Source organism: Eleutherodactylus coqui, chromosome 13 (assembly GCF_035609145.1).
Source record: "Eleutherodactylus coqui strain aEleCoq1 chromosome 13, aEleCoq1.hap1, whole genome shotgun sequence".
Taxonomy (NCBI): domain Eukaryota; kingdom Metazoa; phylum Chordata; class Amphibia; order Anura; family Eleutherodactylidae; genus Eleutherodactylus; species Eleutherodactylus coqui.
In genome coordinates this window covers 39217800-39285376 of record NC_089849.1, presented here as the reverse complement: position 1 = coordinate 39285376, position 67577 = coordinate 39217800, and the positions used below count along the sequence as shown (strand labels likewise).

At 42.9% G+C, this 67577-nt stretch overlaps 1 protein-coding gene across 1 annotated transcript; it reads right to left on the bottom strand.

The window, feature by feature from the left end:
• Positions 1-17883: 17883 nt before the first annotated feature.
• On the bottom strand, positions 17884-58845 carry LOC136588203 (keratin, type I cytoskeletal 19-like). The gene is made up of 8 exons (XM_066587251.1): positions 58386-58845; positions 39568-39650; positions 34404-34560; positions 32655-32819; positions 28242-28367; positions 25658-25878; positions 24019-24041; positions 17884-22318 (listed from the first exon to the last, which is right to left on the bottom strand). Exons 1-8 carry the CDS (start codon positions 58761-58763, stop codon positions 22236-22238), a joined length of 1236 nt encoding a protein of 411 aa, XP_066443348.1. The 5' UTR covers positions 58764-58845; the 3' UTR covers positions 17884-22235.
• Between the last annotated feature and the right edge of the window lie 8732 nt (positions 58846-67577).

Sequence of the window (67577 nt, the reverse complement as noted above, 5' to 3'; positions counted from 1 at the left end):
CTGGCCTGCACCCACACCCTCACCTCCGCTGTGCTCGGCCCCATCCACCAATGTCTCTCAGCGCACCGTCCAGCTGTCGCTAGCGCAAGTGCTGGAGCGCAAGCGCAAGTACGCCGCCACGCACCCGCACGCTCAAGCGTTAAACGTGCACATAGCCAAATTTATCAGCCTGGTGATGCTGCCATATAGGGTTGTGGAAACGGAGGCTTTCAAAGGTATGATGGCGGCCGCGGCCCCACGCTACTCAGTTCCCAGTCGCCACTACTTTTTCCGATGTGCCGTCCCAGCCCTGCACGACCACGTCTCCCGCAACATTGTACGCGCCCTCACCAACGCGGTTACTGGCAAGGTCCACTTAACAACGGACACGTGGACAAGCCCAGGCGGGCAGGGCCACTATATCTCCCTGACGGCACATTGTGTGAATTTAGTGGAGGCTGGGACAGAGTCAGAGCCTGGGACCGCTCACGTCCTACCCACCCCCAGAATTGCGGGCCCCAGCTCGGTGGTGGTATCTGCGGCGGTGTATGCTTCCTCCACTAAACCACCCTCCTCTTCCTACGCAACCTCTGTCTCGCAATCAAGATGTGTCAGCAGCACGTCGCACCAGTCGGTGTCGCGCGGGGTGGCAGCACAGCGGTGGGCAAGCGCCAGCAGGCCGTGCTAAAAATACTCAGCTTAGGATAGAAGAGGCACACGGCCCACGAACTGCTGCAGGGTCTGACAGAGTAGACCGACCGCTGGCTTGCGCCGCTGAGCCTCCAACCAGGCATGGTCGTGTGTGACAACGGCTGTAACCTGGTGGCGGCTCTGCAGCTCGGCAGCCTCACGCACGTGCCATGCCTGGCCTACGTCTTTAATTTGGTGGTTCAGCGCTTTCTGAAAAGCTACCCACGCTTGTCAGACCTGCTCGGAAAGGTGCGCCGGCTCTGCGCACATTTCCGCAAGTCCCACACGGACGCTGCCACCCTGCGCACCCTGCAACATCGGTTTCATCTGCCAGTGCACCGACTGCTGTGCGACGTGCCCACACGGTGGAACTCTACGCTCCACATGTTGGCCAGGCTCTATGAGCAGCGTAGAGCTATAGTGGAATACCAACTCCAACATGGGCGGCGCAGTGGGAGTCAGCCTCCTCAATTCTTTACAGAAGAGTGGGCCTGGTTGGCAGACATCTGCCAGGTCCTTGGAAATTTTCAGGAGTCTACCCAGATGGTGAGCGGCGATGCTGCAATCATTAGCGTCACCATTCCTCTGCTATGCCTCTTGAGAAGTTCCCTGCAAAGCATAAAGGCAGACGCTTTGCGCTCAGAAACAGAGGCGGGGGAAGACAGTATGTCGCTGGATAGTCAGAGCACCCTCCTGTCTATATCTCAGCGCGTTGAGGAGGAGGAGAAGGAGCATGAGGAGGATGAGGAAGATGTGGAAGAGACAGCTTGGCCCAATGCTGAGGGTACCCATGCTGCTTGCCTGTCATCCTGTCAGCGTGTATGGCCTGAGGAGGAGGAGGAGGATCCTGAAAGTGATCTTCCTAGTGAGGACAGCCATGTGTTGCGTACAGGTACCCTGGCACACATGGCTGACTTCATGTTAGGATGCCTTTCTCGTGACCCTCGCGTTACACGCATTCTGGCCACTACGCATTACTGGGTGTACACACTGCTCGACCCACTGTATAAGGAGAACCTTTCCACTCTCATACCCGAAGAGGAAAGGGGTTCGAGAGTGATGCTATACCACAGGACCCTGGCGGACAAACTGATGGTAAAATTCCCATCCGACAGCGCTAGTGGCCGAAGGCGCAGTTCCAAGGGCCAGGTAGCAGGGGAGGCGCAGAGATCAGGCAGCATGTACAGCACAGGCAGGGGAACACTCTCTAAGGCCTTTGACAGCTTTCTGGCTCCCCAGCAAGACTGTGTCACCGCTCCCCAGTCAAGGCTGAGTCGGCGGGAGCATTGTAAAAGGATGGTGAGGGAGTACGTAGCCGATTGCACGACCGTCCTCCGTGACGCCTCTGCCCCCTACAACTACTGGGTGTCGAAGCTGGACACGTGGCCTGAACTCGCGCTGTATGCCCTGGAGGTGCTTGCTTGTCCTGCGGCTAGCGTCTTGTCAGAGAGGGTGTTTAGTGCGGCTGGGGGAATCATCAGAGATAAGCGTACCCGCCTGTCAACCGACAGGGCCGACAGGCTTACACTCATCAAGATGAACAAAGCCTGGATTTCCCCAGACTTCTCTTCTCCACCAGCGGACAGCAGCGATACCTAAACAATACGTAGGCTGCACCCGCGGATGGAAGCATTGTTCTCTATCACCATCAAAAACATGGACCTTTTAGCTTCATCAATCTGTGTATAATATTCATCCTCCTCCTCCTGCTCCTCCTCCTGAAACCTCACGTAATCACGCCGAACGGGCAATTTTTCTTAGGCCCACAAGGCTCAGTCATATAATTTTTGTAAACAATTTTTATACATTTCAATGCTCATTAAAGCGTTGAAACTTGCACCTGAACCAATTTTTATTTTAACTGGGCTGCCTCCAGGCCTAGTTACAAATTAAGCCACATTAACCAAAGCGATTAATGGGTTTCACCTGCCCTCTTGGTTGGGCATGGGCAATTTTTCTGACGTACATTAGTACTGTTGGTACACCAATTTTTTGGGGCCCTCGCCTACAGTGTAATCCAATTAATTTTTTGCCCACCTGCATTAAAGGGGTTGTCTCGCGAAAGCAAGTGGGGTTAAGTACTTCTGTATGGCCATATTAATGCACTTTGTAATATACATCGTGCATTAAATATGAGCCATACAGAAGTTATTCACTTACCTGCTCCGTTGCTGGCGTCCCCGTCGCCATGGTGCCGTCTAATTTCGGTGTCTTCTTGCTTTTTTAGACGCGCTTGCGCAGATGGGTCTTTTCCCTTCGGCTCCGTTCGGCAGGATCGGCGTTTTGGCTCCGCCCCCTTGTACGCGTCATCGCGTAGCTCCGCCCCGTCACATGTGCCGATTCCAGCCTCCTGATTGGCTGGAATCGGCACATGTGGCGGGGGCGGAGCTACGCGATGACGCGTACAAGGGGCGGAGCCAAAACGCTGATGCTGCCGAGCCGAAGGGAGAAGACCCATCTGCGCAAGCGCGTCTAAAAAAGCAAGAAGACACCGAAATTAGACGGCACCATGGCGACGGGGACGCCAGCAACGGAGCAGGTAAGTGAATAACTTCTGTATGGCTCATATTTAATGCACGATGTATATTACAAAGTGCATTAATATGGCCATACAGAAGTGTATAACCCCACTTGCTGCCGCGAGACAACCCCTTTAAAGCTGACGTTACATCAGCTGTGATGGGCACTGCAATGGGATACATTTATGTACAGCCGGTGGGTTCCAGGGAGCCACCCATGCTGTCGGTCCACACGGAGTTGTAACTGCATGTGTCCACTTCTAAAGAACCCCAGTCTGACTGGGGCATGCAGTGTGGGCCGAAGCCCACCTGCATTAAACATGACATTACCTCAGCTGTGATGGGCAATGCAATGGGATATATTTATGTACCGCCGGTGGCTTCCTGGCACCCACCCATGCTGTCGGTCCACACAGAGTTGTAACTGCATGTGTCCACTTCTAAAGAACCCCAGTCTGACTGGGGCATGCAGTGTGGGCCGAAGCCCACCTGCATTAAACATGACATTACCTGAGCTGTGATGGGCAATGCAATGGGATATATTTATGTACCGCCGGTGGCTTCCTGGCACCCACCCATGCTGTCGGTCCACACGGAGTTGTAACTGCATGTGTCCACTTCTAAAGAACCCCAGTCTGACTGGGGCATGCAGTGTGGGCCGAAGCCCACCTGCATTTAATCGGACGTTACCTCAGCTGTGATGGGCACTGCAATGGGATACATTTATGTACAGCCGGTGGGTTCCAGGGAGCCACCCATGCTGTGGGTGCACACGGAATTCCCATTGCGGAGTTGTACCTGCCTGTGACTATTTATAAAAAACCGCGGTCTGACTAGGGCATGCAGACGCCTTGAAAGAATGAATAGTGTGTGGCACATAGGTTCCCCATTGCTATGCCCACGTGTGCAGCTCCTGATGGCGGTGGCACAGGATTATATTTCTCATTGCTTCTGTACAGCATTGTGGGCTATCGCCCCGCCCCTTTTAAAGAGGGTCGCTGCCTAGCTGTGCCAACCCATTGCAGTGTGTGCCTGCGGTTCCTCCTCATGGCAGACGCACTTATAAATAGACATGAGGGTGGTGTGGCTATGAGGCCAGCGTGTGGCATGAGTGCAGCTGAAGGCTGCGCAGGGACACTTTGGTGTGTGCTGTGGACACTGGGTCGTGCGGGGGGGGGGGGGGGGGGGTTGGGCAGCATGTAACCCAGGAGAAGTGGCAGCGGAGTGTCATGCAGGCAGTGATTGTGCTTTGTTGGAGGTAGTGTGGTGCTTAGCTAAGGTATGCTTTGCTAATGAGGGCTTTTCAGAAGTAAAAGTTGTTGGGGGGGGGGCCCACTCTTGCCGCTATTGTGGCTTAATAGTGGGACCTGGGAACTTGAGATGCAGCCCAACATGTAGCCCCTCGCCTGCCCTATCCGTTGCTGTGTCGTTCCCATCACTTTCTTGAATTGCCCAGATTTTCACAAATGGAAACCTTAGCGAGCATCGGCAAAATACAAAAATGCTCGGGTCGCCTATTGACTTCAATGGGGTTCGTTACTCGAAACGAACCCTCGAGCATCGCGAAAATTTCGTCCCGAGTAACGAGCACCCAAGCATTTTGGTGCTCGTTCATCTCTACATACTATGTAAATTTTATATGACCATAATGAAACTGACCCACAGAGTAAGGGCTCCTGTCCATGGGCGTGATTTTGCCGTCTGAAGCTTTCCATAGCATTGCTATGGAAAGCGCCGGCCCCCTGTCCACGAGCGGAGAATCGCAAATGCTGCGAATTGCCCCAATTCTCCGTGGTCAGCCTATCTATTAGATTAGGCTGACCAGCGGAGATTCGTCTGCGGCTCCTGCTCCTGGGCGGCGTCTCTCGTGGCGAAGCTCCACCGCGGGATACCGCATCGCCCGTGGACAGGGGGCCTAAAGTGAGTATGTCACACAGTGAATGCCATAAAACAAGCAAACTACAAAAAATGGCGTCAGGTTTATTTTTTTTATTTCACTCTGCTTAAAAGCATTTGAAAGTTTTTCTGTACGTTACAAGGTACATTAACCCCTTCCCTCCCCATGACGTAAGGGTACGTCCTGGCAGCGAGGTACTTCCTGCAAAATGACGTACCCTTACGTCATAGGGATAGCGCAAGATCATGACAGATCTCGCGCTATCCGGGAGCGGGAGCCGGCTGTCACTGATATGTAGATCGCGGCATGGGAAGGGTTCACAGAGGGAACGCGCTCCCTCGGTGAAGTTGACGGGCTCTCACGATATAATCGCAGAGAGCCTGGCTGGTTGCCATGGCAACATGACACCAGATACCGGCATCCTGTATTGCCAGAGCCTGTGATCACTGTATAAGCGATAAGGCATGGCAGGACAGAAGTCCTGCCATGCCTTATCACAGCGATCATCAGTGCTGTGCTTTAAGTCCTCCAAAGGGACACAAAAAAAAAAAGATAATAAGGGCGCCCACCCACTAGCGTTTTTTACCGCGATATCGCGATTTTGCGCGATCGCGATTTTAGCTTTGCATGTCCCATAGCCCAAAGACCCCTGCAGAAAAAAAAAATGCTGCGAATTTCGCAGTAAAAAAACGCTAGTGGGTGGGCACCCTAAAAATGAATAAAAAGGAAAAATGTAAAAAAAAGGCAAAAAAAATAAACCCTTTTTAGGTGCTTTTTCTCATATTAGCATAAAAAAAGGAACGATGCATACAATAAGTTGAACATGCTTTTTAATCTGTATGGCAAAAAGTGTAAAAAAAACGCTAAAAAAAAGGCAAAATGCAAATTTTTAGCTTTTTGCCTCCCAAAAAATGCAATAAAAGTGATTTAAAAAAGCCATATGTACGCCAAATGGTACCAATAAAAACTACCGCTCGTCTCGCAAAAAATAAGCCCTCAAACAGCTCCGTACGTAGAAAAATAAAAAAGTTACAGGACTTTGAATGCAGCGATTTAGAAAAAAAGAATTCCAAAAAAAGGGTTTTTATTGCAGTAAAGTGGAAAAAACTTAAAAAAATAAGAATTTTGGTATAGTTGTAACCGTACCGACCCGCAGAAAAAATGGATTGTGTCCTTTATGCTGCATGATTAATGCTGTAAAAAAAAAATCTATGGCAGAATTGATGCGTTTTCTCTCCCTGCAATCATAAAAAAATTAAAACGTTTTACAATAGAGTCAATGTACCCAAAAATGGCGCCATCAAAAACTACAGTTCGCCACGCAAAAAACAAGCCCTTATATGGCCGCGTCGACGGAAAAATAAAAAAGTTATGGCTTTTGAAAAATGGAGATGAAAATCCGCCAAAAAACTTTGCGTCCTTAACCCAAAATAGGCCATGTCATTAAGGGGTTAAAGGGAATCTGTCACCTACTTGTAGCCCTATTAGCTAAGCTTATGGTCTGAAAGTAGATGACCGACTGAGTCCAGGGATGTAAGTTTTATACTTACCTTCCCCGTCATTACCTCAGCGTCAGCTCTGGATGCCGCCACTCAATGTATTGAATGGAGTACTAAGCCGTCCTCCCATTCTAATTTTATAATAGGCGGACTACTTAGCTGCTTAATGCACTGCAGCAGCCGCGGGCCAGCGCTGACACCGGGGGAACGATGAGGAAGGTAAGTATAAAACTTACCTCCCTGGACTCCGCGGGTCGGCTACTTTTAACCCATAAACTTAGCTAGTGGGGCTAAAGTAGGTGACAGATTCCCTTTAAGTTGTACTATTAAAAAAAATACAACTCGTCCCGCAAAAAAGTAGCCTTTATTAGCTACTGTATGTTTATGGAGAAGGTTGGGACTCTTGGAGGACGAGGGTGAAAAAGAAAATGAAAAAAAGCATAAATGTCCGTTTACTCCAGGGCTTAAGGGGTTAATATTGTTACTATAAATCAGTTATTGAACTATTTGCAGTGAAATTGTGCAGTAATATGTAATTTATGGGATGGGGAGATTCTTATCGGGAAATCTACAATATGAGTCGGTGTATAAATAAACAAGAGTTAATACTTGTATTATTTATGTCAGATGGTAGAAACAATCGGCAGCCGGCAGATCCAGTTTGGCCGGCACAACGTGTTGAATTAATAAAATGACTTCATCTCTCCTCACCCTGGAGAAACTGTTTATGCAATGTGGGAACGTCTTTTATTGTGTCCTGGGAGGTGAGGTTCGGCTCGCACAAGTGTGGGAGAGCATTATGTTAGATTTCTCCAGAAACGGCTGATGATTCCAAGGATAGTAGAATATGATGCCTTCACTTTTTTAGGCTCTGTTCACATCTGCATTGGAGGCTCCATTTGGGGTCCTCCATGGCGGTTCTGTCCAGAAATCCCAGACAAAATAGTGCAGCATGGGAAAGCACCGGACAGCATAACAGAAGCTTAACCTATCCTGATATGGTCAATGGGATCTGTCCAGCACCAGAAGATGGATCCATGTACTGCAGGGTTTCTGTATTTTTTTGCTTCTATAGCAGAACAGAAGAATGGTAACCTGATTGCAGATTTGGACAGAACTAGAGATGAGCAAACGTACTCGTTTAGGGCGATTTCGCAATCGAGCACCGCTTTTTTTCGAGTAACTGACTACTCGAGCGAAAAGATTCAGGGGGCGCCGGGGGGCGGTGTGGTGGAACGGGGGGTAGCAGTGGGGAACAGGAGGGAGCTCTCTCTCTCCCCCCCCCCCCCCACCCACTCCCCTCTGCAACCACCCGCTCACCCCCAGCTCCCCCCGAATCTTTTCGCCCCAGTAGTCAGTTACTCAAAAAAAACCGATGCTCGATTGCGAAATCACCCTAAACGAGTACGTTCGCTCATCTCTAGACAGAACCGTAGGCTTGGATCACATCAGCGTTCTTTTGTCCATTATTAACAAATTCGGGTTTTTTCCTTTTCAAAACAAAAAATGAGGTCTAACTGATCCATAAAAAATGGATCATTTCCATTTGCATCCGTTGGACATACTTTATGTTCAGTTTTTATTAGATCCGTTTTTTGTGTTTGTTTGAAATGTAGTTCTTTTTCACAGCTGCACTGACACGTTGTATTAAACAGATCCATTAAACGGAACACAAACTGAATAGTTCCCATTTGTGTCTGTCCACAAGAGCATACAATATAAAAAAACACTGAAAGGTCAATTTTTTCCAGTTTCCATTTTTTGGGGGCAGAAAGAAAATTCCTGCAGATCAGGGCCCATTCACATCTATAGTGGAGGCGCTGTACGTGGACCTCATTATAGTGAGTGGTGTTTATTTAACATCGTTTGACTTTGGCACATGCCGGATCCGGGAGTTCCAGTATCTTCCACAAGCCCTCTGCCACACATCAAGGCACCAGTAAATGGCACATGGTAGGTGGGGACCTTTTTACAGGTTTTGCATTGGGGCTCAGAAGCTGAAATTACACTTCTGCCAGAGGCTTTTCATTTATAGCCTGCAAATAGGAGATGAAAAAGTACCTCCACATCGCCACCTATTGGAAGGTAACTTTCTATAAATCAGTGTTCGATCTTTCAACAGGCCTTGACAAGATACCTGTTGAAAGGTTGAACATTGACTTGTAGGGTAGTCGGCGTCCAATAAGTAGTGCTATGTAGGTGCTTCTCCATACCCTGTTTGTATACCTTTTTCCCAGGGAGCATTGTGTGGCCTATATAAGACTCCCTTTGTGAATTTGGTGTTCTCCTTAGGTCTTGTTCAGACGAGCAGTTTTTTTGAGTACCTATGTGCGCAAAAAAAAAAAGGACTGCACGGATGTGCAAAATGTGCGTGACCAAAGATCCGTGCTACTGGAGCAGCTGTGCTAGAGAGGCGCAGCTGCTCCACGAAGGTCCCCTCATCACTGAACATTGTGACAGTACATGAGGGGACTGCAGCGGGAACGAAAGAATCCCCTGTCACAATTGTGGCAGAGGATCACGATGTTCTCCTATTGCTTTCAATTGGGCCGACGCTACTTCCGCCCCATTGAAAGCAATGGGATGCAGGCAACCCCCACAGTGATTTTCTGGGGAAGGACTTGAAATATAAACCCTTTCCTGAAAATAAGCCCAAGCTGAAGAAAAAAATAAAAAATTAATACATCACCTACAGGCGCTGTCATGCCTCCGGTGCATCTTCTCCCTGGCCCCCCGGCACTTTTCTGTGGTATTTCTTCTGGCCAGGGATTTAAAAATCCCCGCTCCTGAAAGCACTGCCTCTGATTGGCTGAGCTCTGTGGCCAATCAGAAGCAGCGCTCAGCCATTGAATGACAGCTGAGCGCTGCCTCTGATTGGTCACAGCACTCAGCCAGTTAGAGGCAGCGCTCAGCCATTTATTGAATGACAGGGGATTCTTTCGTCCCTGCTGCAGTTCCCTCATCACTGAACACTGTGACAGTGGTGTCAGTGTTCAGTGATGAGGGGACTCTCTGTAACATCACACGATGTTACGCGCAGCACGGACCTTCCCAGTGCATGCATGTCCTATCTTTCGCAGGTGCGAGTATTTTGCACCTGTTAAAAACGGAAATGTGAACACTGCATAGAAAACCAATGGTTCTAATGGACGCAATCTTTTTGGGTGCACATAGGCGCACACAGAAAATCGCTTGTCTGACCTCGGCCTCAAGGAGAAACTTTATACCCTCATTCATAGCCTATAAAGTTACAGCTTCATGCAGCCACCCTCTGGTTTTGGGACTGAATTCTGTCCTGGGACCAGAGGAGGTTTACTAACTACAGTTTTTCTTATTTTCCATCCCTCCTATTTGCTAATCACTAGTATCTAAGATGTCCAATGCAATATTCAGACTATCTAATCCTCCACAGTGCATTAGTAGTGTTCAACTACCAATACACTATACCTGCTATCTGATTGGCTGATGTTGTTCACGTGATCAATGCTGGCTAATCCGAGAACAGTGCACATTGTGTATTACATAGTATGACAATTGTGTTGGCCGTCTTAAATGGCAGATAACAGGATTGGGAACTGGTGGATTAGATGGATTAGCAGACATAAACAGGTAATATACATTCTCTGCTCCCATGACAGAGGTTTTTCCCGAAACCAGAGTTTCTTTTAACTTTTTATCAAGTTGAAAAGCAAAGGATGCTGAGAAGATTAGTTCAATGGAGTCATCAGTATCAGAGGAAGTAGCTAACTTCTCCCTCATGGCTTCATATAGTGATCAATATGACTAGAGCAGGTCCTGATGTTACTATATTACATGGCAACTTATGTACATGAATGTGCCCCATGTAAATACTAGTTATCCCTAGTCACCACTGCAGGGGAAATGAGTAGTTGCCACCCAAAACTTTCTACATAGGGTTCTGATCAACTCCAAGTTAACCCCCTATGAAGTTTGTGCTGCTTAATTCGGTTGGAGTTTCAGTCGCAGATCCAATTGAAAATACTGGAAGACAGTTGCATGCAGCGCTCTTTCTTCCATCCAACAGCCGGGCAGCTGAGCGGAAACCAAACCGACCCCATTATAGTCAATGGGGGTAGTTTGGCGCTGTTTGATCCTGTCCTGAAACTGAGCCATTTGGCCACAGGGATTCCCATTTCCTACTCCCCGAACAGAGCAGGAAAGCAGAATCCCAAGTGCGGGCGTGAAACTACCCTAAATCTAATATGCATCCTCCAAGCTGAGCTTCTTCCTGGCATCCTTACAGATGGCTCACTTGTTAACACAACTTCTTTGATATTTAAATTGGCATTTATTCTTGCCAATAGCAAAACTCGTCAGCCAAGGGTGGGATTCTGGAGATATGTATGGAAATTAGACTATGATGAGATTATTCCAATCTGCATGTCATATAATTCATTTCCTGACACCTTTATTATCTAGCAGGACAAGAACTCGCAGGTCATTATGTTTGCTTTGAAGAGGAACAGCCTGGGATTTGACATGACTGATTGGTGTTCTTGCACTTAGAGGCTTAATTTAAAGGTGTTGAACATCAATATGATGGTAAATACTCCTAAATGATAAAGACAGAAGTATTATAGGAGTAATTTCTAACAGAAAATAATATTTGCAAGCTTTCAAGACTACTTGGGCTTCTACATCAGGCTGCTATGATAAAACATATCTGAAGAAATGTATACATAGGCATACCCTCAGGGCTCGCTGGGGTCGAATTGGCGACCCAGACCCTGCACTGAGGGGGCCCAGATGCTGCCCTCCGTCATATACATATGCACATTGAGTGCACTACTGGCTGGGTGCTCTGTCTGCAGCACCGCAGTGCACCACATATGTGTGTATCTATCTCATATCTCTCTCTCTCTCTATCTATCATCTGTCTCTCTATATTTCTATCTCATCTTTCTATCTCATCTCTCTATCTCATCTCTCTATCTCATCTCTCTATCTCATCTCTCTATCTCTCTCTCCATCTATTCTCCATAGAGGAGTTTAAAAGGGGACTTGATGTCTTTCAAGAGAGGAAGAATATTACAGGATATAAATCCTAGGTCAATTGTTAATCCGGGTATACAGGCAGGTAGGAACTATTAGGCCTCGGTCAGACGACCGTTTTTTGCCGCGATTTGCGGATCGCATGACGGATGCGCATCTGCAAATCGCGTCATCGGGCCGACGATTCGCCGAAAAATCTGCAGCTAGCAGCGTTTTCGGCGAAACGGGCCAGACACGAGGAATCGCAGATCGCGCCTATCTGCGATTCCTTGTGTTCTATATATGCGCTCAATGGGGCTGGCGGCAGCAGAGCCGACCCCATTGAGAACATATACTACAAAGATCATTCTCCTCTGCCACAGCTGTAACAGCTGTGGCAGAGAAGAACGATGTTCGTCCATTGAATTCAATGGAGTCGGCGAGCGCGGGATAAATTTTCAGGAAGGGCTTAAAAATATAAGCCCTTCCCTGAAAATCATCCTAAAATGTGTAAAAATAAAAAAAATATATATATTCACCTTGTCCCTGCAGCCGAAGTTCAGCTGCGGCCGGCAGTTCTCCTGAACTACTCTGTGTAGTATTCAGCAGGTGGGGATTTAAAATCCCCGCCTGCTGAATGGGCTGCCTCTGATTGGTTACAGCCCTCACCAATCAGAGGCAGCTCTCACTCACCCATTCATGAATTCATGAATGGGTGAGTGAGTGCTGCCTCTGATTGGCTGAGTGCAGGGACCAATCAGGGGCAGCTCTCAGCTGTCATTCAATAGCTGAGAGCTGCCCCTGATTGGTCCTTGCACTGAGCCAATCAGAGGGATTTCCTATGCAGACGGCCGCGATTTGGCCGCACAGAAACGACACTCACTGGCCGCCAGCTCCACTCTGCTCCGGCTGCCTGGCAGCCGGCACATGAAAGAGCCGGGCCCGCGGGAGCGGGTGAGTGTCACGCTGCTCTCTGCAGACGCTCGGGTCGGGTCCCGCTGCGAGAATTCTCGCAGCGGGATCCGACCCGGCCGTCTGCAGGCAGCCTATCTATTACACACAATTTAAAAAAGCATCAGAAACACATACAGTTTTTAATAGTTTTTGCACCTTCTTAATAACATACATGGTCTTTAAATGCCACATGCAGATTTGTTGTCTTTTTTTAAATTGTGGTTCTAAAGTGCAACAAAAACATGAACACACCCTGAGGCCATTCTCACACTGGCGTTCAGAAAACACAGCTTGAAATCGTGGCATTTCAAGTGCATTTTTGAACGCATGGTACTGCCTTTGACAGCGCTTTTTAATGCACCCTTATAATTGTGCTGGGTAAGGAGATGCGTTAAAAACACGAAAACGCAAAAATAGAACAGACAGCTCTCAAAAATCATGGAGCTAGGAACACTGCGTTTGATTGCAGGTTTGAGTAACCCCATTAAAATTAATGGGAGTGTTGTACTGCGGTCAACACGGCGCTCGGTACGCCGCTATAATAGCGGTAAAAGGCGGTGTATGTATATAAGAGTGGCCTATGGGGTTACAAACAAATTTTCAAGTAGTGCAGGAAAAGTGTCATGTTTGGAAAGATTACACCAAGGGGCTAGATCATGTATGTAGCACAATCTGGGTATGGGTACTGGTGGGGGTGGGGGGGTGGGGGTAGGACTCAAGCTGAACTTTTGCACCCGAGCCCCTGAGCCTTTAGGTACGCCCCTGTGTGTATGTATATGTATGTATGTGTAGTATATATATACATAAAGAGCAGATACATGGTGTAATTACCGTGCATTAAAAAGGCAGGATATTAAATGGAGCGCTTAAGTAGTCTCGAAATCTTTCAAATATAATTTTTCTGATAAGCCCATAAAGGAATCATCCGTTCTTTTTGCTCTGCTTACTCGTCTGGTTGTAGATGCCAAGGCAGGTGGAAAGATATAAGTGCCAAGCTGGCAAGATCCTCACTACTGTGCCTAGCAGGCAAGAGGCACAGTCTGCACATTTCCTAAAATCATGTCATTTGCATGTTTACCTGACTCTTTCCAATGTCTGTATGAGAATGAAAGATGAGAATTTACATTAGTTGACTTGCTTGAATCTGCAAAGCGAAGATATAGCAAACTCTGTTCAATTCTCTATGTAGCTCCATAATCTCTATCAGCATGTTCTCCAATGAGCAGCATTTCAGTGATTTTTGTAAATAATCAGTTTGTATCTATAAAATAAAATTATTGGGCATTACCCCAAATTAACCATTACCAGGAAGACAACAGTTCAAAGCAATGATGTCTGTTGTACTGTTTGTCTATTGGGTATACATCTTGTGTTCGTAAATTTTCCTGTAACTTTTTGAGCTGCATTGTTTGTACAGTACGCCATTCTCAGTCATTTCCAATAATTCCCTAATAAATTGTCCCCCTTTGGGGAAACTCTATGAGTACTCCATTGCTACTGCAAAATGACAGCCCACTCTGTTGCTAGGTTCTAGGGATTGCTTAGGCCTCCTTCCCACGAACGGATTTCCGCCGCGTAATTCGCGGCGAAAATCCGCTGCGTTGCACGCAGCTATTAGGTTCTATTGAACCTAATAGCTCAATGCTCACGATGCGTAATTCCACCGCGGAATTACGCACCGCGATTTCTCCCGTCCTCACCCGCAGCATGCTCTATTTTCTGCGGGTGAGGACGGGCTGTACGCACTGACGGCTTCCATTGCAGTCAATGGAAGCCGTCCATTCACGCTATCTCCCGCTGTAACCAGCGGGAGATAGCGTGAAAAAACGCTTTCCCGCCCACCGCCGAGCGTCATATGACGCCAAATGACGCGGTCCGGCCGCGTCACGTGACACGGCCGGCCGTGCACGTGACACGGCTGGTGACGCGAGAGCGGTGGGCGGTGACGAGCGGTGACGAGCGGTGACGCGGCGGTGGTGGGCGGGGAAGCGATTTCACGCTATCTCCCGCAGGTAAGTATAGGGGCTCTGGGGGGCGCCGTGACGGGCTTCACTGCGTAATATTACGCTGCGGAGCCCGTCACGCTCGTGGGAAGGAGGCCTTAGGGCCATCACATTTTTGCAAAATAGGTTGGAAGTTAGAAGAAAAATATAGCCTCCAAATACAACAGTTTGGTGGGGAACCCCTCCCTGAGGATGTTTTTCTATCTAACTTAGACCCCCAACTAGAGGTTTAACTTGAAGCTTCTGGGCCCCAATGCAAAACCTGTAACAGGGCCCCCAACTATAATGCTTTATTCATAGTACTGGGCTCCCTATATGGAGAAGAGAGGCCTTATGGGCCCCCTAAGACTCCTGGGCCCGGGTGTAACCGCATCCTCTGCATCCCCTATAGTTACGCCCATGCCCCCCAAAGTCTTTCTGAATTGATGGAACCTCTTGGCTTTTCTGATATAACGTGTTACTTTACCCCAGTTTATAAACTCTCGGGCACTTAGTGGGATTTTCAGAATTATGGAATAGTCCCAAAAGTGATAAAGGAATAATTTTACTCTGGACAAGACTGGATCACTTCCGATTAAGAAACAGCAAAAGTCCTGGAAAGGCAATCTTAACTACTTGAATTTCGGTGAGTGTTCTTATATCTAATTCTAATTCAACCTTAGATTAAGGAGGTTCTTCCACTGTAGACATTTGTCGCTTTTCATTAAAGGAGTTTTCAAGGAGATTTAAAAAAATAAAAATAAAAAGTGTTAAGGGTTAAAATGATGAAAAGTTAAATACTCACCTATCCCTGTGGCTCCCGATGCTGCTCTGATGCCCTGGTGCCCACCACACAGAACCTGGAAGATGCGGTGAATGTTCACATGCCGCACATTGTGCACATTACTGATCACAAGCTTCAATGGTGATTCTTCCATAGCCGCTCAAACCTGCCAATGGCTGATCGGTCACGTGCACAATGAAGGGCTTATTCCAGGTGCATCGGGGCTGCAGTGCTGAATGGGTAAATACTTAAGAAGAAGGAAGAGGAAGAAAGGAAAAAAAAGAGGAAGCTTTGGCCAAGACAAGCCACCCAAAGTTTGAGTTCACGCCAAACCAAACTTTGACCCGAAAAAGGGCTCGACTATTTTGGTTTGCTCAACACTAGGGGCTTATATATAATTTCAAAAACATGGATGTCTTCTTTCAAAAACAGCACCACGCTTGTCTATAGGTTGTGTATGGTATTGTAGTTCAGCTCCATTCACTACAAATGACCCAAGCTGCAATACCAGACACAACACACGGTGAGGTGTGATGCTGCTCGCTAAAAGACTAGCATTTGCCATTACTCTCCACTTTATATAACATATTAGGCCCACAGGACTTCTGGGATTTCATGTTCTACAAGGTTACCTTTAGGCCCCGCAGTTTAATGTCTTCTTTATACAGATTAGAGTCTATTATAGTAGCCTGCATTCTGCTGAATGAGCTGTAGGTTAATAAAAGGGGGGTTTATTTATTAACCCAATTGTACCAAAGACTAGCATATGTCTAATATACTGTACCTTTAAGTGTGTAGGCTTTTGGCATCCCTAACATTTCATTGTTGCTTTGGTTCCCACTGGGGATTCATACAATAAGTGATTTATTTGATACCTCTGACCTCATGTCTTTCATGTGCTTAAGGCAAAAATACAACATCCCATGTAATGGCTTACGTCAATTCTTTCAAGGAATGTTATTTTAAAACAGAGTGTGGCGGTAACTTCATACTGCTAACTCACTCAGCTGGTTAACTTATTACAGAATAAATCCCCTCAAGTTAAACGCCTTTCAGCAAGTTATGGCTTTATTGTAGACTCATATCCAAATATGTCTGACGCTTATACCCAGAAAGGGGGACTGGATTGAACGCTTTAATCAGTGGCAGGAGTCCCTTGTAGCGTTACCTAGACTTTCCGAATGTTTATTTCAAGAACTCCAGAAAGTTCTAATACAGATAGTATCTTATTCCATGCAGGTTACCTAAAATCAATCAAGACTTGTTGGTGATGCCAAGTAGAAAGAGGCACTTGGGGACACAACCATTTTTTTTCATTATGGTCTTCTCCTCCAAAAAAACATACTTTTTTTATTTTTCGGTCATAGACTTCTAAGAGCTTGTCTTTTGGGACTCAAGTTGCACTTTTCAATCCTGTCATTTAATGTACTGAAAAACTTTACAAAATTTCTAAGTGGGGTGAAATAGAAAAAAATTCAATTCCACCACTTTTTTGCAAGAGGGTATTGTTTGCCTTGCGACGTACACGGCGCTGCGGAAATGATTACATTTATTCTGTGGGTCAGTGCAATTATTGCGGTAACACATTTTTAAAAGTTTTTTGGTTTGACTGCTTTAAAAAAAAATATATATATATATATATCCTTAGAAAAGAATTCTGTCTGCATCTTCTTAATGCCATAACTTTTTTAATTTTTAGGGTTGTGTGACGGCTTCTTTTTTGTAGGATGACCCGTAGTTTCTGTTGGTACCCTTCTTGGGTACATATGACTTTTTGGTTGATCTATATTCCATTCTATCTTGTTTTCTGATGGCGTTCACCGCGCAGTATAAATAATTTGTTTGAAACTTTTAATACTTTTCATAATGACAAGAAAACCTTTTTTTCACTCAGTTTTAACTTTTTTTTAACTTCATTTGATCACTTATATAATATACTTCAATACTTCAGATGTGCCAAAAAAATTAAATGGCAGTCCTGCAAGCCTTCACAATGCTTCCACAGGCTTGCCATGATGCTCAAATAGCACCCTGTGGTCTCATTGCAGGGGAGCACCCTTGGGAAACAGAGGAAAGTCCCTCCCTTTATCAGGCCAACTTAAAAGGGGTGTCCAGGACTTTTACTATTAATTACCTATCTCCAGGATAGGTCATCAATAGGTGATTGGCGGAGGTCTGCCACTCGAGATCCTTACCATTCAGCTGATCCCCTGACCCATTATCAATGTGGACAGCGCTGGAAGCAAATAGTGTTGTCTGTATTACGCCAGCCCGCTTTGGTACTATAGGCAGAGCTCCCACTGAATTCAAAGTAAGTTATGCCTGCAGTACCCAACCGGGCCACTGCAATACAGACAGCACTATCTGCTTCCATTGCTGTATCATGAAGCAGATATATAATTCTTATGGGTTGTATGTAGCGATGTCTTGGTTTTGCTTTTTCTGGGGTTTTTTTAGATATTTTTGGACAACTAGACCCCTCATTGGCTTTTTATAAATATCACCTCTACCCCCTTTGTTCCTATTACTGTGGCCTATATAATGTCTGCCACTGTCCAGTCTTGAAATGACCTCATGCAATACGATATGTTAGAATAGACTTTTATTTAGAATTCTAGATAGTAAAAGAATGAGATCAGGGACACATAGACATTCACAGAGGACAGGTAACATGACTTTACAGTTTGAAGCTATCAATACATCTCCACCTGTCCATACATACACATAAACCGATGGAGTACAACATACATTTTATACATTTATGTTTTTATACCATTCTCACATGTGCATATAACAACTCTTACACTATTCCACTAAGGATCTTCATTGTAGCCTCTAGTTATCAGGGAATGCTTTTGAAACTATCAATTAATGGGGAAAGAGGACAAAAACAACATAATATCCTTCTCAAAATGGAATTTGTCATTAGAAAATGACCTATTGTATAAATTAAGTTTTTATGGTAAACATTTTTCAAGAATTTTTCAGGTCGCAATCTATATTTGAAAAAATCCTAAAACCCTGCAGTTCTCACACTGACCACTAGGCCTAATAATAGTTTAACGCTTCCTATTCTGTAGACAAAACTCAACAGTCATCTCATTATCATCACAGGCAGGATTACAACGAATGGTAACACCTGCATATAGATCACACAGGATCCAACATTCACTATAGGTGATGGTGGCACCACAGTTGGCAGAGTTCTCTTTTGCCAAAAGTTGGGTAAACCTAACTTTTAACAGTTTATTGCCACATCCAGCTCTTCTATATCTGTTGTTAAACATTTTTTTATACAGTTCATACTATTGTCTAAACTACATTCACACCAAACAGGGGATCTAAGTCCTACGATATGGAAAGAGAAAAGGGATCAGACGTCAACTAGTGGAGAAGAAGAGTGGAGTAGTTGTCAACATCTACCAATCAAATAGACACCTTTCAAGGGTACTTCCAGTGATAATCATGACCGTGTCTCCCACCAGTGGCCTTGTTGCTTAGACAAGCGTACCAAAAGCCTCTCCTGCAAAAACTGCTTTGCAGAACAGGCTTCTGGCCTTATAGAATTGCCTATCTTTTTTAACCCCTTAAAGACCAGAGTGTTTTGATCCTAAAGAACCAGAAACGTTTATGAAATTTTACCTATTTCATGGCCCTATAGTTTTAATTATGGCTTCCCCCTTTTTTTGTGGACGTTTTGACATATAATTTGTATGATCTTGAATTACAGGGCGGATATGGCGACGGTTTAGGTTGACATTGATGGTGGGACATTTTCTTTTTTTATATATATTTTTATTTTATTCTCTAATTTTTTAAAATTATTTTTGTGAAAATAAGACTTCTGGGGGACATTTATATTGTACTTTTTTATAATTCAGAAAATTATCCACTGTAACTAGAATATCCATAGGAGCCCAAGTTACAAACATTCCCCTAGTATGACAATAGTCACTGTCAGAGCTGGTCATGGGTCTGCCAAGACCCTGCAACTCTGACATGCCGGGGGATCACCAGCAATCATGTGATCGGCGGTCCTATGCAGGAAATGACAGAGCCACTTCCTGCATTCTCTACATAGCGCTCACTGAGTGCTATGCTGATTGTAAGGCTAGGGTCACACAGGGCGGATTTGTTGCAGTTTTGCTGCGGTTTTTCCGTTGCGGTTTTGACGCAGAAGAACTGCTTCTGCGGCAAAACCGCTTCAAAGGTTAATTTGGGCTTGCGGATTTTGCGCGGATTTTGGTGCAGAAAAATCCACGAGCATTTTTTTCCGCAGCGCTTTTTTACTTTTGTCGCGGATTTGGTGCGGTTTTGGCTGCGTCCATAGAGGTCTATGGACAAAAAAGCGCTGCGGAAACGACCAAAGAATGAACATGCTGCATCTTTTAAAACCGCGACGCAGTTGCATTTCCGCACTGCGGCTGTGCGGAAAAAATCCGTCCTGTGAGAACAGCTTTTTGGCAAATCTCATTTGTGCTGCATTGCACTGCAAACGCAGCGGTTTTGCCGCAGTGTGGATATGCAACGGCAATCCGCGGCAAAACCGCGGCAAATCCGCCCTGTGTGACCCCAGCCTAAAGGAGAAGTAGAAATGGTTAAAAATGGTTTCTAACTTCTTCTGGTCTTCAGCTGAGAATCTGATCTGCTCCTGCAGGAGCTTTAATCCTGCACCATATCTATACTTTCATTTGGGATTAAAGCAAAGGGACCAACCGCCATATATTTATGGGACTTGGTCCCTAATGGGTTAGGGATTGCCCATTTTTCCAGTGGGTTTGTACTCTTTAAAGGGGATATCTATCCAGACATTCAATAAAACTTAAAACTATAATTAAAATAAAATTCTATAAACTCTATAAATTTATATCTATAAAACATATCTTATGTACTTAAATAGTGTGCGGACACATTATGGAAATATACAGTACCGTGTGAAGGTTTTAGGCAGGTGTGGAAAAAATGCTGCAAAGTAAAAAAATGTTCTCAAAGATAGAAGGCGTTTGATTGACTCCAAATCTATCCTGTAGCAGGACAGCAACCCCAAACACCCAGCCAATGTCATTAAGAACCATCTTCCGCATAAAGAAGAACACGGAGTCCTGGAAGTGATGATATGGCCCCACAGAGCCCTGATCTCATCATTATCCAGTCCGTCTGGGATTACATGAAGATACAGAAGGATTTGAGCAAGCCGACCTCCACAGAAGTTCTCAAAGATGTTTGGAACAACCTCCTTGCCGTTTTCCTTCAAAAACTGTGTGCAAGTGTACCTAGAACAATTGATGCTGTCTTGAAGACAAAGGTCGGTCACACCAAATACTGATGTGATTTAGATTTCTCTTTTGTTCATTCACTTTGCATTTAGTTAATTTACCAAAAAAACCTATTAGCGCTTCTATTTCTGAAGGCATTCTTACTTTGCAGCATTTTTTCCACACCTGCCTAAAACTTTTACACAACACTGTGCCTCTGTATTTTACATACTAGTTAATTAATACCTATGACTACTTAATTTTGTGTTGACCATGTGATGAAAGTCAAAGATATTTGGAATACAATATATTTTTTTCACCTTGGGCTTCATCGCAGACTGTTGCATGCAGCGCTGTTTTTGCTATTAAAGTGCCATAACCTGATGTATTGCATAGGAAGTCAATGGAGTGTGTTGTACGCCAGTAGTATCCCTCATTAAAATGAATCTGGCAAAGCATTAGGGCTTCCGTTATGAACATAGCCTTAAAATGGTATTCCCAACTCAGACGTTTATGGCATGTCCACAGGAATAAGGGCCCATCTTGAGTTAGTGCCACCAGCCTCAATGCCACGGCCAGTGGTGGCTGGGAGGACAAGAATAACTGAACGCCTGTGCTATGCTATTTCCTCAACTCCCAGGAAAGTCAATGGGGCTTGCGCAAACACCATATCACAGTAAGCCATACTGTTTCCTTAACTCAGGAGGTTCGGAAACCGGATAGCTTGCTGTGCTATGCTGTTTGCTTAATTCCCATTGACTTCTATAGGAGTTACTAAAACAGCTTAGCTCGGCCAAGCTTGGCTGTATCCATCATCTTGGTCATTTCGTAATCACGTTTGGCCAAGATTAGAGCATCCATTTAATAATCTATTTCCCTGGACAATCATGTATTCTAACGTTAGCCTGAAAATCATGTCAATACTTCTAGTTAGGTATTAGGTTAAGTGGGTTTACTACACTGGATAAAACTTTTTTTGTTAAACGCGTTTCCCAAGGATAAACTGATCACAGAGTTGCCAACTGATGAGAAGCCAGCAATCAGCTATGATCTGTTGGGGAAACTGACAAGAAGTGTTCATTTCACCTGCAGTGCCACCACAGGAGACATGAAGTATTACACACTGCCCATTTCAATCATTAGGCTGTCCATCTAATGCACAAATGTACTGGGTCCTCTAGAAGGGGAAACACTATTTGGAATTACTCTATGGGTAATAGGGGTCTCAAACTAAGGACTCTGTAACTTAGAACTTCCATATAAGGTACTTGAACATGGGTTCCTCTAAATCAGAAACCCACTTTTAAAAGGAAAATGAGTCATTAGAACAGAAGTGCTTTGTCACTATATCCACCTATCGTCTTCAGGGGTCTATATAACATGTAAGAAAGACCAGCTTTAGATATTAGCCAAAAATAATCACATTTTCGGGAACATGCTCCTATATGAAACCCTTACAAAAAGACCCAGCTTATAATAAAAAATGTAACCTAGATCATACGATAACAAGAGTAGAACTGGCATTGTTCCCCTGTGTTCTCATCAATAAATATCTCTCTGGACAGGTATATATAAGAGTAGTCCCACTGTACATTAACGATAAATATTGGCACATGTAAACAGGGTATTTATTGCCCTCTTGTGATGTAAAACGTGTTGCATCCCAAGACTTGAGTGTTCATGGTTATTTCTGCGGGATTTCTGAGATCTTGGAGTTCACCACTCTTCCGTTAACCATGTCTTGAACGATGGTCTTGACTTTTCGGTCTGGGGTAGGAGAAACATTGAATGATTATTTTTAATTAGGTAACAATGGGCATTCAATAAATACGTATTTTGTGAATGCCAAGCACTATAAAGGGATTTTAAAAGGCTTCCCTAACCCCTAGTGATTAGCTGTTAATGCCAAGGGAAGTTGCATTGGGGCATACCATAATTGATTCACTAGTATAATGCATGGGATGGAGTCCATTTTGACTTATAGAAGGGGACATTGTTCTCTAAGAAGTTCAGATGCTCCAAAAGGTCATATAGAAAAGGGTTGTCTTGTTTGATGAATAGTAATGGTGCCTGATAGACCCCATGAGTGTGTGCATAAATAGTCCATAATGTGATTGTTCCCAGCAAGGGAAACCATGTAATCTCGTAGATATGATGCCTTTTAATGACTAACAAACATACATGATGTTAATCTGAGCTTTCGAATCCTAAACAGGGTTCTTCTTCAGGCTTACATGGAGCAGAACCCTGTGTTGGTTTGAAAGCTTGCATTAACCCTGAAGCAGAACCCTGCGTTGGTTCCAAAGCTGGCATTAGCATCATGTATTTTTGTTAGCCATTAAAAGGTATCATATCTACCAGATTACTTGGTTTCTCTTGCTGGAAACAATCAAATTTTGCTTTACCGGCTAACACGGTATTAAATCTTTTTCAGGAAATAGTCCATTGCATACAGGAAGCTGCGGCTTTGCGGGAGGACAACGGGGAAGGGTGAGGGGTAAGGGGACAAGGGTGAGTATGAGAGGGATATCCCTGGACTCAACACCATAGCTCTTATTAGCCCATCATTTTAGCTTATGGCGCTCGTAGGAACTCACAGACTCTTTGAGGCAACCATCCAGTTTTGGGATAAAATTCTGCTCTGGTACTGGAGGAGGTTGAGTGTACATTACTGGCACTTGTTCTTTTCTGCCATTCATCTGATCCACTGGTTCTGGACCTGGTTTTCAGCTGTTCAAAATGGCTGCTGCATTTTTTTTATCTAATGAATTCACAGTGTACACTACTCTTTGATTGGGCAGTGTTGATTATGTGAGCAGCTATGGGGATTAGGTAGTCAGAACATTACGTTGGCTATCTTGGATGGCCAAAAATGGGACCCGGAACTGGAGAATTGAATTTATGGCAGAGAAGAACAAGTGCATAAAATATACCCCTCACCCTTTTCAGTCCCAGGACAAAATTTTGTCCTGAAACCATAGGGTCATTTAACCCCTTTAGTGGCACGCCCTGAAAATCTCCGGGGCTTGCTTCAATGACCATGCAGTTAAATTTGTTACAATGTATTATTTCATTACAAAAAAATGTTGCAATGTGATTGTTGCATTCCTCAATAAATACTCGCTAGATTAAATTGCATTGTTGACTCATTTAAAAAACCTGCCCTGTGAGACATGACATGGTAATAATAAACCTGCACTGAAGGGGTTAAAGGAGTTCTATTAGATTAGAAAAAAAAGGTTTGCTGTATATCAAGAATGTCATTCATAAATTCACTTCACTAGATGTAATAACTTCAAGGGGGATATGGGGCATCCTCAGTTCAGACAATGAATTCTTTTCTATTGGATCGCCACCAATGGACTCTAAGACTCCATGACTGACTTTACCGGGGTTAAGAAATGCTAAACCATTGTAGAAGAAAAATATATGTAAAATGGTAAGAAAGGGTTATACTTAAATATTACCTGTTGATTGAGTAGACATCCCACTAAAATGAAAAAAAAAAAAACAGGAATATAGGTGAATACAGAAATGTTTGAGCAAAATTGGAAACAGCACCACTCTTGTCTACAGGCTGTCTCTGATATTAAAGCTAAGCTTCCATTCACTTCATTATAGCTGGGCTGATATACCAGAGACACCCAATGGACAAGAATGGTGCTGTTTCGAGAAAAAGATCAACTTAAAAAAAAAATCCTGCACCTTTAACCCTTTCCAATCCAATTTGTATTCTGGTTTTCCTAGGGGGCTTACTCTTTTTCTGCCGTAATACAATGGCGCTATATGCTGGTTAAAGCCAGTACTGCATGAGGTGACACGTTGGATAGGCTCCGACAGCAGAGAGGCTGGCAATTTACAGTAAGAGAACCCTGACGGACGTCTTTCAACATCGGAGCTGGACAGTCTTAAATCATAATGTCTTCAGATGTCAGACAGTGGATAGGAAAGGGTTAATGGCTACAATCCCTTTAACCTTAATTCAAGTCAAGAACTGCTAAATGTCTATACAATAAATAATATTTTTATCATTATTTAGGGTGCCTGTCCACAGGCGTGATTTCGCCGGCGGTATACCGCATGCTGCAAATTGCCCTGATTCTCTGCGGCCGGCCTATCTATCAGATAAGGCTGACCGGCGGAGAATCGGCGGCAGCTCCTGCTCCTGGGCGGTGGCTCCCGCGACAGAGATCTGCCATGGGACTTTGCATCGCCCGTGGACAGGGGGCCTTACTTGTTTTATATACATTAAGCAGATGTCCTTGGTGTATAGGCAAAATTTAAGTTCTTGCAGTACTGGAAACATCATAATGTCTATGTAGTTAAAAGAAACTAAATCCTCAAAGGACACAAAAAAACTTTAATAATGCTAGGGAATAAACTTTATTTAGGGTACTTTTAGATGGGCATGCTTTTGCCCGAAAAATTGCTCAAACTAGCAATTTTGACTGATAGTTGTCCATGTAAACACAGGACTCGACAGGGTACTGAGGGAGAAATCGCTCATTTGATGCCAGTATACTGAAACTAAGCGACTAATAAGCGGCTTCTCACTCAGTGTAAACAGGCAGTCATTCATCTATGAACGACTGCCTGTTCACAGCGGATGGAGACAAGTGGCCAGAATTGATCTCCAGAGCGATCCGCCTCCATTCACAGAACGACTATCACTCCTGTGTGAAAACACAGGAGCAATAGTTGTTGGATACCCAACAGTTGCCCTATGTAAAAGTACCCTTAGTCACATGGTCACATGTAGCATTCCATGCTCGTTAGTAGCCTATTGGTCACGCCCAATCTATAAGAGCAGGTGAACAATTTTAGCAGCCTCAATGGGGTGGTGAAAAATGGCAACTAATATTTCTATAATTGATTTGGCACATCGTATTATAGTTAGCACCACCACTTTCTGACTTTTTTGTTTCCCATTGGTCATCAACTCTTCACCAGCCAAACTAGACACTTTGCTTATTCATTGGTGATGAGACTCTCTATAGTCACCCCAAGATTAAAGTTTTAAGTTGATTGCTGTCCAATAATAGCCTTGTGCCAATGTTTTAGTAACAATGCATAAATGATATTCTTCTTCCTAGAACCCCACCTTACCTGCTACTATTTCCATCGATCAGTCGTCTATATGTGTTAATTTCATTCTCTAGACGACTCTTTATATCCAGAAGAACCTTATAGTCGTTATTCTGCCGTTCCAGATCACATCTGACTTTCCTCAACTCGGCCTCGAACTGGCAGATTAGCACCTGGACCTTCTCTAGATGTTCTGATGAGTGATTTTGGGTCTCTTCTAATGTGTTCTCCAATCCATGTTTCTATAAGACGAAATAGTTCATTGTTAAAAATTGTGGAGGACTTAGAGATAGGAAACATGGGTAAGAGACATGAGGAGACGAGTCATCTGGTGCTACAACTCTATCGGGGTTGTGTAGGTAGGAGTTTTAATTATGGTAGCCCTGGCTCAGCAATATATTTATGAACAGACTGTAGAAGTCTCCAACTGTAATATGTTAGTTAAAAGTGGCTCCATTTTCGGATGTCCTTCCTATCTTTGTCTTATCACCCTTGGAACATGACTCCGTGTTAGAGATGAATGAATCTTACTTGGAATTTCACTTAAACGTTGAACCTGTTAAACTGATTCTGCTATTCTACCTACCACTTTCAGATAGGTAATACAGGTCTAGATGCCACCACTCCTGGAAAACAGCTGATTTTTCCAGGGAAGCCACGGCCAGCCAAACGTTTCTCATATTTCGTGGTAGCCATAAAGTTGAATGGCTATCCATTTAATACTGTATATAGACCGCTCGTTTTCACATGAGCAGAAGCCAACGGGACTGCCGCTATGACATCCAAAGGCCTTAAGGACATATAGACAGGGCTTCTATAAATGTATCTATCTATTTGACTACAGGGCAGAGGGTAATAAGGTACTACCGTGACCTGGTTCAGAAAGTTGGGGCGGCGGGGCACATTTTCACACTGTACGGCATATGTCTCAATGCATGCAAGCTAAGCCACTGTGGTTGGTTCAGTTAGGAGAGGGGCCTGCTCCACCACGGAACGTCTTGCTCAGCACTGCACTGGAGTCCAGAGTGCAGTGCCATGCATACGAGGGAAGTATCACTGAATGATCACTGCATTAGGAACAGCTGGCATGTAACATCTTGTGATCAGTAATGCGGTACCACATGATGGCCACGTCACTATATACTGTCAGATAATGTACTGATTGCTCCTCTACACATCAGGAGACAACATTTCGCAGTCATGGGTAAATACGATGGCTTTGACCGCAGGCACTTTGTTGGTGCCCAGAGGTGTGATACCAGCATTTCTTAGACTATCACACTTGCTGGCTGTTCCCAAACAGCAGCATCAAAAGTGTACCAAGACTGGTTGAATCATGGACTGACATCCGACAAAAGTTCAAACAGTCACAAGCCACATGTGACACATCCGGTATCTCAGCAACGACATGCGACAGTGAATCAACTGACCCAGCAGTACAACAGCGAGGCAGTAAGACCAATTTCCACAATGACCATGTGGCATACCTTACATTGACTGGGATTCCATAATTGAAGACTGAAAAGAGTGTCCCTATTGACTCTGTGTTATCATCAACAACGCCTCACATGAACCAGGAAAGACATCCATAGACCTTGGACAAATGGCAGTAGGTTATCTGGAATGATGAGTCCCGTTTCCTATTGAACCGTACGGATGGCCTGGTCTGCACTTGGCATAAGCAGCCTGAAGCCATATTCCATGGTGTACTTTTGCGGTTCAACAGGCTAGTGGTGGCAGGGTCAGGGTCTGGGAAACATTTTCCTGGCATGGCCTAGGACCATTGGTTATCATACCACAATCCTTCAATAGTGAACACTATCGGGACCAGTTAGCTGACCATCTGCACCCATATCTTCAGGAGGTCTTCCCCAACTACAGTGCCAATTTTCAAAAAGACAACGCTCCATGTTATCAAGCTCAAATCACTAGGGAGTGGTTGGAGGAACACGACAATGAATTCTCCACCCTGCCTTGGCCCCCAAACTCACCGGACTGTAACCCCATTAAACATGTTTGTAATACGCTAGAAAGGGCTGTGAGATCTACTCCCACTTATCCACAAAATGTGCACCAACTAACGGAGCTGCTGCAGCGGGCATGATTAGAAGTATGATTATAGAATCTGTTTCTCGATGTCTGAAAGCCATGATTGCCCATAAGGGCTCAGTCAAATGGGCGCATCGGCACCCGTACACCGGTGCCGATGCGCCCGTGTGATTGACAATTAGAAGACGGCCGTACCTGAAGACGGACGTCTCCCCGCAGCGCTGATGAAAGAACACATGACCGGCAATGAAGCCGGTCACATGTTCTTTCCTCCGGCGCTGCAGAGAGACGTCCGTCTTCAGGTACAGCTGTCTGTTACCTGCAGTAACACGGGCGCCGATGCGCCCGTGTGACTGAGCCCTAAGGTGGACAAACCCTTATTGAGTAGGTTTTCTTAATGCAGTGATCTTTCAGTTTATACCAGCAAGTAGACACTTATTTGTACTCTCAAGAGCTTTTTCAATGGCTTTGTTAATCATAAGTTATCATAGTCAAGTTAAACTTTGATACATTTGTTAGTAATGGCAAAACCACTAGACCAAGGATGGACACTCACCCTACTGATCTCTGCTTGAAGTTCGATTTCCAGATCCTGTAGAGTTCTTTTATATTCCTTGATCTGGTTTCTGCTACTCTGTAGGGCTTCAGTGTTTGTAGATACTTCTTGTTGGACTGTTGATGACTGGAAAAGAATAGCATGCATTATAACAGTTGCAAGGACGATGAATCTGTTGAATTGTATGCATTTTTGCATATCTTGAAGGCATACCATCCAATGAAGGGCAGGATGAGGGAATGTATTCAATGCATTGCGTAGTACTGCTTTTGTCACATCATGAGGTTTGTTCGTGGTCATATTGACACATAGTCATAATTTTATGAGTTTCCTAAATTTACATTTGTTGGTATGAATGTATGATGTTTTTACAATTACTCAAATTAAAGAGGACCTGTCATGTCCTTGGGTCAGTAGAGGCGACTGTAGAACATTGTAACCACGGCTCCCCACCGACTCTAGTAGTTTTCTCAGTGCACTGTCAATGGATTACATCAGATTTGATTAGCAGTGAGTAGTGGAGACCGCCCACATGACAGATTCCAAGCGTTGGGAGATGAATTTAACGAGAACTTAACCGGGTCTGCTAACTCTTGTACATGAAAGGTTCTTTTTAAGCAATTTTATAGTGGCAGGAAATATGTAGAACACTAAGGTAGGTAGGGTCTGTGGTAGTCCATGAAGACAAATATTGTAGCTCCAAATAGGAGCCATATGCAAAAAATGAGGTTGGTTGTAATCAAAATGATTTGTAAAGTTGATTCATTTTTTTCTTTTATATGCGCCAAAGCTATAGAAAATGACAAAAGTGTACAAACCCTTTATAAGGGTTGTCAAGTATTAGGCTATTCCCTAATCCTTTACTTTCGAGTAGTGAACGTACCACAGAGACAAAGTTCTTAACCAAGTTTATTGACTCCCTGTGCCAAAGGGAATGAAAACTGTTGTACCAGGAAAGATGTATTAAAAGTAGAGATGAGCGATCATGGTGGGATAAATCAGTTACTCAAGCGAGACTCACTCTTCTCGAGTAACTGCATTCTTGTCCGAGCGTGCTCGGGGGGGGGGGGGAGCTGCAGGGGATAGCGAGGGGTAGCTGGGGAGGGTGAGAGGGATCTCTCCCCCCCCCCCCACCCCGTCGCAGTGGCCAGATTTGCTATTGCAGGTCAACTTCCCATTGAGATGAAGGGGAACTTTACCTGCAATACCAAGCTTGGCCACTGCAGTATGAACGTCTCTGTTTGCTTTGTGCAAAAATCAGCTCAGTGCACAAGCATGCTGTCCTGGCAAATAGCTGTTCGGCAGTGGTCCCAGGCAGCCGAACCCTATCAATCTACTATACATGACTCATCCAGAAGATAGGCTATCAATGGTTTCCAACCGGACAACCCCTTTAATAGGAAAATACCCTTTTTTCCATGCTATGCACCAGGGGACATTAGTTGCGTTGGGGTACATTAAAGCATCATTTTCTCAGATTATAAAACCATGTATATCTATGTAAAGGAAATGACAGACCGGCTCTCTTTGTAATTTAGCACATTTTTTCTCCATTAACAATAGTGTTATTTATGTCTCCGCATCGCTACAGGTAAAATACAAGCGAGTGAACGTGTTCCAATTTGACGTAAAGCCAAAATAACTACAGTCAAAATTAAATTGGAATAGCATAAAATGTGGAACAAACAAAACATTTTTTCCTATCAAACTAATGTGAGTGGCATGTGTTGGCAGAGGGCAAATGCCAACTTGAGAGAGTTTTATATTGGAGGTTTCACAGGAGCGTAGACAAATTTAATGTATGTGGTGAGCAGGTAGAAGCATGCAGCGCATTATGGATAAGTACAGGGCTGACAGCATATAGGTGCCAACTGTGCTGTCTGACAGCCACAAGGTCTTCAACAAGAAGCGCAATAAACTTCAGGTAACAACATTTTTTCTTAAAGAAGCCGTTTCAGTCCTTCAGTTCCTATGATGTATACAGTATGAGATGGTGGCCTGCAGTAAAAAAATTAATGCAACCACCTAACAAATAAATTCTCCTAGCTGGAGGTACAGGGAAGCCTCCAGAGCATATAGCATCTGACTGAATGATCTGATCATCAGGACCTGCTACACCGTCCTCCAGCATTTAGCATGGAGGGAAGCTACATGGCTGACTAGCTATGTTCTGAATAACAGCAATTCCGTAAAGGGTTAATAGTGTGGGATAGCAATGCCTGCAGTCTAATACTGATATTAAAAGATAAAACAGAGCTCTTTCAACATGTTTCACCACCTAAGGGTGCATTCACACGAGCATGTGCATACGTATATAGGTGCGCACAAAACCGCGCACCCACGTACGTGCACAAACACATGTGAATGCCTGCCCGTGCAGCATTGCATCCCTGCAGTGATTTTCAGGGAAGGGCTTGAAATATAAGCCCTTCCCTGAAAATCATCCCTAGTTTGTGTAAAAAAAAAAAATTATATATATATATATATATATATATACACTCACCTCTCTGCTGCTGTCGTGTAAATATTCACCGCGGGAAGTCCCCTTGTCACTGAACACCGTGACAGCTATGGCAGAGGATTTCTTCATACCCGGGGGAGTAAAGAATCCCCTGCCACAGCTGTCACAGCTGTGGCAGAGGATCGCAATGTTCTCCCATTGCTTTCAATGGGACCGGCACTTCTGCAGCCCCATTGAAAGCAATAGGCTGCCGGCAACCTCTGCAGGGATTTTCGGGGAAAAGCTTTAAATTTAAGCCCCTCCCTGAAAAAGCATCCCCACCTGCTAAAAGGGCTGTATCTGATTGGCTGAGCGCTGAGCCAATCACAGGCAGCACTCAGCCATTCATTAAATGACAGCTGAGTGCTGCCCGTGATTGGTCACAGCGCTTAGCCAATCACAGGCAGTGCTTGGCCATTCAAGCGACAGCAGTGGCTGGGCATTCTTTACTCCCCGTGGGGAGTCCCCTTGTCACTGAATGCTGGGACAGTGCTGTCACAGTGTTCAGTGACAAGGGGACTCCCCGCTGGGGAATATTGACACGCACCACAGTCCTTTGGTGCACGCATGTCCTATGTTTTGCAGGTACGCGTGTTTGCATATTTGTAAAACGCGGACATGTGAACACACCATAGGGAACCAATGGTTCTAATAGACGTGTGGTTTTGTGCGCACCTATTTATGCACACGCTTGTCTGAAAGCACCCTAGGTGGCGTCTTCAGGGGAATATGGGAGCCATATACTGGGCTTTTAAATATTTCAATTTCCATTTGTAATCTTTGTATAATTCAATAAAAGTTACATTTTTAAGGGATGCAATTCCTAGTTAATGCTTATGGCAATTATTTTTTTCTACCTGTAATAGGGATGGGTTGAAAAAGGCCCAAGAGCAAATGCCTCCTTATTTATGCATTGTTTACTTATTGAGGAAGAGCATTTCTAGCAATATCTTTTTTGTTTAAAGAGAAAAAAGTGTAACAGTAATATAACTTAGAGAGGCAACAAAGGAGGCACTATAGCTTTGTGGGGCACAGAGGAGGCACTAGAATTTTCATATGTGATAGAAGGGGCACTATAACTTTAAGGAGCCACAAAGGAGAGTATTATTACTTTGAGGGTCATAGGTAAGAGGGGGCATTATCACTTTTTGGAGCCACAGAAGTGGCACTATAACTTTGGGAGGCCACAGAGGGGCACTATAACTTTGAGGGGCCACAGAAGAGGAACAAGTACTATGGGACGGGTTCTGAGTGGTAAATTGGACGTAGGAGTTTGTGTGTACATGCGAGTCATGGCTGAATAAAGGCTTTTTGGTTGTCTGGGCTGGGATAGAGAAGAAAAACCAAAACTGATGACTTTAATTAGAAAAGACATCACCTGTAATCACTGGAAGTAACTGCACTGTAATCACTATCACTGTGTAGAACTGATATCTGATTACTTTATTTGGTGATTACATGATTGCATTTTTTATTGGTCTAGTAGAGCTCAGCCATCGTATGTAAGCTTGCTGTGCTATAAAAGTTGTCTTATAGATATATTGTCTCCAATATGTATGCATATATACATTTTATTTGTGAGGAAAGGGCCCGGGGGTACCAATTCTGGGATGGCTTTGGGGACCCAAGACTTCTATGTATGTGCTTGCCCATTCTCATAATATTCCTGTAGGCAATGAGAACATCCAGGTGAAATATACCAAGGGTGGAAATGATGCTGAACATCGCAGCAGCGGTGGACCACTAGTCTGTAACATCATCAGAGTGGGAAATTAATCACATTTCTACACAATACTGAACTTTTTTGATCAAGGTGGAAGAATTCAGTGCAATTAGAAAAATGGTGATAAACATAGCCTTTTGTGCATCCATTGCTCATTTCATATGCATCTAATACATAACCCTCTTCATACCTGTTGCTTGTACCATTCTTCAGCATCTTTGCGGTTTTTCGCAATGATGGCTTCATATTCTTTTCTCATATCAGCAATAATCTTGGCTAAATTGGCTCCCTTGGGGGCATCGACTTCCACATTGACCGATGAACCTGCCTTCTGGGCTTGGGCCTGTTTCATGTCCTGTATCATTAAAAAAACTCATTATACCGTATGTTAGAGCAAAATCAGTTGACAAAAAAAGAGATTCACAGAAAGAAATTGTCACAAAATGCAATCCAATCTATCTATGGGCTCACTCACACACGTGTGTTTAGCCTGAGCATTACGCACATATTTTTTGCACGTGTAATACTCAGTGCTAAAGCCCATTAATTAACATTGGGCCATTCAGGCTTGCTTTTTTTCACGAGTTCATATTATACACATGTAAAGAAAACAGCATGTCCTATTTTGGAGCGTAATATGTAACATTATCATAGTCTGGTACATAAAATACGCAGTAAATACGCATGCTAGTAAAAACTATGTGCATAATACGCAGGCTAAATACGCTCATCTGAGTGAGCCCTAACTGTCTAAGGGTATACATGCCAAAGAAGCATACCAAGTGGCCATTATGGTAACCGTGACATGGAGCTAAAGCTAAAATGATGGGGCAGAAACACTCGTCTGAGTGCTGTGCCCAACTGGCTCTTTTCGGCTCTCATTGAAGTGCTATATGGGCTTAATATAAAGTTTATGAGCCAGTTCAGCGCTCACCGATCATATATAAAAGAGTGCAATGCTTAGCTAAATTGTTCTATCTCTTCATGTTAGCTGTCAATGAGGGCCTCAGCACCCGGGCCCCCACAGATCAAAACTTTTGATATGTCACTATGACATGTAAACAGTTTTTTTAATAGTATAGTCACCTTTTAAAGATGGTCCTGTCAATTGCTTTTTGGTTACAGGGTTGGACCGGCCCACCAAAAGAACTTTCGGTTGGTCCAAACCCTGAGTCAATACTGAGTCCCAATAAGGTCCAGCAGAAGATATCCTCATTTGGAGATATCTTTAGATTCAATTACTTGCCACTAGGGTATATTTCTGTTAGGCCTTATCGATATGTGTCTAAAGATACCATTTAGGTATGGACATACTCTGTATGGCCGGCTTTCTTCTGATGAGCCTGCCAATTGAAGCCTAGTCCAACATTGATTGGCTCTTGAGAGACACCTAAACATTGCAGAGAGGCAACTTGAAGCTCCTAGTTCCCCAAATCAAAATCCATAACATCCAATTTTGATGCATCATTTATAGCACTGGTGTCCTCATGGGATATTTTGCACCCTCTCAATCTCCAAGACCCAGTTGTAACCACAAGCTCTGCACAATCGTAGTCTATTACAGTTTATAGTTCATATCCTATACGCATGGGTCTTGGGCATAGAATTGACCGGAAGGTCTTAAATACATAATTGACCCATTGTTGATTTGTAAACTTAATACAATAGTTTTCTGTACTGTATCTATTTCGGTAATGGATAGAAACCAGACAGTGTTTACAACTATAGTATCAGAATTATGTCTTTTGTTCGGCCATGTTGTCTTATGAATTGTTCACTTACTTTTGTCCATTCAAGACTATATAGGTCTTACTCATGAGATTGTTCTCTTCTCCTCATTGTTTCTTTATGTAAGACCTTACCCAAAACTTTTCTATTGTGTCCACACCTTAGCAATAATAACACATCGGTGCAAAAAGAATATGGACTGAGACAATACCTCCTCATGGCTTTTCCTCATGTAGATCAGCTCCTTCCTCATTCCTTCAATCTCCATCTCCAGGTCTGTTCTGACAATAGTGAGATTATCCATTACCCTACGAAGGCCTTCCAAATCTGCCTCTAAGGCTGCACGAAAAGCTTTTTCTGTATCATACCTAGAACCACAAAATAAAAAATATAAATCTTGAGTGAGGCCTAGAGAACTCTAAATGGGGTTATACAAGATCAGAAAAAGGAAGTACATGTTGCCAGGAAGAGACCCACTTTTGTTCATTAGCTGTGTCTAGTGTTGTAGCTAAGTCCCATCCACTTGAGTGGAACTGAGATGCAATACCAGGCACAACCAGCATGTCAGAGGAGTGTTGTTTTTGAACAAAAATATATTTTATTTTATTATCCGTCAGACCCAAAAAGTTCAAAATGTGTCTTCAAAGTGGAATCCCAGCTACAATTAAGATAGATATTAAAGGAATTGTGCCCAGATGGCACTTTGGGGCATATGAATATCACGGAGTAGGTTTCCTGCTCAGGACCCCCACTCAGAACCAGTCTGTAAGAATAATTTCTATCCAGACAGAAAATGTGCCGTTCTTGTAATTATAGGACAGTCATTCGTATGTAATGGCTGTCCTGTAAAGCTACATTTACCCTGCAGTGGCCACAGCTTCTACTGGCAAAATCAGTTGTTTGCTGAAGATGCCAGGAGTAGAACCTGGGACAGTCACACATTCTGAAAGGGGTTGTGCATGTTGGTACAATCCCTTTAAGACCTGATAAATATGATATGTAGAAAAGTTTCTGAAGGTCTTAAAACTTAGTGATGTGAAAAACAGTACAGGTCTGACCTTCTTATTACTAATCTTACTGATGAAGACATAAAATCAGAATTTCTTCCCTGGCAAATGGCTGATAACGTAAAGAGAGAATGTATTCAGCTAAGTAGCAAATGGAAAATGGCCAACTTTAAAGGGGTATTCCAACCTTGGTAATCCTATTTAAATGGGTTCTAAATTGCACGACAATGCGCTGACCCATAAGATCTTTACTTCCAAAATTCTCCAGATATTGCAGATATTGGTTCCTCTGCCCTCAGCTTGTTTATTCCTCATTCCCAGTGAAACAGACCACCTCTTCTATGGAAAAAAATAGTAGAGCACAGCAGTGGCTGGTGGCCGGGCTAAAAGCTAGTGAGCATGCGCTCCTGAGATCCCAACCATCAAATTTAGATGAAAGAAGTGCGCAAGCGTCAGCCTCATCTGCTATTTCTTTCCATAGAAGAGGTGGCCTGTTTCCCTGGCAACGAGCAGTAAACAACCAGAGGACAGAGGAATCAGTATCTGGAGAACGGAGCATTTTGGAAATAAACCTGATCTGTTTATACCCAGGACTGTGACAATAACAAGTTCTAACAATATCCTATGGGCAAAAGCACTGTTTTGTGATTCTGAACACATTGAAACATTCCTAAGAGGCGAATACCCCTTTAAGTTTAGTTTTTCCTTTCAATCGGTTTTCTGCTTTTTTTTTAAATCCAGAAACAGCAGCACTTTTGTTCATGGATGTCTTAATTATCACTGTTTAGCCCCATTCAGACTGAGCTGCAATACCAATTATAGCCATAAACAAGTGTGGCGCGCTCTCTGAAAAAAAAGCAAAAAAACAAACAAACATATATAGCCCGTTTAAGCATCCCTAAATGGTAGCACTTTAGATAAAAAAATCTATATGACAAAGTCTAGATATGTTTGGTTTCCAAATATCAATGCTTAGGGGACGAAAGGTATCCCTGAAGTTCTACTAGAGGTTTAGGCAATAGGCATCTATATCTGGCCTCATTGACCTGGCTGCTTTTTTTCCAAAAAAGTGTCATAACTATAACATGTTGTGTGTGGTATTGCAACTTAACCCCATTCACTTCAGTAGAGCTGAGCTATAACAACCAATGGACAGGTGTGGCATTGCTTCTAGTCCTGCATGATACCTTTAACCAAGTTATTTTCACTCAGCCATAGTATAACATCAATCATTACCATAACCCATTTCATAAAAAGCTTATTCTGGAAACTACCATATCCCTTGGGTGAGATCATTTATGAGCGTAACGCCACATTTGAGACATTAGTGTAACATTTCACATGTAAGAATCTGGCAAAATTCCAAGGTTTTCCCCAATGTGATGTTTATTTTATGTTATCTGAAATAATTATCTACAGACCATTACATCCGAAGCATGTGTACTGTGAAGAAGGTAGAGGCCCTTTAACAAGTAGCTAGTTCTGTTTGAAATCATGTGATGTCATTTTTTATGGAAACATTGAAACAAAGCAGAAATGTTAGTTTAAAGTCTCTACATGATAGCTGTTCATATGTCACTGTATATATGAAAGGTAAAATATTACAATTAGGTCCCATTGAAATGGCTGATGTTGAAACACTCGTACAAGGATAAATGGAACACTTTGGGAACATCTGATATTGAATTTGATATGCCTACATACTGTATATATTGGGAAACTACTAAAACCAGTGAAAAACTGAATTAAACAGATGAAATAGAATTAGAGATGAGCGAGTATACTCGCTAAGGCACATTACTCGAGCGAGTAGTGCCTTAGCCGAGTATCTCCCCGCTCGTCTCTAAAGATTCGGGGGACGGCGCGGGTGACAGGTGAGTTGCGGCGGGGAGAGAGGGAGAGAAGGAGAGGGAATCTCCCCTCCGTTCCTCCCCGCTCTCCCTCGCCGCTCCCCGCCCCCCCGCCGGCCCCCGAATCTTTAGAGACGAGCGGGGAGATACTCGGCTAAGGCACTACTCTCTCATCTCTAAATAGAATACTACACAAATCTAATGGTAATCAGACAGTAGCACAATGTTTTCACCCATAGGTTTCAGAGAGTTTAGTTCTATTTGTTATCATAAGATGTCCGTTTGTTCTAAAAACAGTAACTAGGCTGAAAAATTATTTAACCGTCTGTACATGATAGCTGCATATCACCTTCTATGTAATGGGTAACATTTTACAAGCGGGTCATAGTTACGCATTCTAATATTCAATTACTTTTCAAGGATGAATGGAACATTCTGTGCAAAGTTGATATTGAAACCCTGCAAATTTCATGATAAAATATTTGATTTGATATATCTTCACAGTATATATTGTTAAATTACTGACAAGCCAGTGAACAGCCCACATTAAAAAGGTGCAATAGAAAGCTGCACAAAACTAATGGTAATGAGACAGGAAGTAAAAAGTTTCACCCACTTCCTTCAGGGAGCTTAGTTTTGTTTACTACTTTGTGTTGTCCATTTGTTGTGAAAACATAAAAACTAGGTTGAAATATTAATTCAAAGTCTCTAAATGAAAGTTGCATATCACTGTATATATAATAGGTAACATGTTACTAGGAGATCAAATGTAAATGTCTGATATGGAACTCAATAAGGTAAGGAATATTCTGAGCAAGACTCACATTCTTATACACAAATGAATCCTTGAGTTATACTCTATCCCTTAAAGGGGTTGTCCCACGCCGAAACGGCTTTTTTTTTTTTCAACAGGCCCCCCGTTCGGCGCGAGACAAACACAAGGGATGGGTTAAAAAAAAAAAAGTTTAGTACTTACCCGAATCCCCGCTCTGCGGCGACTTCTTACTTACCTTACCAAGATGGCCGCCGGGATCTTCACCCACGATGCACAGCGGGTCTTCTCCCATGGTGCACCGTGGGCTCTGTGCGGTCCATTGCCGATTCCAGCCTCCTGATTGGCTGGAATCGGCACACGTGATGGGGCGGAGCTACGCGATGACGCTTAGAAGGGGGCGGAGCCAGAACACCGCTCGTGCCGAGACCCAAGAGAAGGGAGAAGACCCTTCTGCGCAAGCGCGTCTAATCGGGAGATTAGACACTGAAATTAGACGGCACCATGGAGACGGGGACGCCAGCAACGGAACAGGTAAGTGAATAACTTCTGTATGGCTCATATTTAATGCACGATGTATATTACAAAGTGCATTAATATGGCCATACAGAAGTGTATAACCCCACTTGCTTTCTCGGGACAACCCCTTTAAGACACTATACTAGGCTTAACATTGCATTTCAGTTCTACCGTATATAGAGTTATCCCCTCATAGCATTATGTAAATTGACTATTACATTTCTATAGTGCTATAGAAGTAATTAGTTCAATAAAAAAAACTTGTTTTTAATCAGACAGCTACAGGGGTCACAATGTTCATCTACGAGGCTTTAGAGAACTTAGTTCCATTTAAATGAACCAGTTTCCACAGTGAACATGACTGTAAAACGAAGCTACCACATATACAGTACATTTATTATATCTGACACACATGTGACCACACGAGCACTATGCACTACTATTGTGATAACCTAAATGTTGAATAGAAATCTGATTGAAAGGACATGTGTATTATTACGACATATGGATTATTACCATTAATTAAGACTGTAAGTGGACTAAATATAATGTGGGTGTGTTACCTTGTTCTGCCAGTTGCCTTGTTTTCTCACTTACTTCTAATGCAATGCTTGATATATCTCTTTGTTTACAGATATAACACGATTATGTATATATGAGTCTATACATGATTTCTAGACATAGACTTTGTATGTCCAAGGAGTAAAGATGGCCATACAAATTAGATGAATATAGGCCAATGGCAGAGGTCGGGAAAAAGAAGACATGTTGGATTTCAACATCCCTAGTCCTTTTGTTCTAAAGGAAGATAAGCTACCATAAGAGATGTCAGGCAGTGGCTTATTCTCCTATTAGGGGAGGAGCAAAAGGAATGGCTACCTTAAGAGCATGGATATTTGATATTCTGGACCAAGGTTGGACTGACCCACCAAAGTACCAAAGGATCCTTCAGTGAGTGGGCTCAGGCTCTAACACAATATAGGGCTCCAAATGTCTAGGAGAAGACAACCCCCATTTAGAGCTGATTTGATTGGAGCCAATCATTTAGCACTAGGCTCGATTTCATATCAGTTGATTCTCAAGCAACCATAATTTGTGAACTTTGCCAGATGGAAGAAGATGAAAGAAGGTCCACGCTGTGTCTGATAACATATAGGATAAATTATCTTTTTCCATACATTAAAATGACAAATTATATTAAGTATAGCCAAGAACCCTTTTACTTACTTTCTCTTGAAGTCATCAGAGGCAAGTTTGGCATTTTCCATCTGTAGTGTTAATTTGGCGCCATTTACATGTCCATTGATAAGCTGTTGATAGAAAGAAAAAAGGCTTCTGAATGGATGGATAAATAGAAACACTGTAGGCATGTCGTACTTTCCTTCATGTTTATCTTTCAATTACCACTTGACTTAAGCTACTATACATATTCTATAAGACTCAACATGAATTGCCGTAGAGTTTTGTAGTAGTCTAAATTTGGTTCAATAGAAAAACAGAGGGTCAGGGTGCTGTGGCCGAAATACAGATCCTAAAATTAGGCAGTATTATGGCTACATGAAACTGGTTTTAAAGGGGTTTTCTGGGACTACACTACTGTTGGCCTATCCTCGGAATTAATCTGCCGCTTGAAATTTCCAACGAATCAGCTGAATGAACTAACAATCACTGCTGTAACTTCAGTCCATACCAGGCACAGCCCCGTACATTGTATAGCAGCTGTGCCTGGTATTGCAGCTCAATCTCATTGACATCAATGGGACCGAGCTGCTCTCTGGCCATGTGACCAATGAAGGTGATGTCATGGACCTGAGAACAGGCTGTGGCACTCAACCGAGCAGATTTTTCGATCAGCTGATTTGTGGGGATTGTGAGTGGCAGACCCCCAACAATCAGCTGTTAATTACATACTCTGAGTATAGTCCTGGAAAACCCCTTTAAAGTTTTATGCATCATAAACGGCCATATACTTTATTATAGGCAACCAAGCAACCCTTAAGCTGGCCATACACATTAGATAGCTATCAGCCGAACATTCATTCATGTATAACTTGTTCAGCAAAGCATACATGTATTCTGAATGGTGGAAGTAGAGCAAAAGTATCTTTACATGGGGCGACTGTCGGGTGCATAAGTGCCCGATAGCTGTCCCAGCGACTATCGCTCCTGTGTTTTTACACAGGAGCAATAGTCTGTCAGAGAATGCAAGCAGAATGGCCAAAGATTGAGTGACCCCTTTTTGCATTGAAGCAGAAGCTGCTCAGTAGCCATTCAGTTTCCGTGAACTTCTTGCTCAGTGCCCCATTGGCTCATTTGAATAATTATTCAGGCTACTATGGGCCCATGTAAAGGTGCCTTACGCTGGTGTCAACGAAAGAGAATGTGGTAAAATATTGGCGGTGAAGGCGCAACACTCGAAATGTGATGTGATGGTGAAAGCACTTCTTTTTAATTAAACAACATATTAAACCAGCAAGTGAATACACGTTTTGGGAACGAGCCCCTTCATCAGTTCAGCTGGATTAAACACGACGGGATGCCTGGGGGTGACACAATTCCAAAGGTTTTTGGATGTGCCAGAAGTCCTGTATGTGGCATGGAGACAGGGAGGGGAGAGGTGCTTCAGCTGGTGTCAGACAGCATATTACAAAAGGATTGGGCATGTTGATGTCCAACAGCCCGATCCTTCTATAAGCCAACATCTGCCATCAGGATAGAGTCAAGAGGTCCCAATTAATAATAGATGGTTGACAGGTCCCTCCACAATCAGTGGGTTTAGCCAGCTTTAGAGAAGGACATTAGTTTTCTGTATACCTTACATCTATTTACTATATAGTTGGATGGTTGAATGTTATCATTTGTTTTCTTGGAGCAGTAATTTAAAGCTGAGAAGTTGAGTCTGAAATCACTGCCCAAAAGTCCAGAAATGTCTGCCCCCTCATAATCACTACTATATCACAACATATCTCCAGAAACATCAAATAAATATGTCTAAGGTATTAGCTACTTTTATAAGCTGCAATAAGCAACTTCTCTTCTACCTTCAGGGTGCGCCGTAAGGGAACATCCTACCTAATCATTACTTGACCAAATCACGTTATACAATACCTGATTTCAGACCATAAAGAACTTTATTACCATCTGATGCACAATCTACAAATATACAATGGCTGTTTGATGAAATATGAAAGCCCTCCTCTTCAAGTTGGCCAGATTTACAGCTGATGATATACAGTAAGCTAGAGAAAGTTTAGCCATCGACTCTATGTCCATATGCTATCACCTCCTATACAACATGGGTAAAGCTTCAACTTTCCATCGTACAGAACCCTGATGATTACGTGATCAGTGATGAGTTTAATACTCTCCCCCCTTTATCATGGGTGGTGGTTTGGTTCTTGTGACCCCTTTCAGCTTCTAGAGTAAAGTGACCATGGCACTCCTCTGGAGTGTCGTGGCTCTTTGTTTTCTAACATGGAGATCTTCAAATCTCCAAAACTTTTGTTGGGATCTCCCATTCACTGCAATGAGACAGTAATGCTGTAATGTGGACAACCACACAGTAGTATCAATGGCATTCCTTCAAATGAAAGGACAACCATGTAGTACATGGTTTCATCATTTCCTCCAGAGAAGACACTCTGCCAAACTAACTTCTTAAATGTCCCAATCATGGACAAAGGTTGTCCTATTGGGGCAACTGATTTAAAATTAAAGATCATTTTGTCCTGAGGGAAGTGAGTCCTCTCCAACACAGAGACCATGGAGCAAATCAGGAGCTGTGCCAAATGCTATTTACAAGAGCACTGGAAGAGCCCCAGTTCTTTCAAAAGTACAATGACTGGTCTAAATTACATCGGTACCGGTACTGAGAATGAGGCCCCAGAAATCTAATCTTATTCCCACCCCACCCACTTTTGCATATATTGTCTACATAACAGGTTGCTCGAAGATTAGTAAAGATGCATTTTTTTTCATACTGTGCAGCTATAAAACTCGAATGTAATTCCAGTACTTGAATGCTATGACTCTTAGGTGTCAAAACTGTTGACTAGAAGAGTAGCGTGGTGTTTTGCTAGTTTGTATCGCTGGCAAGGCGTAGGCTCCATGTTTGAAGTTCTAGCAATAACTTGCTAATGTAAATGTGTTAATCCATCCATCTGTAATATTAGCAAAGAGATCAAGGGTGGAACCCGTTCAGTTCTGCGAACAACATTCACACAAAACATCTATTCAGGTAACTAGTAATTGAATCTGAAGTCTAACCTCAATAAGGTCTGCACACTACCCAGTCGATACCAAGCTGCCTGTTGCTGAGATAACAACACAGATAATGGCCCATGGGTACAATGCCCTTCGGTTCTTAAATGTAGGATTAGGGATTTAATGCTACAATGGGTAATTTGGGTGCGTCTTTTAGAACATTCATTTATTTTTAATGGCGATACTGTGCTGATCTCTTGTTACGCCTAACAAGGGAAGGGTGACTAAAAGTCCTAAAACAAAAGCAATATTGACTCTTCACTAAGTGAGTCCATAAAGGGATCTCTCTCATTCACGCGGCCATGTTAGGGTTACATATTGTATGACCCCATGGCATGCTGCCCTATGGGCCAATAGCATACCAATGTGTGTCTCTGATTGTATGCCGAAGCTTATAGAGTACTTTTTATGGAGGAACCATCTGTTGGCATGCAGAACGTTTATGGGTCCTAAATGCAGATATACAGAGATTCCAAATGATGCAGTACAGTCCTTGTGCATATGGCAATGCCATTTGCAAGGAGCCAAAAAAATAATAGACAACATTACTTAATTCAGGTAGCAGAGCTAAAGATGCTATTGAACTCTTTAGAGATGCATCATTTGTTAAAGCTACCCTCCAGTCCCAAGCCAAATAATCTCCTAGAATCGGAGATAGGGGTTTTATATTACCTGGTGTCCTCTTTTATTCCTGTACAGCTGCCAATCAGCCCATTCCTGAGGCCCTGTTCCAGTGATCCATGATGGCCAAGTGACTTCTTAGACTACTTGATGCACATTGTACATCGATAATCAGGCACCGCATGCTGCTTTCCGATTGGCCAGGGTTATTCAACGTGGGCACAGTGTGCTTCTGAGAAGTTGCATGACCATCTTGGATCAACAGGGCTCTAGGAACCAGTGGATCAGTGGCTGTATGGCAAATTAAGTAGGTGTATATGGAGCCCTGGAATATTATCTCATGATGAATTGCTCTACATAGCCTACTTAGATCTGCTATATCCAGAAGTAGAGATGAGCAAATTTTTGAAAAGTTTGGTTCTGCTGGTTTGCCGAACTTTTGCACAACGTTCGGTTTGGTTCAAATTAGTTCGAAACGAACCAGAAGTTCACCGAAACCCCTAAAAATTTCTACGAGCCGTAAAAGCCATATATAATACTCTGAGTGTTATGCAGGGCTTTTATGGCTCTTGGTGTTATACATCAGTGTTAAGGACTAGCATTGAGCATACTGAACCAGTAGAACTTTGTCTGATAACTGCTACCCCTATGATCACTAGAACAGAAGTCCAAGTCTCCATTGCTCTTTACTGCATGAACATAGTGAGGAGGTGTTTAAAAGGAGCAGTTGTCACAAATCCACCCTGCCACTCCATTCAATGTCTATGTGATTGACAGAAACAGATGAGTGCAGTACTACTTGGCTGCTTCCATCACCCCATATACAATGAAAAGAGCATCAGGACAGATGTATGACCCCCACTTTGTTAAAATTATCCCTGATTGTGGTTGTCCAGTGAGGAGGAATGAGGTTGCTCAGGTCCGGCCTTCTAGTGATCAGTAATGGTTCTAGTGGTGGGACGATCAGCGTTTAAATAGGTTGATTGATTAATGTCCTTCTTGGGACAACCTCTTAGCCTCTTGCTACATGTACATCTGTACATAAACTGTGGTTAGCCAATTTCTTTCAACTGTGAATGTGGTTACAGATTGATTTATTATGAAACGGAAATGTGTAGAGTAGCATATGTGGAGTAGCACATGACTAAGTTTGTGTTATTAAACATAAATTGATGTAATTACCATATCATAAAATTCAACACCAGCAAATTACTGGACAGAAAGACACCTATAGCACACTCTTTGTAAGAAAAAAAAATCAAGCACCTAGAAGTAGTTGTCATTTTGCTGCAAAACCCGTCATGCAGTTACATCTCAGGCAAATAGGCAAATGTTTAGAGTTGTGGTGGGATTAGATGAACGATCTTGTCACCTGAGGCTCTAAAAGTGGCTCCTATTAAAAGGCTCTCAGAGGCTCCTTGTGTGTAGTGACCTCTTTTTCCACTTGTGTAGAGCTTGTTGACCACTAGACGCCTCTACGAGGCAGAGAAGAGATTTAGCCTAGTTAACAGAGTTAGAATATGAGCTCGTTATTGGAATTTGAGAACCTGGATGGTTGTATTGATGAACTGGCCTCCACCTGGGCTCTTCTGACCAGACTGTTAGGAGGTGTTGGGACGAGTAGATGTGTGAGAGCATGCACTCGAGGAAACTGGGTTTATGACGCCCTTGACAGACCACCAGTAGTGATGATCATCTGATCGTCCAACAAGCATGAGCAGCTCCAACTCTTTACTTGTCTGCCACTTAGAGACAGGTGGCACCATTGTTACAGGGCCCTATGTCTTTCAGAAATATTTCCAGGAGTTTGGCTGAAGAACATTTGGTTGCATGGTGCCTATTATGTATATGCCTTTGACACCCACTATCACCTCCGTTTACACTAGTGTTGTGAACAACTAAACAGAACTACTATGTCAGCGGTGAATCCAGGTTTAGTTTGAGCGCTGACAACAACCGTGTTCATGTCCGGAGACCTAAAAATGAGCACCTCAATCCTGCCTTTGCTGTGGAGTTGCACACTGCCCCCACTGCTGGTGTGATGATCTGGGGCCATCACATACGACAGTCGGTCACCCTTAGTAGTGCTGCAAGGGACAATGACAGCTCAGCGATATGTTCAGGACATCCTGCAGCCACATGTGTTCCTCTTATGGAGGCGTCCAAGAGGCTTCCAGCTTGATAATGCTCGGCCGCACACACAAGGGGGTCACCGGAATGTCCCCATAAGATTGCCACACTTCTGTGGCCTGCCAAGTAGCCAAATTTATCGCCAATAGAACATGTATGGGACCATCTGGGACAGAAACCTTGACAGCTTACAAGTTTGCACGATCTAGAGGTTCAGTTAAAGCAAATGTGGACCAATATGCTGCAGAATACCATATGGAACCTGTATGCCTCCATCCCGCCCGTATCACATCTTGTATCCAAGCTAGAGGTGGTACAACAGGATACTAGAGCTCTTCAAGTGTTTGGGTTTGTGCAATCAATTATTCTTTTGCTCTGATATTGTAATCACTTACTCATATCAACTAAAGCAGTAATGTGAGAAGAGAAGTAAGCACTTGCTTCTAAATTAACGCAAGGTTTAAAGCTGATCGCTGAGGTTCTCGCCAGAGGGATACCCTGTGATCAGCTTAATTTCAGCGGACCCTTCTAACAAAACGGAATTACAAACCGCTGACAGTCCTTTTAATTCAGATGACATGAATGGTGATGCAGTAAACGAAAAACTTGCAGTGAAGTCAAAATTGTGACTTATCTGTCTCTGCACAAATCTGAACAATCCACGGTAAGGTTTATGGGGTTTAGACATCCATTACTATCTCTTCCAGGTGTACAAGACTGCCAGCTTAGGTTCCTCATAATATCATGAGCGCACTTGGGTAGGTTCCCTTTAAGGGCTTGTTCACACGTAACAGAGATGATGCAGATTGTCCATTGCAGAAAACCACCCCATTTCCACTACGTGTCAATGTACTCTAACAATGTTAAACCAAATCTACTGTAATCTTAAAATATTATTATAGATAAAACTCATTTACTGACAAAACCGAATGTGTTACATTTATGCACTAAATAGCGACTTTATTAGAAACCCTAGTAATGAGTTAGAACTTCTTTGACCGTCAGCACTGCAGTAATTCGGTGAGGTGTATATCCACACGTATCAGAGGACCCAGTATCTGCATAGTGGAAGTATATCCAATCAGATTGCAGCACTCATTTAGTAAAGAGGATTTAAAAAATAAGAGCTGGAATTTAATTGGTTGCTAGTTTTGTATACCCCCCTTTTGTGAATCCTTGAAATATGACCCATGTCTTGGGTTCGATTGGTCTGACAGAGCATCAGTGGATCCTCCAGCCTAAAAAAAGGGCTCAAAAGTCCAGCAGAAGACAACCCAATTACAGCTGATTAGAACCCATCACTTGCCACAAAAGATAATTCTTACAGGTTGAATTTATGATATATGTCCTAAATATTTGCATTGGCCCTTGAAATTGTGTGATCTTGTATGCCAGTCCAAACCTGATCTAATCAGCTCTACTACATGTGCGTTCTTCAAAGCCTTACAACTCAAAAAAGGTAAATTACTCATACTACTATTGTGTTCAGTCATCCAACTGCTTACATGTTTACTGCAATTCATCAAGAGATGCACCCAAAAAGCTGTCTTATTCATCTAGTCATTCCAATGACTTCATTTGAGTGTTTTCAGAGGTGAACTGAAAAATTCAATGACTGAGAAACTCAATTTTTGACACAAATTCCCCAGATTGCCTGCACATCGTTTAAGCAAAAAAGTAAGATAATGCTGACATCAGAGTCATTTCCTCCACGGCATTGAAATAATTATAATTATAGTACCTGGTTAGCAAACTCCAGACATGTAGTGACAGCGAGCAACAGAAAGAATAGGCAAGCAACCAGCGAACAGTATGAGGTCAGTCATAGTTGGCAATGCCAAAAGTTAGCTTATAATTTGTCTACAATTTAAAGTAACCATGGGAATAGTTTGGAGGCAAATCAGACCAGTTATGATGGAGTAGGCCATATCTTCCTGGCCATTACCTTTGTTTCTCAGAGTCCGGGTCACCCTTGGTTCTATCCATTTTAAGTCCACATGGAGATCACATATCAGTTCTGGGAAGTGTTTCCAAAATGTTGAAAAGATAGAAATCTCTAAAGATCTTCACTGGGCAACTAATCGCTTCATGTACAAATTCAACCTTCCAACACTATACAATGACACTATATGCGGCAGGGGGTATCTACAAGTCTACTACTGCTAAAAATGGTAGTAATTAACTTACGGCTTGCAGTGATTTCGAGGTGAATTTCCTAACTGTTAAGCAAGATTTTGAAACAACTCCACAGACCTCCTCCAAGTACATGAGTTCACAAGGAACCTTCTTACTAGTGCTGAGCGAAACGGTAGAACCCTATGGTGGTTCTAACTTTGCTGAAAGTTCGGTTCAGTGCGAACCAAAACTAAACTTTTAGCCATATGACCTGAAACAGGGTTATACTAGTTCAGTTTGCTCAATGCTAGTCCTTGAACACTGGTCTATAACACTAAGAGCCTTAAAAGTCCAGTATAACACTCTCAGAGTAATATATAGGGCTTTTATGGCTCTTAGACAGTATTATACACCAGTTTTAGGGGTTTTGCTGATCTTTTGGCTTGGTTCGAACTAATTTGGACTAAACCAAACTTTTCAAAAATTCACTCCTCACAATTTCTTATCCTTTTGACCATAAGGTACTACTGCTATGTCACCTGAGGTAAGGGTAAGATAGGCAAATCCATCATAATGCTTAATATTAGGCATTGACTATAAAACCTTCTACTTCCTCGGCTGCTTGTTCTACACTATCCTATGTCCTATACGATCTACAAGCAACAAGGAAAACCTACCTAACTTTAGAAAGCTGTACAAAGTATATCATGGGGCAGATTTATGAGTAAATCATAATACTGTCTGGAGGTGTGGTATTGGAGTCAGTTAGGCTCTGTTCACATCTGCTTTGGATGATCCGTTCAGATTCCTTCATATTTGGTGGAAAAATTAGCAAAGAATGTAGCACAATTTTTCCTGGTAGAATGACGGGCCCCATTATAAGTCAATAGGGTTCGTTGTTAGTGCCCCGCTTGTAACGGATCTCAATGAGAAAAAGATTCATGGCAGCATAAAGTGGTGCAGATAACATCCAAGTGTTTATTCTTCCACAGCCATTACAAAAAATGTTATGTTTCGACCCAAAGTCGAGTCTGTGTCACAGCTTAAATTTTGTTTTTTGGTTCCTATTACAATGCAGAGAAACAAGATTCCTAACATAGATTTAAACAGACCTTTATAAAAACGTTCATATTGCATACAGTATGGTATTAGGTCAATACAAGTTTGAACTACTACAAAGTAGGTAATACATTAAAGGAGTATTCCTATCTTGGCCAGACATAGCCAAGATAGGAACACTACTGATTAAGAGGTTGCCAGAATGATGGAAGTCAAGCTTGGCTGAGCTATGCTGCTGTAATTCCCATAAAAGTCAATGGATATTATGCAAACAGCGTAGCACAACGAGTTATGCTGTTTGCACAGCCCCTGCCAGTCCATTGACTTCTACGGGAACAGGGTAGCACATGGCTCTTGGCTATTTCTGTCCTCACAACTACCTCTGGCCTTCGCATTTAGGGATGTTGGAGGTGGTGGGAGCCCTAACTCAAGATTGGTGGAGGTCCCACATATCAAAAATTCTTAATGGTGGAAACAAATAGTAGTAGCTCAGTAGAAGGTCCCAATGAAGCCGGGAATTCTGCTGCTTTTTATACGGTAGCTAAAGTATAATCCATTAAAATGTATGATCAACAAAACCACATCATTCCCAAACTCATAAAAGTATAATTATGACTAATCTTCTTTTTTGGCCTTTCAGAAATCTATATAATTGGGGTAATTACAAGGCACGGTCAACCTATATATGTATGTGGTAACACCAAGGAATGATGTATATTTAGCAGCATTCCATGATGGACTAGATCATACCTTCATCTCTCATATATAAAGCTCAATAGAATAATTCATAGATAGTTTTTTTTATTACCTAATTAGGCTAGGCAAAGTATTCTTCAAACAAAGACAAGCTAATCTACACAGTTCTATCCCTGAAGCTGTTTGCTTTGAAAGCTATGACAAAGCAGCCATATTCAGGGCTCTCCCAAACGTCTTGAACATGTCCAATCCAATAACTTGTGGTTTAAGACTGCTACTCAGGCCTAGAACTGAATCTGTGAATAGCTAAGTACTGTACACTCAACAATCTCATCTGTGATCAAAGTGCACCAGGACCAAAACAATATATTAGCAATGTATTGCATCATTGACCATATCTCCTCTACCGTCACTGCTGTATGTAGCCATAATATAGTTTGTGTAGAGTGGGGTTTATCGCTGTTGAATGATAGTATGATGTTGCTTTCTATGTAATGCTACTGTCTCTTTACGCGGGTACGAAAATGGAAGAACATAGCTGAGCAAGAAGAGACAGGATGTAGTAGAGAGAGCTGCTTGATGAAGGACAGAGGTTGAAGTAGGAGTCTCTCCTGGTGTTGCAGATAAAGTCTTAAGGATGGTTTCTTCTGGGAGAAAGAGATGCAGGGATTGAGAAGCTTGTAGAATGTGCAGAAAGCTGTGGAAAGAGGAAGAAGAGAAGAAGAGAGCCTCTCCTGGTTTGTGCTACAGGGCTATAGCAATTGTCCTATGGTCAATTTTCTTATGGTGAACAGAGAAAGGAGTGCTGAATAGTGAAGTCAGTGCCAAGTGGTTCCTCCGTTCTCTCCCCTTCTGGCAATGCTGAACTCATACTGGCGGGCTGGAGAGAAATTGATTCCCAGTTGACGGAGCACAGAGCTGCTTCTGGTATCCTGTGCTGACGGGCCTACAGGCTGTTTAGTGAGACAATCATTGTTTATTGCTGATCTCAGTCAACCGGGCTAGTATTATGATTAATAACCATTCATGCAGACTCCTGATTTTTATGGACAGACTGAGATACCCTGAATTACCATGTCAGAAGTCACCATTCTTCTGTTTTACAGTTTATAAAGCGCTGTTTGTTTAGCAATGGCGACTCCTGTGCCCTATGTCCATCAAGCTGACATCAACCCAAGAAATCAGAAAAACCCCAAACCCAATGTCTGCAGTCCCTTACATCCTGTCTAACCAGGGACATTACTAAATGGATGGATTACTAAAAGGCTCTGGTGCCTTAAGGAGCCCCTCCCGAAAAAATATGTATGTTACGAGGTAAATGAAAGTGAAATAATGAGGAAAAGGCGCTCATGTGGTGTGAGCGCTGAGGTCTTTTTTCCCTTTTTTATCTATGTTACGAGGTAGGCGGTAGCCCTGTTACTGATTTTGCATTAAGCCCAGGTGCTGCATGTCAGATTTGTACTTAAATCTCCAATGCCCACCTCCAACATAGAGTAGATTAAGTCCTAACCAGATGTTCAGCTGTCTTGCTTCCTCCTTCGTAGAGTCTACAAAGTGAAATATTTTGGGGAGCCTAAAAAAAAGCCTAAATTGCTTCAGCTATTTTTGTTTTTCTCAGAAATTTCTGTCATCCCCGAGTTATCCTAGTTTATGCCAGTGAATGTGTTGCTTGCAGCTTCATATAGAAATGTTCACAATTAAGGCTCCTATATACAGTAAATTAGAGTTTAATTTTCCTCCGGCGGATGATGTTGGGGAAAAAGGATCGGGACATTGAATTTCAGCAGTCCAACCTTTTGTTCCTTGGAAGATAAGCCAACGCCAGAACTGTCTGGCTGCTGCTTAATGGTCCTTTTACATTGGGCGAGCTGTCGGGCAAAAGATGCCCGACAGCTCGTCCCATTGATGCTCACTACTGTACTGTTAACACCAGCAAGTATCAATGGCATCACTCACAACACTGCCGGAATGGAAGCCGAGCGGACCGTGGAGCGTTCTCCCATCCCAGCCTCCATTCACAGTAAGCAGACAATTGTTCAAAAGTGAACAACTGCTGTTTACACTGAACGACACATCATTCAGTTTTTCTGCATGCAGAAACTGAACGACTGAACGACTCTCGTTCAGTCACTGCATGTATTTACACGGGACGATTAGCGAACGATTATAATTGTCCTGGGGAAAGGGCCATAACTTGCTAAACTCATGAACGTTCACCGAGCTGAACATTCACATTCATGGGGAGCTGGTGGAAACCAATCATTCTTCCGACAGTTGTTGAAGGTGTATTGGGGCTTTTCATATAGCATATTTTCACTGGAAGACAGAGAAATCTTGTAATTGTTGATACAGTCAACACTGGCAACCATAAATGCACAAAAGAAGAGATCAGGTTTATAATGGTTTGTAGAGAAAAGTCACTACAACATTTGAAATTACTATCATGATGTCATGATATTGCCTTGATGTCATGATATTTCTTCTATCGCAACTAGGTTTCTGCCTCCAATTGCTAGTGAAATATTGATGGAAGTGATCAATTGGTTCTGAAATCTTTTGCTGTCATTCTAGAAATACATGTTCCATTAAAAGTGATAATAAGACATTTGTTGGTTATGTAAAAAACCACCGAGTACACTGAATCAGTACATGAGTCATATTTAGACCTCATGCACTAATGTAACAAGCAGTATGCAGGCACTGCAGGTACCTAGATCAGCAGCAGGAAGACCTTGCAGCCCGGAGAACAGAGCCGCCGGTGAGATCAGACGTGAGTAGACACGTGGAGGAGCAGGTGAATGGCCCATGAGAGGGACACTGACGGGAGGGAGGTCTACCAGGAGAAGGACAGTGAATAGTCGGGGGTGAGGAGAACATGAGAGGATACCGCATGTGTGGACGGAGGGAGGGAGAAGAACATTGAGTGAGCTGCTGGGGGATGGAATGGATAAATGAACCTTTAAGACTCGTTCACACAGCCGTACGCAGATGTCGGTTGCATAATAATTAATGAGGAACCAGTCTTAAAAAAGTCAGTAATGCAAAATTTTGAAAACTTTTTGGGGGTGTCAATTCAGTTGGAATGAAATGTCCTGCAGTGATAAGTAGAATACAATACCTTTATATTCCATAGGCATTTCGGCCCTTCTGTGTATTTTTTGCCCGCGTAAAAACACAGCATATATATGCGTGTAATATATATACAGATGGGACCGTTGTTTTGGCCTTGTGAAGCCGGCCTAAAATCTGCTGCGTGGCGTCTGCCACGTGTGAACATACCTTTCGTGGGGGCATGTTTAGGGTTAGTGCCTAGGTCAGCATGATGTGTAAATACGGCTCTGGCAGTATCATTCTTAAGACAATACTCCGCTCAGTCACTCGAATCATATAACAAGGAAAGCTAGTAAAAACAAGTTTTTGGACCATGGGAGAAAAGTCAAGCATCAAATGCAATCCAAATCCAAACCCACAAAAATGTGCAGAACTTCATACTGATGACGTCAGTTGAATCCAGACAAAGCATAAACAACCACTAGGCCAATTTGCTATACATGTTATAGTCTGGCAGGTGTGTAGATTTAACATCTATGAAGGCATTGTATTCTACATATCACTGCAGGACATTTCATTCCAACTGAATTGACCCCAAAAAAGTTTTTAAAAATTTGCATTGCTAACTTTTGTTAGATTAGTTCCTCATTCAACAGTTGTATCCATCAAACCTAGCTTATCAGTATAAGGGTAAATGTAGAAAATACATTCAGCATTCTGCAGGAAAATTCTTACAGAATGTTTTGCTGATTACCTTGATCACAGAGAGCCTAAAATAAAAAAAAACCACCAAGTGCAACTCCCCTGCTGCTGCGGTGGGAAAGCTGTGACAAGTCATCATCGCTGGAGGCTGACTGTACAGAGACTAGGGAAGAGTGGCCAAGTCAAAGGAGGTGAGCATAGTGTTTTATTCTAGTTTTTGGTTATAGTTTTTTTTATTTTACACTTATTTGGACTGATGTATTTTGCTTTAGGCAATCCACCACAAGGAAAAAAAATTGCTTACAGACTGTTCTTCCCATTGAATTAAGCAGGTTAAAATTTGCAACAAATCCGCCCATCAGAAATTTTCATGCCGAAAATCTACTGCATCCATCTGCCATCGGGGGGCTCCATACACATTAGAACAGAGGCGTAACTTGAAGCTCCTGGGCCCCAATGCGAAACCTGTAAAGGTCCCCCAACTATAATGTTTTATTCATTGTACTAGGCTCCCTATATGGAGAAGAGAGGCCTTATGGGCCCCCTAAGGCTCCTGGGCCCAGGTGCAAACGCATCCCCTGCATCCTCTATAGTTATGCCCCTGCATTAGAAGTTCACTGGATCCTGTCAAAGTCAGCATGTTCGGTTGACATTAATATAATGTGTAAGTTAAGCTTTAGGTATAAAGCACATAGCAAAGTTGGGTACAGAGGCCTGTCCAGGTTTTATATTAAACGCTCATAGGCATTCTATTAAATGAGGCCTTTTTCAAAGCCCCGCTAGAATACTCTCTGTAATATGGCTTACATATATGGGCCCATAGAAATTGGGGTCTTGCCAATATGAACTTGCAGAAGGGCTCAATTTGAACAAGTCATTGTATCAATGTCTATATCCTTCCACAAAGGGGGACCATAAGATACCAAAAAAAGTATTGCTGCTGCATTATGGATTCATACCATACAGATCTAAAATAAGCCGTGTGGATGTAGAAGTCATGTGTTCTTCACTAATAATCCCACTGTACACATGTATCTCTGCCTTGGCCAAATACTATTGTCTGTGTATGCAAATCAAGAAGTTGTGTCAATACGAAACCACAATACTGGATTATCATTCTAATGACTTCTTCTGTATACTTATCTGAAATTACATCCCTTTCACGCAAAAAGTACTGCAGATATATGTAAACGTTACATTGCAGGCTAGTTCTTCGGAACAAACAACTAACCAAATTCCGATAGACCCGGCAGGAGTCTCAGTCACTGACACATGTTAAGTGGATATCTGTAGAATTTAGTTATCTGTCTACATGGGCAGGTATATCTTCTGTATGTTTTCATGATCATCACCGGATGGATCATATGTTACATGGATTATCTGTGTATTTGTAATACATAATTTTATGTAATTCATAAACATGGCAATTTGTGGATTTCTGACCTGCAGTGTGGTCCTACTACTCGGGGATTGTGGGAAACAGGAGAATCCCAGATGATCTGATATCCGCTTATCACTTAAACATTCAACATCATTCAAATCTGCTGTTTAAGGGCAGAATGACGCTATGTCATTGACGGTCTACATAAAACAAAAGTGAGTCGTCAAAAGTTACTTGGACGCTCTTGATGAGGCTGAAGAGCCCAGTTCTCAAACCTCAGATCTCAAAAGAAGAAGATGGTTCTGTAATTATGGACTCTTCTTTCATCAAAGTCTTTTATTAACCTCTTTTGGAAGTGGGATTATCTAGATTCAGACAAGGGATTCTGAATTTAAGATGTTCTGATCTTTTGAGGCATTCTCTAAGGATGTCTTCGAAATACTTCTTTCGGTACCTTATGGTCCACCTTTGTGGAAGGATGTAGACATTGATACAATGACTTCTTCAAATTGAGTCCTTCTGCAAGTTCATATCGACAAGATCACAAACATAGAGTAAAGCTGCGATATAACTAGTGATAAGCATCAAAGTGCATATTTATACTCCAGTTATGGTGGCTCAGTGGTTAGCATTATTGTGGCCCTTGGATTCAAACCCAAGATCGTAGCACATCTGCATGGATTTTGTACGGTCTCCGCATGTTTGTGTTGGTTCCCTCCTAGAGATGTCGGGCAGCAACTTACATCACTAAATACACAAACACTCAGCAAAACAAACGTTCATGTATATGGGGCAGCCGGGGAAAACAACGGCTGGACAAATGATTGTTTGGCTGACAGCTGTTGAAGGTATATGGGGGCCTTTACTTCTCTCTTCCTATTGAGAACACATACATGCTCGGCCAAAACGAGTGTGGAATGTATATGGGGGATTGGAAGGGATGGCTTTTAGCCAAACAAGCTCCATGACCATTACTGGTTCTCAACACATGGGTGATGCTAGATGTATGGTATATTTGTTTCCATACATAGGTCTTAATGAAAATCACACATGGCTGAGCACTGTAGATCAGTCTTAAGTTGGCCAATGCAGCTTAAAAGAAACCTATATGATTCACCATGTCAACCTTGACTGAAAATAATAGAAATAAAAATGGATAACGGATGCAAGAAGACAAAGCTGATCAACCTAACTTTGAAGTTTAGATTCTAATGTATCTGTAATGTTACTTTACTATATATTTTAGGTGTGTTTTATGCTGTCATTTTATGGAGCAGGAAACTGTTAGCTTTAAGTTCACTTAGTGCATAGATCTACAAAGGAGGTTTAATCCTGTTTATTAGCACAGTAATCCAAGGTGTCACTTTAGTAAGTATTATATTAGACAATGAATGCTTTATTTATCATGTGTATGACACGTTGCGTTTCTGTTTATGTAGAAGTCCTATTTCTTCGGCATAGCTCCCATAGAGGATGATAATCATGTGTTGACAGTATGTAGTTTATGCTGGTTATAGACAGATTATTATCCATAATCTGACAGCATAAATGTTTTCATGATGATCCTTGTAAAATCTTCAGCTAACAATGCAGTTTCACAGCATTTGGAAACTACCCAACTTTTATTAGAGACTATTAGAACAATCAGTTAACATAGGAACATAGGTGACATCATCTATACATCTATAAACAATCTGAAAGGTATTGTCCAAGTGGTAAAAAATTTGACGGAAATTTGATAGATACATTAAAAAATATCAAACTCCAACACTCCAATCCCCTTACGGTCCAGTCCCATCATGGCCTCCCCGTCAGGCTTTGTTTACATATTGCAGTAGGGAAATATCCATATACACACATGACCACTGCAGCCAATCACAGTCCTCAGTGATCTCCAGTAGTGTATTGCTGAGGCTTGTGATTGGCTGCAGCAGTCATGTGGGTATATAGAATGTCACCTGTGCAGCAAAGTCAACGAAGACCATTCAGTAGGACTTTAGCGGCTTTACTAAACTAATGGGGGATTGGTTTATTAATTTTTAGCATATTCTGCACTCTATCAAATATTTCTACATATTCGATTCATGTTGGCCAAACCCACCAATTCTGGTGAGACCAGCAGACCATCTAATGTGTATGTGGGCCTCCTGAATCTTGATTCGACTGCAAATTTTTAGACGTGGTGTTTTAAGTTCCCAATATGGTCTCTTTTACAAATTGGTCCTCTGAAGATGGTCTCGGAGCTTGCCACTCTCAGGAGTACATTGATTTGTTTGCATATACTCATCTATTAAGATGAATGAGTATTTATGAAGAAACAAGTCCTACTCTTACCCCTACTCTTTTAAAGATCGATAAAATAGTAAGCTAGCTCTAAAAAGTACCATAATACTCCTCCCCAACTTCCATCCATAGAGGTCAATAGCTCATGGACCGAATCCTTAGGATGCTCTTTAAGCCCAAGGTCCTAGTAATAGCAGTAAGCAGTGTGATGCATTTGCTGCCGTTTTGCCAAAACAATGGTTGCTTTGAACATGTATCTGATCATCGTTTTGAATAAGAAGAAAATGTGAAGTCAAGTGAGATACACCATGCTATAACCAGGATGAGTGACCTGGCCTTAAGCTTGCCATATACATGAAGTAATGGTCACACAAAATTGCCATTTCAGGTGACCATTGATGAAAAAAAGTAAAACGAACAATCGATCACAATGAGCAACGGCAGACCATAGTTTGTCAAATACCTAATCTGTCCTATTGAAAAATTTCACCCAGCCATGACCAAAGATTGCAAGTGTATGACAAGATCAGCCAAATCACGATCATGCCATATTGTACAAGCCTGTACAATAAAGAAATAAGGCATACTCACCTGACCCTGCTCTCCCGTTGCTCCAATGGATAGTCCCACACTGGTCTTCACTTCCATGTGCACATCCTGACAGAGGGTCATGTGACCACTGCAGCCAATCACTAGCTCAGCTGCAGCGGTCATATGACTCTGTGTCAAGATGAGGACCCTAAAGTAAAAACTAGATGGGGACCAGCCACCAGAACAAGGGGAACAGAAGATTTGTGGGGTCAGGTGCCTTCTGATTCCATGGCTGCTTCTTTTTTTTTCAGAACTGTATATCTCATTGGACAGTTTCCGCATATGAACAATCCCGTGGACAAATAATTAGCCTCAATACAGACTATCAAAATTTAACATTTATAGTGAGTTTAAGAGTATTATAAGTTTCAAGAAAGTATCAAGGAAAGGTAATCAAGGAGGTGTTGAAGCTGTCCTTGGGTCAAGGCGTCCATTAGAATAGATAGAGCTTGTAGTATATCCTTATTAACATATATGAATAAACTATGTTGTAGGCCCCTGGTCTTCTGTATTGGTTTCTTTTAGTGGACACAGTTAGCACCCCCTAGTTAATGATAGCCATTCAGAGATCTAATTAAGACAATGTCTTTGACAACTTGACGACTGTGTTCCATATTGACTGCAAGATCTGCTACAAAACCCTGACTTTGTCCCTATAGAAAATCTATCCTAGAATTATCACCCGTTATGATAAAACTGCTAGATTATGGAAGAGGTTTGCTTATGATAGAAGAAAAGAGGAGAGAAGGCAGACAGGTTGTAATAGGAGCTTTCATGTCTTAAGGGATTAACCAACGTAAGTGAGTGTAGAATACGTCATCCTGAGCATAGCGAGGAAAACAGAAACAGACATGACATTGGGAGATGTCGAGGAGACATCTTACAAAGGAAAGGTTATAGAAAGCTATTAAATCACTGCTTCTTGGAAAGCTTGGTGACAGCTGGTATGGCCACCATAACCAATTGCACATGAGATGTCACTTAGCTTTTCTAGGCACCTGAATCGCTAATTTTCCCAGCTATGCAGAAACACGTGATCCTTTCTGTACCATAATCATACCTAGTACAATGTAGAGAAGCCCATAGTTCCGGACAAGTATCAAGACCAGACTGTGCAATTTTATAAATTATTAACACATTTTGCATCTCATACCTGGGACTGAAGTTCTGCAATAGTCTTCTCATAAGCACTGTAGTCTCTTTTCTTGGTCTGTGTCCTCTGTTTATGCCATTCTTGAATTTTATTCTCGAACTCCGCATTGGCTTCCTCCAGAGATCGAACCTGCTCCAAATACGAAGCAAGGCGGTCATTTAAATTCTTCATGGTCTCCTTGCCATTGTTGAATGGTAGACTTTCACCATAATCCTTGCAGTTGTTATAACTTCCCATCCCAGAAGAAAAGGACTTGGATCTTGATACTGATGCTTGTCTTCCACCACCAACACCGTAGGTTGAGGAGCTGTGGGACCCACCTAGGCCTCCATTAACTATGGGGGACGATGACAGGAAGCTGGTATTGTAGTGGCTCATGATTACATCAGCTGAGGACCTTTAACAAACAACTCTCAGCAGCACGGCTGCTCTGTAGCAGAAGAGTATCTTTGCAAGTCTACTTTATGTCTTTCGGAGTGGGAGTTGCCTAGCGAGGCAAATAGGGTTGTGTCATCTCATTAAGAACGTTTTCCCATTGCTCAATCCCGCACCTCGGTGTTATTATTTTGAATAACAACTCACTCCTTTTTTTTACTAACCCTCATTCATGTTATACCAACAAGGTGTGTCAGAGGTGGAGGCTAATCTGCCAAGCTTCAGATCATCTACGAGTACAGTATCCGCGCAGCAGTGTGCACTGAGAAATCTACCACAAATAACTCAGCGCTCCAGACTCTGGAGTATAATTACACTGTCTAAAGGTGTTAACTCCTTATCTACTAGAACTAACATTCGAGAAGTTTACCGGTAGACAACTGTACAGAAGAATGTTTGATGAATGTGGTTGAATCAGTATTAGTTTAGTTAAGCATTGCTAATAGAGATACTGATTCTAATGAAGGCTCTTGTTGATGTAAGGTAGTCTTGGCTACCATTAAAAAGTATTTCGCACCAAGACAACAGTAATGCAGTATGTCATCCCAAGGGCATAACTACCATGGAGGGGACCAAGCGATGATTGATTCCAATCCCTTTTCTACAAGGTGCCTGGAACTAGGGCAAGATTCCCTTCTCCAGAGGAACTGGATAGTCCGAAATCAAGGGGGTTGGGAATTTTTTTAAGGGCGATGGAAAGGGAATGGAAGGGGAATATAACACTAAACCCTTCTGTCCTGGGTGCTCAAATCCAGCACCTTTAAAGGGGTTTCCAGAGATTTTTAAAAACTCAACCGGAGTATTGTAGTCAGAACAGCTATTTACGGACGAATTCCGACAAGTGGTATTGTGGCACTACCATTGTTGGGGACGTCATCACTGAGGTGCTGGCTGTCGGCTCATTATAATAACTAAGCCAGTCCCTTTTTCTATTTCTGCATTGGCCATAATAGATGAGCACTGATTTAGCTATTGTAAGGAGTTGACAGGCAGCACCTCAGAAGTGATTACACTAGCAATAGAGGGGCCGCAATACCACATGACCACTAGTTGAAACTCAGATGGAAGTGACTGTTCTGACTCCACTACTCCGGATCACTAAAAATCCCTGGATAACCCCATTAATAAGGGGCTCATTTTGATCTTTGCTATGGGGCCCCCTCTTTTCTGTGTATACCACTGGTTATACGGTGCACTTTCAGGCTAGTTTTTGAAAAATTCTAATCCCCTATGACCTAAAAACGTACTTGAGTAAATTACTGAGACTACCTGGATTATGAATTTTTGAGGTGCATCCGAAACTAAAAAGAAAATAGAGAAGTGATGAGGAAGTGTAGTTCTATTCAACATGGAAGTACCTGCGTAGGAGATACTCTTCGAAGATTTGATACTTTACTGAGTGACCATTTGTTGTGTGCAGCAATAGCCACAAGGTTACACCAGCTAAGAACAATTAAAGGTAGCCTTACACGTAGTAACTGTTGTTCAGGTAGTTGCTCAGAAGAGCCGTTGAGGCATTAGAACGGCTGTCATTTGTGTGCATTTACACACAGCGATGCTTGTTTATTAGTTATTTGCTGTGATATTGCTCATAGAGGGGATCTCCGTGCAAATTAATTCGCAAGTTGTTCAAATACGAGCAACCATGATTTTTCACCAGATGACTTTCAATCAACCAGTGACGATTTTTTTTGTAAACTGAAGCAAAACGACTAACGACTTTTTGCCAAGCACCCTGTTGATGGCCATGTTTACTCCTCACGGCTGTAGTTCTAATTTGCTTTTTCAAGTGATTATTCGGCCTATAGTCATCCCGTATAAAGATACTATATATACTCGAGTATAAGCCTAGTTTTTCAGCACATTTTTTTGTGCTGAAAAAGCCCCTCTTGGCTTATACTCGAGTCAGGGAAGGCTTAAAAAAACCCTCCATACTCACCTCCCAGGCAGTGTCTGTGTCTCCACCGGCGATGCGGCAGGCTGCTTAAATTCTCTCCGCTATCATCCTCCGCCGTCCTCTTTGCTCGGCTCTGTCATCCCCAGCCGCCAGCGCTGTGTAAGTAAGAGCTGTGATTGGATCGAGCGTTAGCCAATCACAGCCAGTGTTTGATCATTCACAACCAATCAAGCTGCTTTAGAATTCTCCCTGCTGTCATCTCCCCGCTCAGCTTTCAAATCCCCTGCCGTCAGTGCTGTGTAAGTAAGCGCTGTGATTAGATTGAGCGCCAGCTGTGATTGGATAGCGCTCAATCCAATCACAGCACTTACTTACACAGCACTGACAGAGCCAAGCAGAGAGGATGGCGGGGGATGACAGCTGGGAGAATTCAAGCAGCTTGTCGCACAGACACAGACGCAGGCTGGGAGGGGAGTATGGAGGTTTCTTTTTTACCTAGTATATACTTGAGTATAGCTCGGCTTATACTCGAGTCAATAAGTTTTCCCAGTTTTTTGTGGTAAAACTTATTGTCTCAGCTTATACTTGGGCCGGCTAATACTCGAGTCTATATAGTAATTAAACTGTGCTCTACCAGTGTTATGGTTGTGCTTTTAGTTTTATTTGATGGTAGGGAATCATACAGCAGAGACAAAAAAATAAATATGTGCTGTGTATTAAGGATCTTTGGATCATCCAGAGGAAATGATTTTGCAGATCTACCCTTTATCTATACAGAATATGTGCAAGTACAATATTAATAGCATCATAATAATTGTTGTTATCACCGTACCCACAAGACATATCAGTAAGGTCTAATAGATAAGTTATGAATCAACTCATAAGAAATAAACCCTAGTAATAAGTGAGTGGCTCGAAAGTCACCTCTAAATGGGGTTGTCTTCTGCTGGACCTTTAAAACCAATAGATTGATACTCTAGTGGGTCACTCTGAGCTTGTGTTAGTTTTAGGTCAACCGAATCCCTGTTCCCTCTAACACTTTTAACAGACTGTCCCAATGTATGGTTCAATAAAGAAATATAAACTTGTAATTGTTCTTGAGGCTTCCATTTTTAGCTATTTTTGCAAGGTTCTTAGGCTCAAATATTCAATGTCCGTGTATGCATGGGCCTAAGGTACCACAGCCTTTCTTTTTTTGTTTTCCATGTGTATAAAGGGAAATTTGTAGGTCAGCCCATTAGCAGATAGGGGTAGATATAATGTATCCTTCAACTATCATAGAGAGTATACAGGCATATACCATAATCAAAGGGCTGTGTTCTGTTGACCAATACATGGGGCAATGGTGAGGAGTATGTATTCCTGCAGTTTTCTGGCCTTATTGTCAGAGGACTCCTGCTTGTCAAGGGAAAGACTCCAATAATGAGTGCAGTTTATATGATGTAAATGATGTGTATGCATCACCATTATATGTAAGTATAGGTTCCAGGTAACTACAGGAGATGTAGAGGTAACAGCGACACAAAGGTGCCCTAATGAGCTCCAGAATCCTTCAGTTACATAAGAGGACACCAGTAATATAAACGGTAGGTCAATCAAACATTACAGTCAACAAAGCCATAGCCAGTCCAGATATTTGATGTATTCTATCTCAAGCACACCTGATGCAACTTATGAAGCCCTTGATTAGTTGCATCAGGTGTGCTTAGGACAAAACCTGTTTTGCAAATATGTGCTCATAGGCCGGTGTCACACGGGGATAAGTGCATTTATGCACACATTTGCACTGCATATTTGCACAATGGGCATTGCGTATTTGCACACACATATCCATGATTTGTACTTTTTGCTTGCGCAAAATGCAGCACAAATACTTTCATGTAACACAGGCCTTATAAGGGATTCTATTCAGGGGGTTGAATGATTCTGAGACTGTAGTAGCCATTAAAAGTGCTATTTTGTGGTGCATTTGGAGAAACTCCTTATTGAATTGTGTTGAGCTATTGAAATTGTTCTTGTTTGATTGCTTTTTTGCAAACAGCTGAAAGTTTGTATATTTGGCAAATAAATCTAACTTGCAATTTGCGGTGAATAATTTTGATTACAACTGTATGAACTGAGCTTGTTTCTCCTGCAGTAGATGTATAATTAGCTTCTAGTTTTTAACCCCTTTACTGGCATGCCTGGAAAATCTCCTGGGCTTGCTGCACTAACCATGCAATTAAACCCTGGAAGATTTCCGTGGACATCTCTAGTGCTGAAATGCTGGCGAGGACACACAGTTATTGTGCCACTGTACACGTTTGCCACTTCGAATTACCTCAGGAAAATCTCCAGGGCTTGCTGCACTGACATCGTAATAATAAGGCTGGGTTCTCACAGGGCGGATCCTCGGCAGAAATCTCGCGGTTTGGCCGCAGCGACAAACCGTGAGATTTCCGCCAGGAGAACCGCCACAGCAAAAGCCGCGGTGGCTTTGAAGCGGCCCGGCCGCTCACTCTTATAGAGGAGAGCGCGGCCACAGCGGGAAAAAAAATGGACATGCTGCGGTCGGCAAATCCGCGCCGCAGCGGCGCCTTCTGCAGGCTTAGCCGCAGAGGATTTGCCGTCCTGTGTGGACGAGATTTCTGAGAAATCCCGTCCACATGGCTGGCTAATCCCGAATTAGCGGCTGCATGCGGATTTGCCACGGCGAAATTCCGCATGGAATTTCCGCAGCAAATCCGCCCCCTCTGAACACAGCCTTAACCTGCCACTTAAGGGGTTAAAGGGTTATTCCCTCCTCAGACAAATATTGCCAAGATGGGAATACCCACCTGCATGTGGTGGCTGTTTCTGTACTTCTGGTTGCAACATACAGACTGTTTAAGCCATAAGTGTCTGCAAGGGGAATTACTCTTTAAGCTTAAAGGGGTTGTCCCGCGGCAGCAAGTGGGTCTATACACTTCTGTATGGCCATATTAATGCACTTTGTAATGTACATTGTGCATTAATTATGAGCCATACAGAAGTTATCAAAAGTTTTATACTTACCTGCTCCGTTGCTGGCGTCCTCGTCTCCATGGTGCCGACTAATTTTCGGCCTCTAATGGCCAAATTAGCCGCGCTTGCGCAGTCCGGGTCTTCTGCTGTCTTCAATGGGGCCGCTCGTGCAGAATGCCGGCTCCGTGTAGCTCCGCCCCGTCACGTGCCGATTCCAGACAATCAGGAGGCTGGAATCGGCAATGGACCGCACAGAAGCCCTGCGGTCCACAGAGAGAGAGGATCCCGGCGGCCATCTTCAGCAGGTGAGTATGAAGACGCCGGACCGCCGGGATTCGGGGGTAAGTACTACCCGGTTTGTTTTTTTAACCCCTGCATCGGGGTTGTCTCGCGCCGAACGGGGGGGGGGGGGGGGGTTAAAAAAAAAAAAACCCGTTTCGGCGCGGGACAACCCCTATAACACATGGCACAAAAGAAAGAATTAAAACAATGTTGAGGATTTACTATTTAATAAAAAATTGTAATGTCACTCAATAAATTAAGCACTCCAAAATATGATAATGACGACAACTCCTCTCCCCGCCTCCCCCCCCCCAAAAAAAGAAAAAGAATAAAAATCACTCCCCAATTTCGCTACATCAATGGAAAAATTAAAAAAAGTTATATTTCTTGAAATTTGACCACACAGGGTGATTTTTTTTTTCCAGAAAATATGCTTTTATTGTGCAAAGCTACAAAAATCTGAAATACATGATAAATATTGGTCAGTAGCACAATCACGACCAGAAGAATAAAGTTATATCGCTTACAGTATACCGCACGGTGTATGCCGTTAAAAAAAAACTGTAGTGGATTTCCTATTTTTCTCCTTTACCCTCCCCTGAAAAAAGTTAAGTATGAATCAATGAATAATATGTATCCCCTAATGGCACCCTTGAAAAATAAGGGCTTCGTATGACAACATAGATGGGAGAAAAGGTAATGGCTTTTGGAATGCCGCAACACAAAGAACTAAGACTAGTTGCTACATCCTGAAGGTTGAAGATGAACAGATAATATCTTGTAACTGGAGCGTGGGCCCCCAGAATCAGTTCTACTGATAGGCCCTAGGTACCGCAGTGTGACACAATACAGATAACCTCTGACCAGCTGACAGGAAGGGGTCAGCGATTCATGCTCCCATCAGCACGGTGCAACAGAAATCTGAATTCATCTGACCAGGCGATGTTTTTCCCTTACTTAGTGTTCTTATATTGTTCTCTTTTGCCCATTAGATTCTTTCTTTCAACAATAGCACTGGAACTGGTCGTCTTCTGGTATAGCCCATCCATGCTAGGGAAAGAAAAGTCATGCATTGGGACACGCTAGTTGGAGCTCCAGTGTTGTATTTGGCTGCAATTGGTTTGGGGTTGCAGCACCTGTTCATCAGAACGATTCTTGGTCTCCTCCTCCAACCCCTTTTGTGGAAGTGTTGTTTTCATCCACAGGATCCCCTTTCACTGGATGTTTATTTTCCCTTGATTACACCATTATTTGTATACTCTCCACTCCGCTACACGAATAAACTCCCCCCAGTTGGCAGTGAAATCAGCCCCGGCTAGTTTAGCATTGATGATAAGGTTTGGTTGGAAGTCGCTCAGATCGCTGGATTTTCCCGTCTGATATAAATTCACACTGAAACTGATCCACAGAAAGCGTGATTTTATGCTGCACTCTAGGGTCATGGGTCTAATGTCCAACAGGGACCTCCAATGGTGAAAGAGTTGGGGTCTGTAATAAAGTGACCATTCAGTGCATGTAGGTTCTTGCTGGACCCGCAGATGTAATACACTCTACTATGATTATTAATCTGACCTTAGTAGAAGTAGTCTGATAGTTCAGCATGTTCTACATATTACTATCCCTGCTTTACCCATACAGCTGTGTTTATGATGTCAGCATCTTATACAGAAACAACAACCCTAAAGGGGTAGACATTGCCCCACACATCATTTTTGCCATTGTTTTTTTTACTGTGGGTCGGTACCATTCCGAAAATACAAAAAAAAATATTTTTTTAGGTTTTTCCACTTTTGCACAACAAAAGTGGAATTTTTTGGAATTTATTTTTTCTTTAGATCGTTGCATTCAAAGTCCCATTACTGTTTTGGTTTTCCAGGCACGGAGCTTGTTTTTTCCGTGACAAGCTGTAATTTTAATTCCATTCTGTGGTACATTCGGCTTTTTTGATCACTTACATTATGTTTTTTTGAAAGACAAAATAAGGATTTTGCCTCAGTTTTTTTAACCTTTTTTGCCATGCAGGATAAATATTTATTGTTCAGGTCATACGATAATACCAAACATGTGTTTGTTTTTTTTAAGTTTTATGTTTTTTTATATAAATCGGGGAAAGTGTGCAAAAAAGATTTTCAGCTTTTATTTTTTATGTGTTTTTTCTTTTACATTATTTTAATTTTCTTGTATTTTTTTATGTCCCTGTAGGGGACCTGAACAATAAAAGCTCTGATCGCTACGATAATGCATTGCAGTACTTCACTACTGCAATGCATTATCATTCACATTAGCGATCACAGGCCATGGCAGGCCCAGACACCAGTGGATAGCAACTCATCGGCCCACCGCGATTGTATCACAGAGAATCAATGACATCACAGAGGAAGTGTGCTCCTTCTGCGGAACCCTTTACATGCCACAATGTACATTGATTGTGGCATGTAAAAGCTTCAGGGTCGTGATCAAGGTTCTCATTGATTTCCTCTGTTGCAGCACGAGGCCAGCTATCAGTCATTGCCGACTCCTGCTGCAGGATGGCACAGGCTTAGAACCTCCTGTTGTGTAAACTGCCACCTTGCCAGAATGTAAACTAACGTCCTGTGGTGTTAAGGGGTTAAAGTCCTGGTCTGCAATATTATATGTAAAATTTAAAGGGGTTGTCTCGCGAAAGCAAGTGGGGTTAAGCACTTCTGTATGGCCATATTAATGCACTTTGTAATATACATCGTGCATTAAATATGAGCCATACAGAAGTTATTCACTTACCTGCTCCGTTGCTGGCGTCCCCGTTGCCATGGCTCCGTCTAACTTCGGTGTCTTCTTGCTTTTTTAGACGCGCTTGCGCAGATCTATCTTCTCCATTCGGCTCGTCTCGGCATCACCGGCATTTTGGCTCCGCCCCCCTTGTACGCGTCATTGCGAAGCTCCGCCCCCGTCACATGTGCCGATTCCAGCCTCTGATTGGAATCAAATGCCGGTGATGACGAGACGAGCCGAATGGAGAAGATAGATCTGCGCAAGCGCGTCTAAAAAAGCAAGAAGACACCGAAGTTAGACGGAGCCATGGCAACGGGGACGCCAGCAACGGAGCAGGTAAGTGAATAACTTCTGTATGGCTCATATTTAATGCACGATGTATATTACAAAGTGCATTAATATGGCCATACAGAAGTGCTTAACCCCACTTGCTTTCGCGAGACAACCCCTTTAAGGATAATTCATATGGATGTCATAGAGGAGGTTCTTCGCTTGGGGCCCCTTCTATGAGCCAGAGTCTGGAGTTGCTGGGTAAGAGCTACTTTCGTACCGGAGAACCAATTTGACCAAATATTGCATGATTGGCCATTCTTTTCTATGGAAGTGTGAATAAATCACTGAAAGGGATAAAATCCGTACAAAAATCACTGAAAAGGGTCATGCTTACAAAGACACATGGGCAAGTATAAACACCAATTCCCAGCAGCATGCTGAAAGGCAAATTACTAGAGATATTTGGGTGTAAAACATACCTGCCGAGTATGCAGCAGCACTCAATGCCAAGAGGGAGCTGCAAAAGCAAATAAAATGTGAGTGTGTACAATAAGACAAGTAAACAAGAACTA

Coding starts and splice junctions, on each gene's coding strand:
- LOC136588203 (XM_066587251.1), bottom strand. CDS start 58,763: ATGAGCCACTACAATACCAGCTTCCTGTCATCGTCCCCCATAGTTAAT. Junction 24,042..25,657: donor ATCGATGGAAATAGTAGCAG/GTAAGGTGGGGT, acceptor TTTTCATTTTAG/TGGGATGTCTACTCAATCAA. Junction 22,319..24,018: donor GATGTCTACTCAATCAACAG/GTAATATTTAAG, acceptor CTCCTACCCCAG/ACCGAAAAGTCAAGACCATC.